Below are 72,089 nucleotides of genomic sequence, written 5' to 3'. Positions count from 1 at the left end.
TTTAGTTGTTTTCAAAAGGCTTGAATGCTGTGTTGTTAATAAAAAGACAAATGAAGTGATGTTTGTTACCAAGCGTTTTAATAATATGTATGGACTTACTCTTGATGAACTAAAGTATCAAAATGTAGCTTGTCTTTCACTCTAAAGAATCTGAAAAGTTGTTATAGTACAAGAGATTGGGCCATGCAAGTATGTTTCAAATAAACAAACTTGTAAAGAAAGAATTAGTAAGAGGTCTTTCTTTGATAAAGTTTGACAAAGACATCACTTGTGATGCTTGCCAAATGGAAAAACAAACAAAAAGTTCTTTTAAACCAAAGGAAGACATCTCTACTAAAAGACCACTTGAGTTGCTACACATTGATTTATTTGGTCCAACAAGAACTCAAAGCCTAGGTGGTAAACATTATGGTTTAGTAATTGTGGATGACTATACTAGGTTTGGTTGGGTTTTATTTCTTGCACACAAAAATGAAGCCTTTTCGGCCTTTGAACCTTTTTGCAAGAAAATTCAAAATGAAAAGGATTTGAAAATCTCTTCTATAAGAAGTGATCATGGAACTGAATTTGAAAATAATTTGTTTGAATCCTTTTATGAGGAATTTGGAATATCTCACAACTTCTCTTGTCCAAGAACACCATAACAAAATGGTGTTGTGGAAAGAAGAAATAAAAGCATACAAGAGATGACAAGAGCTATGCTTTGTGAGAATAATGTTCCAAAATTCCTTTGGGCTGAAGCGGTAAACACAGCTTGCCACATTTTAAATAGAACAATCATAAGGAAATTTTTGAAGAAAATCCCTTATGAACTTTGGAAAGGCTACCCACCAAACTTAGATTACTTGCACATCTTTGGATGCAAATGTTTTGTTTTAAATAACAAAGAAAATTTGGGTAAATTTGATCCAAAGTCTTATGAGTGTTTGCTTGTAGGATATTCCACAACTAGTAAAGCATATAGGGTTTATCATCAAGATGCTAGGATTATTGAGGAGTCCATACATGTTACATTTTGTGATACTAACTTGGTACAAAGCATTTTGGAAGATTGTGATGCAGGAAATCAATCTCAAAAGGAAGATGAAGCTGCTCAAAATCATGAAAAAGAAAATTCTGGACAAGCTGAACCAGAAACTGCTAATGCTGAAAATTCAAGAGATAATTTCATTTTGTCTCATGAATTTGAAGGAAATCCTGCAGCCAGCAGCGTTCAGAATCCCTTAGTGATTGAATCTGCCTCCAAGTCCACCATACCTTGTGAATGGAGATTCTTGAAGAATTATCCTGAGGAATTTGTCATTGGAGACGTATCTCATGGAGTGCAAACAAGGTCTTCCACTAGAAAGGCAAATGAAGGATCAAACATTGCCCTTCTTTCACAAATAGAGCCTCAAAACGTCAAGGAAGCACTTAGTGACCCTTCTTGGGTTAAAGCTGTGGAGGATGAGCTTCTTGAGTTTGAAAAGAACCAAGTATGGACTTTGGTTCCAAGGCCAAGTGGAAAGAAAGTGACCGGCACCAAGTGGATTTTTCGGAACAAGTTGGGAGAAGATGGTAGCATTGCAAGAAATAAGGCAAGGCTAGTGGCACAAGGATATGACCAAGAAGAAGGAATAGACTTTGATGAATCCTTTGCCCCTGTTGCCCGAATGGAAGCCATAAGACTTCTCTTAGCTTATGCTGCATTTTGTGATTTTTAATTATATCAAATGGATGTGAAATGTGTATTTTTGAATGGAGTAATAGATAGAGAAGTGTATGTGGAGTAACCTCCTGGTTTTGAAAATAAAGAGCATTTTGATCATGTTTTCAAATTATCTAAAGCTCTCTATGGTTTAAGACAAGCTTCTAGAGCTTGGTATGAGAGACTTAGCTCTTTTCTTTTGAAAAATGGTTTTCAAAGAGGCACCACTGACACAACTCTATTTATTAAGAACTCTAATGATTCTTTTATTCTAGTCCAAATATATGTTTATGACATTATTTTTGGATCAGCCAATGAATCCCTTTGTTCTGAATTTGGAAAACTCATGACAAGTGAATTTGACATGAGTATGATGGGTGAACTTAATTTCTTCCTTGGGCTGCAAATTAAACAAACTGAAAAAGGTATTTTCATTCATCAAGAAAAGTATGCCAAGGAATTAGTTAAGAAATTTGGTATGGGTAATGTCAAACCCATGGGAACTCCCATGCATCCTAGTTCTAAATTAGATAAGGGAGAAACTGAGAAAGATGTTGATGAGACTAGGTATAGAGGAATGATTGGTTCTCTTATGTACTTAACTTCCTCTAGACCCGACATTATGCAAAGTGTTGGATTGTGTTCTAGGTTCCAATCTAAACCTAAAGAGTCACATCTTTCTGCAGTTAAAAGGATCATTAGATATGTTCATGGCACATCCAATTTTGGTCTATGGTATCCTAAGATTGATGATTTTTCTGTAGTTGGTTATTGTGATGTAGATTTTGCTGGTGATAGAGTTGATAGAAGGAGCACTTCAGGCCTATGTTGCTTCCTTGGAAAGTCCTTAAATGTCTGGTCAAGTAAGAAGCAACTAACAGTGGCCTTATCCACTGCAGAGGCTGAGTATATAACTGCTTCTTCTTGTTGTTCTCAGCTTTTATGGTTAAAAACACAGCTTGCTGATTACAAATTAAATGCTGAAAATATTCCCTTGATGTGTGATAATATGAGTGCCATTAATATTTCTAAAAATCCAGTTTTGCACTCTAGAACTAAGCATATTGAAGTAAAATTTCACTCAATAAGAGAACATGTCCAAAAGGGGGATATTTGCATTCAATTTGTTAAATTAGAGGAGCAATTAGCAGATATTTTTACAAAACCATTAGCTGAGGATAGATTATGCATGCTTAGGGATAGTCTAGGAATTCTGAGTTATGATTCTTTGTTTGAAAAATGCTGATGTATTTGCTGGAGCTTTTTGTCTCATAAACAGGCATGAGACAATTTTGGGCAGGTGATGAACGTTTACCTCAAGTCAGCGTGTTCTGGACTTGTTTCAAGTGAAACTCAATCTGGGCCAACTTCAAAATTCAGATCAAGAGTGGTCCAAATGTGTTTCATTAAATCCATATCACCTCAAGGCCCAAATATAAATGTTACAATTCTTTGCTAAAATTTTTTTTTGGTTGGCCTGTGTGTTTAATTTTGTTTAAGGGTTCTTTTAATATTTTTGTCCAAAAAGATTTTCAGTTTGATTTATTTTTTAATTTTAAGGATTTCAAAAATTTAAAATTTAAAATTTTCTTGTTTTTAAAATCAAATCAAATCTTTCTTTTATGAGGTCATGTCTTTTCAAGTCTTTTCAAATGGTGATGCAGTTGCATGGTTTTGGAAATCCACTTTTGGGTACGGTTACCAACACTCCCTCTCTTCCCTCCATAACTTCTCCTCACACTCTTCGGTTTCTTCCCACTCACTTTACTGCTTCTCTTCCCTCAAAAGACTGAAACTAACCAAATGAGGAAGAAAACCATTGCTAAAAGGCCTCCTCGTGAAAAAGTTTACAAACTTCCCTCAAAACCTTCCACTCGCTCCCAAGACCAGACCTTTACTCCATCTCCTTCTCCTCCTACCTCTCCTCCTTGCTCTGTTCCCATGGCGCGAACCAAAACCACTCCAAGGTACCCTGCTCCTGCCAAGCCGACGCCACCACCTAAGACGACGCCCTCCAAACCAAGCTCTTCGAAACCTGGCTCATCCAAGGGGAAGCGTCCTGCTGTTGAAGAACCTGTTCCTGAGACAGCAAAACCTAAGTCAAGGTCTGTCCCTGTTCGATCACAAAGAGGTAACCCTCATCGCCCTCTCAAATCTGTTAGAGAACCAGACATTGATCCTTTTGCTTACAAATCACACTATATGACATCTCACTCAGACTTTAACCCCCATCGTTTCAAATCTGCCATGAACCACGATTTTTATGAGGGAGTTATTCAGTATCGTACTCTATGTCCATCTTTTTTGGCTGATTTACCTGATTTGAAAAAGAAAGGTTTTTCTTTCGTTGAAAACTTGGAATTTTTAGTCTAGAATCACCTTTTCAAAATTAAAAAACCTGTATATCCTCAGTTGGTCAAAGAATTTTATGCAAACATGACTTACCATGAAGGAAGTGTGCATTCGTATGTTAAGGGCAGAGACATTATCTTGAATAATGAAACTATCAGTGACTCCTTGAAGTACACTGATGTTGGGCCGTGTGCTTATACATCTGTAAAGTGGGATGATGGGGTTGGTATCTCTTACCATGATGCTTTGGCTCACATTTGTGAACATGTTTCCTTAATTGATGGTATCACACCCACTCACAAAGCCCTAGGATATGAACGTGCTCAGTTGCACCGAATTGTTAATCACATCTTGATTCCTCAAAGTGGTTCATATCAAAGGGTCTCTTACACGGACACACTTGTTTTGTATGCCCTAATCACTAAAACAGAAATCTCTTTTGCCTATTTGATGGCTAGATACATGTTTGATTCTGTTAGAAGTGTGAAAGATAAAGCACTACCTTATGACATATTTTTAACTTGCATATTTGAGAATTTTGGTGTTGACCTGTCAAATGAGGATTATGAAAACAGACATTCATACCTAAAAGGGGGTGGTTCAGTGAAACAGCAAAAAGGACCAACTAGATCTGAGAGAGTGGTTCTAGATGATGATGATGAAGAGTTCATTCCAGATGACTCTCCTCCTCCTTCCACCAAAGGTACTTCCATCTCCACTGGGAAGAAATCTGCTCTGCTGAATGTGGTCAAGGATGTCGCTCAAGAGTTTGTTTCCCAATCAAATCACATGATTGCCATGAGCAAAGAACAAAGGAAGCTAGCTAGCAAGCATGAAAACTTCCTGAAGAAATCAAGGGATAGGGTGGCTGTGCTCATGACCTTTATTGATAACCTTCAAAATGATGAAGACATTGCCACTGATGTAGAAGAGGAAGATGCTTCGGAGGGGAATGGTTCTGATGCCTAGGATTTGTCTCATAAAAACTACTGCTGCTGCTCATCTTTTTGTCTCATGAATTCTGTTTCTTTAGCTACTTTTGAACTGTTTCATTTTGGATGACTGTAATAACTCTAGATATTGCTGCACCTTTGGTAGTTTAGTCAGTACTTTGCACTATGGACTAACTCTTTTCTGCAGGATGCAAGACTTTGTTTTTGTTGATCTTACTTATTATCCACCCTTGATGACAAAAGGGGGAGTAATAGCAATAGGATAATAGATCCTAGTACTTCTTTTGGGATTTTTGCTGCATTAATACTTGAGTTTGCATGATGAATATTCTTTGCTGCATTAATACTTGATTTCACATGCTGAATCAGTTTGCTGATGGTATTAGCTTGATGTTGAGCTGATTATGTGATGTTGCTTATCTGATATCCCTTAGCCAAGATAAATGTATTTTAGCTCTTTATTGTGCTCTCTTTAAGATCAAAGAAAAATAAGAACAAAGAGGAAAGCACAAATTCAGGGGGAGCTAATCTTGAAAAGGAAAGGGGGAGCAACATAAAAGCAAATGACAAAAATCAAAGGGAGTTTCTGTACCTTACTCAATGTATTTCCTTTTTGATTATTGCTTAAATCATGTTTGCCATCAAGGGGGAGATTGTTGAGTTAAGAAATTAACTAAATTAATTAGTGATGACAAACATTATTTTTGGGCAAAATAAATAATTAGTGTTGATTATTTATGTTTACTTTTTAACTAATTGTTTATTGTTGTAGGCCAAATTTCAATAGCCCAAATGGAATAAAAAGCAATCAGCAAGGATATTGGGTTGAAAGCAAAAAATTAAGAGCCCAAGAAAAAGCAAGGAAAGAAGCCAAAGAAATTAAATCGGGCCAAGCATACCAATACCCAATTCAAGCCCGATCTGGTTTCAGAAAAGCAAATCCCTCTCTTTTGCTTAACCAAGAGCAACGTTCATCTCTCTCTGACCAAGTCAAATCAGCTTCAGAAAAGTAAGAAAGAGAAAGAGAGAAAGAGCTTCTTCACCAAGATAGTCACCAAAGAAGCAAGAAAGAGAAACTAAGCTTGAAAGGCAAAAGTCATCTCAACAAATCCAAACCAAATCAAGCTTAGGTTATAGGTAAATCTTTTCCTCATACATGCAACTCGATTACATCTCTTCTTCCCAACTCTCTGCTCTATCCGAAATGGGATACAAGGGAAAGAGGATTTCTGTTCTTCCCTGCTGTGTATCTACAGTCTTAAACAAGACTTAGGGACCAAGTTGGTTTTCAAGGGCTCAGATCAAGTTGACCTTTGGAAGATTTCTATGGTTGCTGTTTCATGGCTTTCGGTCAAGATGAGGAAGTCAGAAGGAAAGTTTCCTCTCTAAGGATTAAGGTAAAAAAGTGATTCTGTGGGTTGGTGAAGCTTAAGGCTCAAGGTGTTGACCTTGGAAGAAGAACCAAGCAACATGCAAGGAGATAAAAGAAGCTTGCTGCTCATTCAGAAAGCAAGGAGAGAAAACCAGAGTGAGAGAACAGTGTTCTGCAAAGAAGTTCCTCTACTTGGATAATGCTTTCTTTCAAAGAAGCATTCGGCCAATACTGAAGAACTGTATCTGAGGTTTGCGAATCTGGTTTTGCACATAGCAAAGAGGCTGCTGATGAAGTCAATCTCCTTCATGTTTTACTGATTGTAATGTGCTTTTCTAAGTTTATCTTTCTGTAATTTCTTGTGAGAAAAGGCATTGTGAGAAAGATTATGAAAAAAGCCATGAGTGGAAAAAGGCTGAGAGAAACACTTGAGAGAGAAGCCTAGAGTTTATTTCAGATTTCTTTAGGTTGATTAAGTGTCTTGTATCTTGTACCTGTAAGGTATCCCTTTCTTAGTTGGGTTAGCACTAAGAAGAATAGTTAGGTATTAGCATAGCCAATGTCAAGTTAGGTTAGAACTTGAGTGTGAAAGGATTGGGTCAATCCTGTGAAATTGGTGTATGTAATACTGTTAACTATAGTGAAATTCTTCCATAGTTGTGGAGGAGACTGGACGTAGGTTGCATAGCACAAGGCAACCGAACCAGGATACATGCTGGTGTTAGCTTTTCTCTTCTCTGCTGTGTTCTATTTTCTAATATTCATGAGACAAAAATAAATTGTCTCATAAATTTCTGCTGCTGAGTACAAACAGAATCAGAATTGAAAGTTTGTTTAAAAAGGATAATAACAACAACTTAAAAAGAAGGCATAGATTCAACCCCACTTCTCTAAGCCTACCACAACCTTCATGAAGTGACAAGGGATGTTTGCTTATTAGCTAGAATGATGGCTGCTAATTTGTACTATTCCCAAATAGAAGATCTTATGTTTAAAGTAATTTATTTTTAGAGAAATAAATTTTATTTTTAGAGAAATAATTTGTATTATTCTCAAATAGAAGATCTTATGGCTGCTAATTTATTATGGCAATCTAAATTTTGTTTAAGGATAATTTTTATTATTTAAAAAATATTACATAGTATTATTATGTATTTATTTTTATTTTATAATATTTCACTAATTTAATTAAAAATATAGGATTATATATATAATTATATTATTAAATATTAGATTTTAGAAAAAAATTATATATATATATATATATATATATATATATATATAGAGAGAGAGAGAGAGAGACCTAAAGCTACACTTATATGCAGTAGTTATGATATACAAAAAAAAAGAGGGACCTAGACTACACTTATAAACGGTAGTCATGGTATACAATGTGGCTACATTTTACAGGTGATGCAGTAGCGTTGAAAAGCATAGCCTATTCTGGTAAAAATGGAAGCTGAAAAGCGTAGCCTTTGGTCCTAGACAGCATCACTTGAAAAGCGCACCCTATTTTCAAATGCCAAAAGCATAGCCCTTGGTGCAGAAAAGCGTAGCCTTTGAGAACAGGCAACGGCGGAATAGGTATCCCCTACTAAAGTGTCTCCGTAGCCCGAAAAGCATAGCCTTAGCCTAAGGCATCATTTTTTTTACTTTTGGCTACACTTTTCAAGTGTACCTGAATGAGTGTTTTTCTTGTAGTGCTATGAACTTATCTCCTTGATCAACCTTTGTCTCCAGAAAGCATTCTTCCTTATACACTTCTCCTCCGACCTCTTTCACTAGGATGTCAAATCCGCTCACACCTATGGTGATATGAATACACTCGTTAATCATATTGAACATACATGTATCAATATAATGCGGCCAACACTAAACAAATTACACATTTCTGTTAAGTTATCACACTTCATCACCTCGCTCTATTGATCTCCTATCCTTGTAAAAGTCTCTGTTGACCAGGCGTGCATTGGTACTACATAAAATTCTAACCATATTCTTCTAGGCTCACTCCTCTGACTCTCATCCCATCTCCATACCATATAGAACAATTTTAATAGATCATTCATTTTGAAGGTGTAGGCTTCCTCCGCACTAGACACTGTGTCAAACGTTAGCATTGTTTTGTATGCTCCCAATTCTCTTACATGTGTTATGCACGACCATTCATTATGAATTTTATGACGTAGTGCCTGAAAATTAATCGCCTTCTTTGTGCCTCCCACAGTACTCCTTTGTAGCCATACAACATTATCTGTTGCCACTGGCACTTCTAGTTTCTTAGTCTATCCATTTTTATTTAGGTCCTTATCATGCACGTCCCTCAAAGACTTCTCCACCTTCTCTTCCACTATTCTTGCGTCTATTTTCTGTTGAGAGCTACCTTCTTCTCCTTGTCATGTGAATTCCTTCACTTCTTTACCTGTCATGTCCTTCAGATCAGCTCTTCTTCTGTACTTTACTTTTGCTACAAAAATTCTTTTTTCTCTCAATACCATATAATTCATTTCTGCAACAGCCTTCAAAGTTCCACCCTTTGTAGTGTACTGTACAAATGCAAATAGATAGATCTGCCCATTTTTGTTCTTCCGTGACAGATAAATGTCTATAATTCTGCCCATCCATTTGAACAAACTGAAGAGTTCTCTTTTTGATATATCAACCAAGAGATTGTCAACAAATACGGAGAAAGAATCAAGCTCCAATCGATGATACTTATCTTTGTTCCAAATCCTAGGATCCTTACCATGTTTGTTCGTTTGCCTAGTTCTTCTCCACCCACTGTTTGATTAATTAATATTATTAATATTATTGATATTATTATTAATGTTAATAAATGGTTACTAACAGTGTAGTATCATTTGGCTAAAGGGACACAACTTTTTAAGAATTGTGTATGTTCAAAATATTGTGTCTATTGGCTAAGGGATACAACTCTTTAAGAATTGTATATATTCAAAACATTGTATCTATTAGCAATAGAAAAGACACAATCATTTGTGTACGTAACTAATTATAATTGCTACGTGCAATATGTATAAATAAGTCTTTGTCCACTATTTCAAACACACAAGTACTAAGTGTACATTTTACTCAACTATTAAGAGATTTTTTTTGTTCAAGAGAGTTGCGAATTTCTTACTATTGCTAATTAATAAATTCATTGGTTTCATTGTATCCTGGAAGAGTATTGTCATCAACCGTATAGCAACTAAGTGTGGGGACAAATATCTCTCTAAAAAAAGTGATTTAATCGTGCCTTAAAACCAAAACACAATTAAATTTTTATCATCTTCCCATCTTCATATATCCAACAATTTTAGAGAGATATTACTTGAAGATGGCACAAGACCAAAACACCACATTCAAGGTCATGAATCAAGAGTTTGTCAAGTTAGATTGCTTTGATGGAATGAACTTCAATCGTTGGAAGGACAAGATGATGTTTCTTCTTTCAGTTTTCAATCTTGTATATGTGATTGACCCAAAGACTACACCAATTACCAATGCTGCTGAAAATTTGACACCGGAAGAGAAAGAAAAGATTGTTCGATTGGAGAAGAAACGTGATAAAGATACTTTTGCATGTCGAGGTCATATTCTCAATACTTTATTCGACTGACTCTATGATCTCTTGTCAATTCAATCACCATTGGAGATTTAAAAATCTTTGGAAGAAAAGTACAATACTAAATGACAAGGAACATATGAGTTTATTATGATAAAATATTTTAAATTTATTATGAATAATATTATGCATATTATGAATCAAATTCATGAATTACAAATCCTTGTAAGTAGACTTCATGATCTACAAGTGGTGATACCTGAATCATTACAAGGTGAAGAATATATTTTTTTTAATGAATTTGATAACTTTTGTGAATTACATGGTATTGTACATGAATTTTCTGTTCCATATACTCTGCAACAAAATGGCTTGGCGGAAAGAAAAAATCGTACCTTAGTAGATATTGTTAATTCAATGTTACTAAATATAAAATTGTCTTACAATTTGTGGGGTGAAACATTATTGACATCATGTCATATCCATAATAGGATACCATCAAGACATAGAAAGGTTTTTTCTTATGAAATTTGGAAAGAAAGAAAACCTAATTTGAATTATCTTAAAGTGTGGGGGTGTTTAACCTTTTATCGAGTTCCTGATCAAAAGAGAACCAAATTGGGGTCAAGAGCCATAAAAGGTACTTTTATAAGATATGCTCAAAATTCTAAAGCATATAGAATATTAGACTTAGTGTCTAATGTAGTTATTGAATCAAAAGAGGTAGAATTTATTGAAAATAAATTTATCAATGGTTCAACTTCTAATTCAAAATATCTCCAAAATGATACTAATGTTCCATAAGAAATTTATATGGAGCAACCGAAGGCTATGTGCTACCCGAAAATGAAAAAAAAGTTTACAAATTAATTAAGTCTTTGTATGGGCTAAAACAAGCGCCTAAACAATGGCATGAGAAGTTTGATTCAGTGGTGTTATCAAATGACTTCTCACATAATAGTGCGGATAAATGTATTTATTCAAAATTTACTAAATATTATGGAGTAATCTTTTGTTTATATGTTGATGATATGTTAATCATCGGAACAAATTTAGAAGGAATTCAGGTAACAAAGGAGTATCTAACTTCTAAATTTAAGATGAAGGATTTGAATGAAGTTGATACAATATTAGGCATAAAGGTGTAATGACCATCACTTATGTACGATCTCAAGGAAATTTAGCAGTCCCTTTGACTAAAGGTTTGTCAAGGGATAAAATCAAAGAAACTACTACTAAAGTGGGATTAAAACCTATTATTGTTAAATGATGGAAACCCAATCTTATTCTAGTAGACCACTAGTTTCAAGGTTTAATGGATAATAACAAGTTATGTAGTAATTGGAGCATTAAGATATAGGATTTAGTGCTATTTACAATAAATTAGGAGGGTGAGTTAAAACTCTTAATGGAATGATAATATTATTTATCAAAATATTCCACCTATATGAATATAAGAGTGGTGCCACTCTAATCGAGAATTTTAGAAGTTTTATTCTCATAAATATTCATGAAATCAGGATGAGTACAAGGCCATATAAGTGCTTAAATTATAAACTCTTGAACTTGGAGGGTATAAATAATGTGTGTGATTTTTGGTACTAGCATATGAAGTATATGTTTAATCGATTAGACACCTATTATTTCGTTAGAACTTTAAATTTACACTAAAAGAATGTTTAATCTTAGTGACACATTCTTTATGCATATACTTGTATGACATTTAAATTTTGTAAATAGTGAGAGATTGAAGGGTATCTATAAATTTGATTAATTAATATTATTAATATTATTGATATTATTATTAATATAATAAACGGTTACTAACCCTTTAGTACCATTTGGTTGAAGGGACACAACTTTTTAAGAATTGTGTATGTTCAAAACATTGTGTCTATTGACTAAAGGGATACAACTCTTTAAAAATTGTATATATTCAAAATATTGTATCTATTGGCAATAGAAAAGACACAACCATTTATGTACGTAACTAATTATAATTGCTACGTGCAATATGTATAAATAAGTCCTTGTCCACTAATTATTTGTGTACATTTTACTTAACTATTAAGAGATTTTCTTTGTTCGAGAGAGTTGAGAATTTCTTACTATTGCTAATTAATAAATTCATTGGTTTCATTGTATCCTAGGAGAGCATTGTCATCAACCCTATAGCAACTAAGTGTGGGGACAAATATCTCTCTAAAAAAAGCGATCTAATCGTGCCTTAGCTTGAAACCAAAACACAGTTAAAGTTTTATCATCTTCCCATCTTCATATACCCAACACTAGGATCCTTACCATGTTTGTTCGTTTGCCTAGTTCTTCCCCACCTAGTGTTTCCCCACTGCTTGCACTCCTAACCTTAGGTGCACCTTATTGAAAGATAATCAACAATTTCTTGATTTTCTTTTTTTTTTTTATGTTGTGATATATAGATACTTATTGATAGATATACAATTTACGAAGAACATAGATTTTATGCAATATTAACATAGAGTTTCTATGGTACTTCTGTAGTCTATACTCAATACTTGGCATATATATGTATAACATTTCTCATGTAGAATTTTGATATGATACTCTAATAATGTGACGATTTCACTTTAGTATGATGTGAATAAAGATGTTTGTCATCAGACCAATATCAATAAATTAAAAGTTTTGCATATATTACTTTTGCATTGGACTTATGCATGTCACATCTTATTGCTTTGGATTTGATCATGAATGTTCCTTGTTTAGTTGAGTTTAATTCTTATAAAATTAATTAAGTGTTGACTGATGTTGTGGATTGAGATTGGTTGGATTTGTTGAAACTGTAAAGGTGGATATATGTCTAATTTTAGGGGAGGTTATGTCTAATATTTTCAGGAAGTTTTGATGAACAATTTGTGTAGTATATATCTTGATTAATGTTAATAGTATTTATGCTTATTAGTGTTTGCAGAGATGACGACAGGTAGCAGAGGTAGATCGAGTGGGTATCTTGGTCATGGTAGAGGGAGTGCTTCCACTAAATCTCCAGGAACTGTTTAGTCATCGCCCTCTAACCCGACTACCTCGTCGACCCCCTATGACATCACAGACGGATCCAGCGGACTAGTAGTTCATCATGGTTTGGGACCCGAACTATGTGCCTCCCTCTGCTACGCCACCTGAAAATTGAGCGACAGATACCGCGGTGGGTGATTCCTCCAATACCCCCCATCAGAATGCCCCTCCACTACTGTCTGTCATCTAGCTGAGGATTTGAACTGATGGCATGCAAGCGTGAGTACATACAATTTTTTAATCTTAAGTTTGTTAATCATAAGTTTATTTGTTTCTATATGTTTGTTAATGTTATATTTTTTCTCTAATAGGTTTCCACCAAACAACAATGCTTGCACATAGGAGATATCTGAGGTCATTAAGTCAATGTACGACCACTTGTGGCCGAGCTACACAAAGATCCCTGCTAAGACTAGAGAGCAATGGTTTCAGAAGTGGGAGGTAAGAACCCAATAATGTTGAATTAATTAACTATATTTGAAGTGTATTTTATTCCAACTAACTAATGTTATTGAATCACTTTGTGTAATTAAAATTCATATGGGATGCGAAACATAATCTCATGATCAAGAAGATATACAACCACCGGGCAGCTAAATGACTTCAGCAGATAATGAGCGACGTTCGACAGGGGGCGACCAGCTAACGACTTGGATCCGTCCCTCCATCAAGAAGGAACTGGAGGCCCATTTTAAAAATGATGAGGGGTTCAAGCATCGCCATTTGACGAACGTTGCTAATAGGGCTTTGTCTAGGTCGTCAAAGTATACGGGTGGGTCAGCGACCTTCATGAAGACAAAGAGTAGACTGATAAGTAGTTTGGTAATGTTTAATTTTTTAGTAGTTACTTGAATTAGTTGTTTAATTTGTTGATTTATTTTATTGGTTGATATAATTTGTAGTCTAAGTCATTGGATCGCGAGACGGCACAGGTGGAGACCTACAATTATATCCATATATTGAAGGCCAACAAGAAGAGATTTTCTGAGGAATGATCTGCGACCCATTATGTGAGTTGAAATTAATTCTAAGTTTTAAATTTATTTGGTTTAAAGTCAATTAACTATTATTCTAATCACAACATGTGTGACACAGGAAGACTACACGCAAAGGTTGGAGGCCGCAACCTAGCAATCTCAGCCGCTTAGTGGGAACAACAAAGCTGGCTCTGAGACTTCAGTGGTAGATCTTGATAGGTTTGGCACAAGACCGCCTCTGAACCCTACAAGAATCGCTATTTTGGGTTGGAGTTATTCTTTGACAGTGGCCTCTACTCTTGCACGTTGGCGGCTTTCTCTGTCTCTATCTCTGCCACCAGCCCTGCTGGCTGCTGACCCCCAGAAAGTTGTCAACTTGAGGGAAGAGGTGCAGAAATTGACACAGGAATTTCACCAGCAAGCGGAGCAGTCTGAGTACAGGTACAACAACTTTTTTACAGGCGTGGGAGGAGTCGTTGCCATCAGCTCGAATTTGATGGAGAAGCTGGAGTAGCTAGATCGTTTGCAAAAGCAGATAGATGTGTACAACTAGCAGATGCGCATTCCAGCGGTGCTGCTGGTTCCAGCTGCAACATTGTTGGTAGGGCACCGACATCATCACCTACTCCGCCGCCTCATCAGGGGGACCCCAACGACAATGACGACGACGGCGACAATTACTGGGATCTATAGGATTTAGGAATTCATTTTTTTCTACTTCATTGTATTCTACTTCTGTGATATTTTATTATATTCTGACCATTTATTTTTAATAGAATAATTTATTAATTTCTGGTAATTTTAGATTTCTGCTAACAATTTTGTTAAAAAGAGTTTTAATTTGACTATTAATTGTGGCTTAACTGTGTCAAAAAATAAAATAAAATAAAAAACTACTGTAGAATTTACCAGTGGATAAATCTGACGGTAATCATCAACTCAGTCTTGACAAATCTATTGAAAATACTCACAAAAAATCCGCCAGTAATTAGCGTCTGACGAAAATAATTCACCACTAAACAATTTCTGACATCGTTTATACCGTCAACTCTAGGACGACAGTAAATCCAATGGGTACTTAGCATTTTTTTTGTAGTGACCTCACACTGTACAATCCTTCAATTCATTGTTTGCCACTTGAAACAAAAACCAACAATAACTTACGAAAGTTTAACCAATAACACTAGAAGCTAAACCTCCTTAACTTCATGCTTTAATAACTTCTACCTTCCTAAGTCTACCATGTGCATGAATCAACAACTCTTCCTTACCCACATTTAATCCAGTATCATTGCACATATTCTAGTACAACGTATTCGAAGTAACTATTTGCAACCCAGAATATATACTTATCTCCTCAAGCAAACCACCATCACACCCCTCGACATGCCCACATCAATCTGAATAGATCTGTTCTTGTAGGCACCATTAATATCAGCCATCATGAACTTTGCGTTTCACCTAGGGCTGGCAATTCATACCCTATCCGTGGGTACCCAATTCGGTCCAACCCGTTCGGGTAGGGTAGGGTACGGGTTTAGGGTGTACCCTACCCTACCCTACCTGCAACTCATATATAACACATATTTTATAAAAATTAGATATATAGTGAAGGAAGTGAGAGTTAAACTCACAACCTCCCTTATGTAATGACATACAATAAGTGAACAACTATTAAACTAGTTAGTAAATTTAGTAATTTAGAGCATTAGTTTTTTATTTTCTATGTTATTAATATGTATAAAATTCGAAATGATTGAATTTTATATTTACTTTGAAAAATTTTGATATTTCTGCGGATAGGATAGGGTAGGGTAGGGTTTAGAAATTTAGGGTGCGGGTAGGGTTCAAACCCTACCCTACCCTACCCATTGCTAGCCCTAGTTTCACCTTCTCGAGGAAGTAGAGGATCTTGATCTCGTCGTCGCCGCGGTCAAGGATGTCGCCGACCTGGACGATGGTGGCGGAGCCCCCGACGACTCGTAGCGATCAGCAGCTCGGAGAGAACAGTCATGTGAATAATGGTGGTAGGGAGCAGGAAATTGATAAGTTAGGGTTGGTAGCGACAACGTTGAAAGGAGAAAGAGGCTGCTGACTAGGAAGTCGACAATGAAGGATGAAAGGATATTGGGAGCGTGGTCTGGGTCTTGACCCCTTCTTCTCCTCTCATTTTGGATTCAGTATTTACTCCCCTCTTAGCTCAATTTTTTAGCTCAATCTTTTAGTAATGGAAACCCAAAGATTTGGAGTTTGAGTCTGGAAAAATGACAAGGATGTTTTTAATATTTAAGAAATATTGAGGTATTTTTAATTAGAGTTTGTACTATTAGTTTTAGAATATTCGTTTTTTCACAGAATATTCTGTAATTCTAAACTTTTTTTATGGTATGGATTTAATTAAAAATATATATATAGTATAAATACTCAATTAAAAAATATTTAAAAATTTAATTGAAATTTTGATAAAATTATAAAAATTGATAAAATAATTAAATCTAAATTTTAATAGTTCTTATCATTCTTATATTATATTATCATTCTTATATTATATTAAAGTAGTGTTTAGAAGAGAGACAGAGATGGAAAGACTGAGACTAAGAGACAGAGACTGAAATAAGTCTTAGTATTATGTTTGGTGTAAAGTGAAAAACAGAAATTGAAATAAGAATGAAGCTCTAATTTAATTTGCACCAAAAATAAAGTTAGAATTAATTAATTGAAATAAAAGTATTTTAAGTATAAAATATTATTAAAATTTCAGTCTCTATCCTAATAAAAAATTTCAATCTCTGTCCTTACTTTTTAGAAATACTAAAATAATGAAATTTTAAAAATAAAAATTAAAATTTTAATATCGAAATCAACAAACATAACACTGAATATCAAATTTAAATTTCAATCTCTGTCCTTACTTTTTAGAAATACTAAAATAATAAAATTTTGAAAATAAAAATTAAAATTTTAATATCAAAATCAACAAACATAATACTAAATATCAAATTTTTCATCTCCATCTCAATATCTCAAAACAAAAGCTACTTAAAAAGATATGCATGAAAACTATAGACCAACCAATATACATTATCTTCCTTTTATTGCCAGGTAAATTCGTCCTACATATTTCATGAATTTTCACTTTGTCCACTTCTTTATGAATAAACTTTTGAAATAAAGAAGAAAGTATATTAAATAATGAGTTGCACATTTACATGTAAGAACATACTTATCCTTTGTTGTAGAATAATAAAATAATAAAACAATAACTCAAACCGATATATATGTTCAGATTTGATCATTCATTCCTTTCACATACTTTGGGTCAGCTGTAGCAGTAGCGCTACTGTGCTAGTAACTATTGATAAGGAAATAACGTTGATGATTATCTTGATCTAGTAAGTCTTTATCTCATGTGAATACGAGGCATGTTTGGATAAAAGGGCCACTCTGATAAAGTTGCCAATTTTAACTTTTTTTAAAGATGTTTTTTATTTTGTGGTTGATATTGATTTAAAAGCGTGTCATTAAAAGTGTTGCTTAAAGAAAAAGTGTTATTCTTAATCGTTAACTTGGCTCTGATACCAAATTTTTTTTTAGTCGACTTTTCTTTTAATTTCTATTAACTCTTCATATTTTACTTTGAATAAATTTATAATTTATATAAATTCAATTGGTGGTACTTTATTTAAAGATTTTTTGATAAAAATAATTTGCAAATTCATAATCTAAAGTATTGACCATTTCTACTATTTCTCTTGTATTTGTTATATGATCATTTATTACTAGTCCTTGATGTATATTTATAATTCTGATTTATTGTTTTAGTTTATAATATTCTTTTTTGCATGGATTATTATATATAAAATATTTTATCTGTTTGTCTTTTTCTTTAATATAGTTTCTCAAATCCTCAAAAACTTCTTTTATTTCTACACTTTCTGTTGTTTCTAAATATCTTTTTAATTTTTCGACTTCATTCTCCATTTTTTCTTTCAACAGCTTTAATTCTTTTAAGTCATAATATGGTTTTCCAGGCATTTATAAATTTTTTAAGTTTAATTCTAACTTATTTATATTTATTCTTATTTCTATCCTTTTTATTAAAAGGTCATCAATTTCGATCTGAAGATTATTTAATTCCCTTTTATACTCCTTTATTTTACTTTTTAATTTTTCCGCCCTTTTTCTTTTTATTTTATTTTCTGGTTTTTCAATCTTTTTATGCTTCATTATTTATTTTAGAATTTCTACAAACTCTATCATCGATTCATCACTATTTTCTAGAGATTCTATTAATTTTTCTAGCTCTTCAACTTCTCTTTTCAACTTGTCATAAATTATTTTTAGAGCTTCAAATGCCTTTTGATTTATTCCAGAAAACTGTAAATAATTCAAACGATTTTCTCTTTCAAAGAGCTCTTGTTTCTTGTCTTGATAAGTTACATATATTTCTTCTTTATTTATTGTCATAATTTAGTGTTTAGGGTTTCATTTAACTTTTCGACCTTTTTTGTTAATTCTTTTATTTTCAGAATTTTCTTCTTTTAACTTAGATAAACTTAAAGGGCTATTAATTTTAGATTCTCTTATTTGAAAATTCGATGAAACTAATTTTTCTGATGGTTCTTTTAATAATAGAACTAGGTTTTCAATAGCTTTATATTTTGGTATTTCTGTTTTTACAATTTTCTGAAATAATTCATCGACATAAATTCTTTCTCTGTTTTTAAATATTATACTATGATGGCTATTTGTTAAAGCATAATTTATTGCGTATGTAATTGAAAATGGTTCATCATCTTGTTCCATTAGATTCTTTCTATGAAATTTATAAGCCAAACTTATAGATCTTCCAAGATTTTCAGTTGATAAAGGTATAGCATATCCAAGATGGGCATTGAATTTAACATTTACGTTTGCCAAGTTTCCATGAACAATTCCAATTATTTGATCTATTGGGTCATCAGTAATTCTTTTGTCACAGATTGCTAAGCTTATTGGTGAATTAATTCCTTTCATATATGTAGATTTGATTAAGACTTGTATGGTACTAATATGAATCCATCCAATTTTAGATCTTTTTTGTTGATCTTTAATTTTCTCAATCTGTTTACTCAATTCTTCATCATTTATCAAAGCTATTTCAAGTTCTCCATTGGCGGATTTTATCTTTATAGGGGCTTCAAGTTGAATTTTTCCATAGTATATTATATTTTTTCTATTAAAAACTTCTTTTAAAAGATTTTGTTTATTGAAATTTTCATTTGATTTGAGATTTAATTCTGTTTTTAGAACAGTCTGTTTTTCATTATCTAATAAAGCAGTTAATCTATAATAATCAGATTCTTCTGTTAATTCTAAACTTTCTAAATAATTCATAATTTAAAGACTAGGATGAAGATGTACCTTTCTGGAGAAAAAACTTCCTTTATTTAGTATATTTTACACAAGGTGTTTTTATCTCCAGAGGGGAGATTGTAGATACTAACTCCAGAGGGGAGTTTAGAACTATTTTTCCTTAAAGGAATTCTTCCTCAGACTATAGAATCGCCTCGGCAGCTTCCTCCCTGCTCTCCTAGCATATGAGTACTCTTAGTCTTCTGCTTTCTATCGTCTGATCCTTATACAATTATCTAAGCAACCTATTTATAATAGTTGGGTTTGATGGACAATTCCCATCCTTACCCTTCTTATGACGTCATTGCTTACGTCATTGTTTGTTATCTTGCACCAGCTACATTGTTGGTGCTTTATGACCTAAGTGCTTACGTCACTATGCAATAATGTTCAAAGATGCTTCAGATGCACTGTCCTCCTCTTTTATCATGTGACCTTCAGATGCATTGTCTTCTTCCTTTATCATGTGGGTTGATTCCGTTTCATTATTGCTTTCTTCAGATATTTCTGAGGCACATAGCTGGCACTTGTGGTCTTCTCTGTCTTTTATCAAATAGCAGAGATTCCTCTTTATCCCTTCAGGGAGCTTTTCTAAAAGTCCAGATAAGTTGTAGAATGCTGATTCAAATTTCACCAAGAGTCTCATCTCTCTTTCTTCAATTTCATTTCTTTTACTGGACACAAGCAGAGTATTTCTACTTTTATAATTAATCCTTGTGTGAGATTCCTTCGTTATTTTTTGAGTTCTTTCAAAGACCCTTGCTAATGTGCTGGCTAGCCTTCCTTCATGACCGTATATTGTTAAATCTTGAACCTAATCAATTGGCTGAAAATTTCCTGGGAAGATGGACATGAATATTACTTGGTGTGCTGGAACCAAGCATTCTTCTTCTTCATTAAAAATAGGTTGACTGTTTGTAAATTTTAGGGATATATCCCTTGGATTTACATTGTCAATCATATTTTTAAATCTCTTTACTGTATCAACGAATCCTGCAGGAAACTCACTAATAATTTTTAGATCATTAAAAATTAAAATTGTATCAATTAATCCATACTGAAAAAACTGATAAGTGTCAAATGGAGAAGCATCTGGAAAGATAACCAGCTTTGTTAGCTGTTCTTTGGCAACAGGATAATATCCCAAGATTGCCCTTTTTTCTTTAGTCCAATTTAGGACTATATTAAGGATTTCTCTGAGATTTGATCTACAGACCCTTTTTTTTTCCTTGATTTCTATCCTTGTAGGAATGTTTCTTATTATTCCTGTTCTTTGGGCTTGAATTGGGGCTTTATCTGCTCTTTTTAGGGTTTGCTCTGGATGAAGGGCTTCATATTCCCTGAAGGATTCCTTTGCCTCTTCTAGTGTTAAAAATCCTCCTTTATGAATTATCCTTGATTGATGTGTGAATGGTGCTGCTTTTTCCCAGGCATCATATACTCCTTTCATGGGGCCATTATAAATCACATAATATTTTTTATCTTGGGTAGATTTTTTAATAATTTCAGCAATTATTTTATTTTCTGAAATTTTTTCTTCACTTGATTTGTCCACCACGCTTAGCTGGCTGAACTCTGATGATTTCGCTTGTTGTGTTGATTTCATTGCTTCAATGGCCTTCTTGAGAGATTGGATTTGTGTTCTAATTTGCTGACAATGCTTGCATTTTTCGAGCTCTTGTTCATACTTTTGAATTTCTTGATCTAATGTATTGTAAACGAACTTCATTCTCTTGTTAATGTATCTGCAATAATATTTTTGTCACCCTTAATATACTCAATTTTTATTGGATATTGTAACAAAAATAATTGCCATCTTACCAATCGTCCATGATTATAATCAACCTTTAAATTATATCGAATGAAACCTGTTAGGTAACTTGAATCTGTCCTTAATGTAAATTCTCTGGGTAGTAGATCAATTTTTCATTTTTTAAGAGATTTAATTATTGCTAGAGTTTCCTTTTCATGAGTAGTATATCTCTGTTTTGTTGGGGTAAAAGTCCCTGAAATATACCTGCAAAGTAATTCCTTTGGGAAATATTTAGAATCTAGTGATTCTTTTTCTTGTTCCAAACTTTTTATAACTTTCTTACCTTTTAGACATCCCGACCAGGTTATGTCTGAAGCATCTGTTTCTACTATTAAGTAGTCGTTTTCTTCTGGAATATAAAGTTCTGGAAGTTTTTTACATAATTCCTTGACTCTTTGAATTTGCATACTATCTTTTTCTTCCCATTTTCATTCTTTTTTAGTACTTATTTTTGGAAATAAGTTTTTAGTATATTCTGTTATATTCTTTAAAAATCCTTGATCAGAAATATAATTTATACATCCTAAAAATCTTTGTAATTGTTTTCTATCTTCTATTTTATTAGGAAATAAATTTACCTTTTCTAAAACATTTGGTTGAAGTTTTAGCTTTCCTTGGGTGGATAGAATTAATCCAAGAAACTCTATTTCTTGTATTGCTATTCTTGCTTTCTTTTTGATAAGAACTAATCCTTTTTCTTTACATCTTTCTAAAACTATTAATAATTTTTGAAGATGATCTTCTTTATCCTGTTTTGTAAAGATTAATATATCATCAATGTAAACTAAAACAAATTCATTTAACCCTTTTAGATTTTCTTCCATAAATCTTTGGTAAATACCTGGGGCTTGTTTTAATCCGAATGATAATACATTCCATTCATAAAGCAACACACTTGTTGATTCTTTTGTTGGGCAAGTAAAAGCAGTTAATTTCTTTGTTTCTTCGTCTAAACGAAGTTGCCAATATCCTGATTTTGCATCAAGAGATGAAAACCAAGTTGCTCCTTTGATTTTTTCTAAAATAGAATCTTTTCTTGGAAGTTTATGAGCATCACCAATAGTTGCTTCATTCATCTTCTTATAATTAATTACCATTCTTCGTTTTCCCCTTTTAATTTCATTATTGTTTTCGACATAAAAGGCCGGAGCCGCATGAGGACTTTTACTTAATCTTATAATTCCTTTTTCCAAAAGATATTTACATTCTAATGAGAACTCTTCCCTATATCTTGCGGAATAAGGAATTTTATTTGGAACATTTATTTTTTTTGTAGAATCTTTTAATTTAATGCTTACTAATTCGTTATTTGTATTTTTAATATCTAAAGGATTTTCAGCACAAATTTCATCCAAAAGTTCTTCTATCCTTATTTCAAGATTATTTTTTGGAATATTTATCTGAAAGTATAAATTTAAATAACATGTCTCTAATATAGAAAATATTTTAAATTTTAAGATCTTATCTATAGTAGTAGTTGGTATTTTTATACGTTTTGATTTTTGATTTATTGAAGAATCGTGTGGAGCTTTTAAAACTATATATGTTAATTCTTGAATGAATGGATGATATAGCTTTAAAAAGTTATTTCCTATGATAAAATCCATTCCAGAATCTAACATATATATAGATGGAACAATGAACCTATAATTTTGAATAAAAATTTCAGCCATCTCTGCTTTTTGGTCAATTTTATGTATTGATTTGTCAGCTATTCTAACTCTTAATGATTTCTTTAATTTTTTCCAATCAAGTTTTATATTTGTACTAGCAAAACATTGTGTTGCTCCAGTATCTATGAAAGCATTTATAAATTTTTCTGTTATTTTTATAGTAATAAATGTGGCATTATTACTCAGTCTCTGAGTCTGTTTCTGAGACATATTCAAAAATATAGTCTAGGTTATCATCAGATTCTTCTAATGGTTCCATGAAACAAGACTTAGCAATTTCTATTTGTTTGGTAAGATCCTTTTTATCTTTCTTTTTTGGACATTCATTTGCGCAGTGTCCTTCTTCTTGGCAATACCAACACTTACAATTTTCTTTTTTATTTGGGCAATAATCACTTTTTTGTCTTTTGTTTTTATTGTTATTTCTTTTTCTAAAATACCTCTTTTTTCTCCAGTTTGGATAATATTTTCTTTTTCTAAATTGATATTTTTTTTCTTTGAAAATTTTTATTAATACCATATTTTTGAGGTATTTCTTCATTATCCTGACAGCAAATTCTAATTATATTTGCAAATATTTTTTGAGTCGCTTCTTGCATACAACGTTCTTTTATTTCCTCTCTTATTGCAGAGGTTGCTCCACCAAAATTATTTTCAATTGTCCCTCTATTTATTTCTCTTATAAATCTTCCCATTATAAATTCATTAGCAGGATATGGAAGTTTTGTTATATACATACTAAGATAATGATTTTTATCTTCTTCTTTTAATTTGTAATAATGTATTCTATATTCACATATATAAGACTCCACATTACATAGATCGTATATCTGAATATTAGCTAAATAATTTTTTGCTTCTTGATATTCTTTATTATAGACTTCTTGTCTATGATCTATAATATTTTTTCCAAAAAATTCTTTATATAGAATCATCATGATATATAATATCTTATCATAAGCTGTTGTTTTTGTTGCTAATTCTTCTATTATTTGGTTTTCTATTGATATCATATAATCTCTTATAGTTCCTTTAGTATGAAACCCTATGTAATTCCAAATATCTCTTCCAGATAATTCACTAAGTTTTGGATTAGTAAAGGCTTCTAATAAGAAGGAATTTAACCAATTTTCAAAAATTTCTTTTTCATTCTTTTTACAGTCTAAGTCAAGCATTCTTTCTCCTTCCATTTCCTGGATTTTAGGAACGTATTTTGATGGTATTTTTGTATATTTTGAATCTTTATTTATAAATCCTTTTTTAAAAGCATAATTATCAAAACCTGTTTCCCATTTAAATTGAGATTGATTATCCTTAGATGTTCCAGCTTCATTTTTTACTTGTATTGAAATTGCTGGTTCTTCGTCACTTGAATAATCTAGGATGTGTTCTTCATTTCCTATATTTTCAGAATTTACTAATTCTTCTTCTATTTGAAATCCCTGTTCCATAATATTATTTTCTTGAGCCATTTTTAATTGTTTAAAAAGCATTGTAACTTCTTCTAATTTTTCTTCAATATTCATAATTTCAATGGTGGTTTTACTTTTAAATCTGTTACGTTGATTATATTTTGAAACTTTTCTTCTTTGGGATTCTCTTTTTCCTTATTTCTTTGAAATTTTATAGATACTAATATTTCTTCAAGCATATCTACTATAGAATTTAATTGTGGGTTAAAAGTATGATAAAGATATGGGGAATCATTTCCATGGTAACATTTTTTTAAAATTCCGTGTGCAAAATAAGTTTTTTCAGGTTTTTGAAGTCCTTCAATAAAACTTATAGTAAAATAAAGATTTTGAGAAAAATCATTTTGTATTGATTTTAAGAATTCGGTGTCATTACAATTAACATTAGTTAAAATCATTAATTTTTGATCTATTAATTTTGATAATTTAATTATTTCTTCTCTTAAATCCTCTAATTTACTTTTTTCCATTAGGTGACGCTTTTCTTTATGAAGAGTTACGGTTTTAAGTGAAAAGTGTGGCTTTAGAATATATGGTTTAGATTTTGCCACGTAAGCGTCTTTACCATAAAGTCATTTTGGTGATGTTTATGTGAGTGGTGGCTTTCGATAAAATATAGTTGTAATAATAATAAACGAGCTTTTGGAAACAATAATAATTTTTATGTATAATAATTAGTAAGTTTTATTGAAATATAAAAAGAATAGTAGATAAAGAATACTAACAATATTAAATAAGTATCTGAATTTTTTTTATATATTTTGAAATAATATTTAAATTTCAATTAACTCAAAACAATATTTAAATTTGTATATTTTGCGACGCATATTAATTTGATATATTTCATTCACATGTACTACCATAGCATGCATGTTTAGGCAAATAACGTGTTACATGAAACAATGATATACTTAATAATAATTAATAAAATTAAAAGAGTACACAACAATAAAAAATATTGTATTATTTGTTTTTTAATAAAATATTTTATTATTTTAAATATTTTTTAATAATAAAATTTAATTAAAAAATATAATATAAAAATTAATAAAATAATTAAACTTAAATTTTAATGACTCTTAATATTCTTCTATTATATCAAGGGAATATACATGAGAACTATGTGGAACAGTCATATACATCATTTTCCTTTTATTGCCACGTAAATTTGTCCTGCATATTTGTCCACTGCCTCGGCGTTTGAAGCAAAGAAAAAAAAGTGTATTAAATAATGAGTTACATATTTACATGTAACGACATAATTATTCTTTAACTGGAATAATAAAATAATAAAACAATAACTAAGTCTCAAACCGATATATATGTTTTGATTAACCATTCCTTCCACCTACTTTAGATGAGCTGTAACAACAATAGCGCCAATAACCATTGATAAGAAAATGGTGATGATTATCTTCATCTAATCTTAAATCTTTATCTCATGTGAATATAAGGCAGGTTTGGATAAAATATAGTTGTAATAATAATAAACCAGATTTTAGAAATACTACTAATTTTCATGTATAATAATTAGTAAGTTTTATTGAAATATAAAAAAAATAGTACATAAAGAATACTAACAATATTAAACAAGTATCTAAAATTTTTTTTATACATTTTAAAGTGATATTTGAATTTTAATTAACTCAAAAACAATTTTAAATTTGTATATTCTGCAACACATATTAATTTGATATATTTCATTCACATGTACTACCATAGTATGTTTATGCAAATAACGGGTTACATGGAACAATAATGTATTTGGCAATAACTAATAAAATTAGAAGAGTATTGTATTATTTATTTTTTAATAGAATATTTTGTTATTTCAAATATTTTTTAATAGTAAAAATTTAATTAAAAATTTAATAAAATTATAAAAATGGATAAAATAATTAAATTTAAATTTTAATGACCCCTGATATTCTTCTATTATATAATAGGAATATGCATAAAAACTATAGAACAGTCATATACATCATCTTCTTTTGATGCCCCGTAAATTTTTCTGTATATTCGTCCACTGCCTGATGAATACGCGTTTGAAGTAAAAAAAAATTGTATTAAATAATGAGTTGCATATCTACATGCAAGGACGTACTTATTCTTTAACGTGGAATAATAAATAATAAAATAATAACTAAGTCTCAAACCGATATATATGTCCAGATTAGACCATTCCTTCCACTTACTTTAGATCAGCTGTACGCCAATAATTATTGATAAAGAAACGGTGATGATTATCTTCATATAGTCTTAAATCTTTATCTCATGTGAATACGAGGCAGGTTTAGATAAAATATATGTAATAATAATAAACAAGTCTTTGAAAACACTAATAATTTTTGTGTATAATAATTAGTAAGTTCTATTGAAATATAAAAAAATAGCAGATAAAGAATACTAACAATGTTAAACAAGTATCCGAAATTTTTTTTATATATTTTAAAGTGATATTTAAATTTTCAATTAACTCAAAACAATCTCTAAATTTGTATATTTTGCGACACATATTAATTTGATATATTTCATTCCCATGTACTACCATAGAATGTTTATGCAAATAACATGTTACATTGAACAATAATGCACTTGGTAATAATTAATAAAATTAAAAAAGTACACAAACAATAAAAAAATATTGTGTTATTTATTTTTTAACAGAATATTTTATTATTTTAAATATTTTTTAATAATAAAATTTAATTAAAAAATATAATATAAAAATTTAATTAAAAATATAAAATTTAATTAAGAATTTAATAAAATTATAAAAATTAATAAAATAATTAAATTTAAATTTTAATGACCCCTAATATTCTTCTATTATATATATCAAGGGAATATGCATGAAAACTATGAAACAGTCATATATATCATCTTGCTTTTGTTGCCACGTAAAATTTGTCCTGGATATTCGTTCACTGTCTCATAGATACGCGTTTGAAGCAAAAAAAAAATGTATTAAATAATGAGTTGTATATTTACATGTAAGGATATACTTATCCGTCGATGTAGAATAATAAATAGTAAAACAATAACTCAAAGTCTCAAACCAATATATATGTTCAGATTAGACCATTCCTTCCACCTACTTCAGATCAGCTAGCAGCAATAGCGTCGATAACTATTGATAAGAAAATGGTGATGATTATCTTCATCTAGCCTTAAGTCTTCATCTCATATAGTAAATTGTATTGAAATATATATAAAAAAAATAGTAGACAAATTAAAGAATACTAATAATATTAAAAATGTCTGAAAATTTTTTATATATCAATATTTGAATTTTCAATTAACTCAAAACAGTCTTTAAATTTTTATATTTTGCGACACATATTAATTAATTTAATGTTTTTCATTTACATATACTACCATAGCATGTTTATGCAAATAACATGTTACATGAAACAATAATGTACTCGGCAATAGTTATTAAAACTGAAAGAATATTAAACAAAAAATATTGTGTCATGTATTTTTTTATTAAAAAATTACATAAATAAAATTAAAATATAAGTTAAAATTATAATCAAATTTATATATTCTATTAAACTGAATTTATGGACTATAAAATTTTTTTATTATTATCATAAATTAAAGTGAAAAAATAGTTTAATAATAATAACAGATAGTATATATGTTGAGAGAGACAGAGATTACGTGATTTTATCTCTTTTGTTCAATAATAAATCTAAATTAATTTTTTCTCTTTTTAATATGGTATCAAATGCAATTCATTTTCTTTTCTTTCATGTATTTTCTTCTCTTCTCATGCATTCTTGTTTTTTTTTCTCAGCAGAACAAGTTAGTTTGATTTTTTGTCACTCAACAACTCACAAAGAACAAACTATTATACACATAAAGTCGTGCCATGAAAAAGCTCTTAATACCCAGCAAAAGCGTGAATTTATCACTAGATCAATTCCACACCTTTATCTAAAGACCAATGTTAAATAATCTTAGAGAGATAGCGTGTAAACCATAATGTAAGCACATGAATTTTGAATTTTATATTAAAAGATATTTTAACCTCTTTAAAATACACAAATTCTACTGAAAAGCTCTAAAACGATCTTAAAGATATTGATTTAAATATGACAATAATCTTTAAATTCTTGAGCTCAAATAAAAATCGTTGAATATTCGACAATGAAATATGAATGTACCTCATTACTTCACCAAAATCAAAATCCTTTAAAAAGAATTACTCCTGCCGTCCTATAATCATGATAATACATATTTTGTATAATAATTCTTACGATTTAAACATATTTACTATGTTTTAATGGAATAGATAAGTATTTTTCATATATTCTTTGAGAAATCTTACTTATGGATCCTCTGCCAGTAATAAAAAAAATTGGCTGGAGTCACTTTGTTCATGGTCAAATCGAGTTGCTTTCTTAGCAAATATTAAAAATGAATCTAAAATGAGTTAGTCTATTTATCTGTTTTTGAACGGATAGAGTTTTACTTTTAAAATTGAATCCATTTAAACTTCGAGTTAAATAGAAGAAACTTAATCAATCTAAAAAAATAATGGATAAACGGATGACTAATTTATTTATTTATTTTTATTTTTTTAATCTAACATTTTTTTTCAATATTTATCCTAATCCAACGTAAAGACCTAATTTACTCACTAAAAATATTTTGTTTGTTCAAAGTTTCTAGTATAAAAGTGGCATATTTTTAAATTTTTTTAGTCTAAAATCGAATTTTTTTAATCTATTTTTTAAAAAAAATATAAAAATAAGCGAGACGGTTTATATAATTTGTCGGGGTAACCATATACAATTTAGGTCTATAAATAAACAAAAATTAAAGATTAATCCATATAATTTGCAGATTGGAATGTACATTGTCGAACTAGCCCGTTTAAAAATTCTTGCTCCAAATTATGCGCTTATGATTGATGGACTAAGTATAGATTCATCATGACGACTTGAGTACCTTTAACTAATTTAAGAAACATGAACAACATTGAACTTGAGTTGTAATTAGATTCAACGGTTCTTAGTCAAGTTTAGTTAGTTATTGTAACTTGTATATAAAGTAAACCAAACTCATCGTATAAAAGATGATATAATCTCATTCCATCACCTTGGACAATAAATTCAAGCTAGTAGTTTTCTCCCTTCTAATTAGTGACGCCAGCTGCCAAGCCTAAACTACAATTAACAGTATGATTTATTGAAATTCATTTCAAATATAATGAGTACAATAATGTCTTTAACATTATACTTAAATTATTAAAAAAATAAATAGATAATATAAATAATAAAACAATAACTAAGTCTCAAACCGATATATATGTTTAGATTAGACTATTTCTTCCATCTACTTTAGATCAGTTGTAATAGCAATAGCGACAATAACCATTGATAAGAAAATGACGATGAATATCTTCGTCTAATCTTAAATCTTTATCTCATGCGAATACAGGTTTGGATAAAATATAGTTGTATTCATGTATAATAATTAGTAAGTTTTATTGAAATATAATAAAAAAATTTAATTAAAAATTTAATAAAATTATAAAAATTAATAAAATAATTAAATTTTAATTTTAATAACCATTGATATTTTATTATATCAAGGGAATATGCATAAAAATTATAGAACAGTCATATATATCATCTTCCTTTTATTGCCACGTAAATTTGTCCTGTATATTCGTCCAATGTTTCATGAATACACGTTTGAAGTACAGAAAAAAGTGTATTAAATAATGAATTGCATATCTACATGTAAGGATGTACTTATTTTTTAACGTGGAATAATAAAAATATAACAATAACTAAGTCTTAAACAGATATATATGTTCAGATTAGACCATTCCTTCCACCTACTTTAGATCAGCTGTAACAGCAACAGCTGTAGCAGCAATAGCGCAGATAACTATTGATAAGAAAATGGTGATGATTATCTTCATCTAGTCTTAAGTATTTATCTCATGTAGATCTGGATAAAATATAGTTCGTAATAATAATAAACAAATTTTTCAAAACATTGGTAATTTTCATGTATAATAATTAGTAAGTTCTATTGATATATATATAAAAAAATAGACAAAGAATACTAACAAGTTTTTGGAAACACTACTAATTTTCATGTATAATAATTAATAAATTTTTTTGAAATATAAAAAAAAAGGAGCAGATAAAGAATATTAACAATATTAAAGTGATATTTGAATTTTCAATTAACTCAAAACAATTTTTAAATTTGTATATTTTGCTACACATATTAATTTAATATATTTCATTCACATGTACTATCACAGCGTATTTATGCAAATAACATGTTATATGGAACAATGATGTACTCGGCAATAATTAATAAAATTAAAAAAATACACAAAGAGTACACAACAATAAAAAAATATTGTGTTACTTGTTTTTTAACAGAATATTTTGTTATTTTAAATATTTTTTAATAAAAAAAATTTAATTAAAAAATATAAAAATTTATTTAAAAATTTAATAAAATTATAAAAATTAATAAAATAATTAAATTTAAATTTTAATGACCCCTAATATTCTATTATATCAAGGGAATATGCATGAAAAATATGAACATATACATCATCTTCCTTTTGTTGCCACGTAAATTTGTCCTGCATATTCGTCCACCGTCTCATGGATACGCGTTTGAAGCAAAGAAAAAAGTGTATTAAATAATGAGTTGCATATTTACATGTAAGGATATACTTATCTTTCGACGTGGAATAATAAATAATAAAACAATAACTCAAAGTATCAAACCGATATATATGTTCAGATTAGACCATTCCTTCCACCTACTTTAGATCAGCTGTAGCAGCAACAGCTGTAGCAGTAATAGCGCCGATAACTATTGATAAGGAAATGGTGATGATTATCTTCATCTAGTCTTAAGTCTTTATCTCATGTAGATCTGGATAAAATATAGCTCGTAATAATAATAAACAAAATTTTTAAAACATTGGTAATTTTCATGTATAATAATTAATAAGTTCTATTGATATATATATAAAAAAATAGACAAAGAATACTAACAATATTAAAAGTGTCTGAAAATTTTTTATATATCAATATTTGAATTTTCAATTAACTCAAAACAATTTTTAAATTTTTAAATTTTGCTACACATATTAAATTTTCATTAACATGTACTACCATAGTATGTTTATGCAAATAACGTGTTACATGAAACAATAATGTACTCTGCAATAGTTAATAAAACTAAAATATTATTAGACAAAAATATAGTGTCATGTAATTTTTTATTAAAAAATTACATAGATAAAATTAAAATATAAACTAAAATTATAATCAAATTTATATATTTTATTAGATTGAATTTATAGATTGTAAAATTTTTTTATTATTATCATAAATTAAAGTGAAAGAATAGTTTAATAATAATGACAAATAGTACGTTGAGGAGACAGAGATTAGATTTTATTTTTTTTATTCAATAATAAATCCAAATTAATTTTTTCTCTTTTTAATATGGTATCAATTGCAATTCATTTTCTTTTTTTCATGTATTTTCTTCCCTTCTCGTACATTCTTGCTTTTCTTTATCTCAGCAGATCTAAGTTAGTTTGATTTTTTTTGTCACTCAACAACTCACAAAGAACAAACTATTATACACATAGAGTCGTGCCATGAAAAAGCTCTTAATAGCCAGCAAAAGCGTGAATTTATCACTAGATCAATTCCACACCCTTATCTAGAGACCAATGTTAAACAATTCTAGAGGTGATAGTGTGTAAACGATGATGAAAGTACATAAATTTTGAATTTTATATCAAAAGATATCATAATCTCTTTGAAATACACAAATTCGACTGAAGAGCTCTAAAACCATTTTAAAGATATTGATTTAAGTATGGCAATAATCTTTAAATTCTTTAGCTCAAATGAGAATAGTTGAATATTCGACAATAAAATATGAATGTATCTCATTACTTCACCAAAATCAAAATCCTTTAAAAAGAATTACTCCTACCGCCCTCTACAGTATAATCATGATAATACATATTCTCTGTAATAATTCTTACGATTTAAACATGTTTACTATGTTTTTATGGAATACATAAGCATTTTTCATAGATTCTTTGAGAAATCTTACTTAAAGATCCCCTACCACTAATCAACAAAATTGGCTGGAGTCACTTTATTTAAAGTCAAATCGAATTGTTTTCTTAACAAATATTAGAAGTGAATCTTTAAGTACATTAAAATGAGTTAGTCTATTTATCTTTTTTGAACGAACATAATTTTACTTTTAAAATTAGATCCGTTTAAACTTTGAGTTAAATAGAGGAAACTTAATCAATCTAAAAGATAACGGATTAAATAGATGACTAATTTGTTTATTTTATTTATTTTTTAATCTAATATTTTCTTCAATATTTATCCTAATCCGACCTAAAGACCTAATCTACTCACTAAATTTTTTTGTTCAAAGTTTGTAGTATAAAAAGTGGCATTTTTTAAAATTTTCTTAGTCTAAAATCGAAATTTTTGTCTATTTTTTAAATAAAAATAAAAAATAAGCGAGACGATTTATATAATTTGTCGGACTAATCATATACAATTTAAGTCTATAAATAAACAAAAATTAAAGATCAATCCATGTAATTTGCAGATTGGAACGTACATTATTGAACTAGCCCTTTTAAAAATTCTTGCTCCAAATTATGGGCTTATGATTGATAGACTAAGTATAGATTCTTCATGTGACGACTTGGGTACCCTAACTAAATCAAGAAACATGAACAACATTGGACTTGAGTTGTAATTAGATTCAATGGTTGGTAGTCAAGTTTAGTTAGTTAGTTATTCTAACTTGTATACAAAGTAAACCAAACTCATGGTATAAAAGATGATGTGATTTCATTCCATCACCTTCGAAAATAAATTCAAGCTAGTAGTTTTCTCCCTTCTAATGACCCCGCTGCCAAGCCGCAACTACAATTAACAATGATTTATTGAAATTCATTTCAAATATAATGAGTACAATAATGTCTTTAACATTATACTTAAATTATTAAAAAAATAAATAGATAATATTTAATAATTTAAGACAACTCACCATGGTAACACTAAATCAGGTTACCTCTTTTATCTTTATTCTGATGACTGGTCGGTAAACGGTAAACTCTGTTCCTTTGTCCGAAAGTTAGAAATATGTCTGACCACAGATAGAGAATCTACACGCAATTTGAGGCAAATCCTGGCGACACGTCACCAGAATAAATGGTGTCCCATACGTTCCGATAAGATATTTTCAGGGGCAAAATCGGAATTTCAGACAAAAATGGATATAATAGCTGTCACTAGCTGACGATACCGTGTCATTTTCGTTCGCTTTCAAATCAAAATTTCTATTTTTCAATTTTGTTTTTATTTGTCACGTTCATCGTTTTCGTACAGAATTGGTCAATTTCGAACCCTCTCGAAAGAAAAAACTAGGTCTATAAATAGCGCTTCAATTTTCGATCCTTCTCATATCAGGGGAGAAAAAGCGATTTGTTCGAAGGTTCGAATTGGAGCACAGAAAAAAAAAGTTTTAAGAAATCCGTCGTTGATCGATTGTTAACGCCGATCACCGTCGCCGTTCGGGGTTGTTGTTTTCTGTCAAATTCTGTTGCTGATTCCTTGAATTTCAATTATTTCATCTGTGTTTACTCCTCTGTCACTTGTTTTGTGTATTATTTGCGTTATTTTCTGTAGGTAACGTGCATGTGTTTCTTTTCTCTCTCTAATTTTTGTATGCTGTTCTGTTTGAGGTTCTGATTCTAAATAATGCGAGTCGTGAATTCTGTGAAATTTTAGATTTTTAGCTGTTGCTTGTGTTGGCTGTGACATGATCAACTTTATTTAGCTGACTACCATGTTGTGCTCTGCGGTTAAGATATTCGTTTATGATCTTAGAAGCTATTACTTTTACTTAGTGAGATGGAGAGTGACATTTTTTAGTGATAGTCAATGACGTAATTCTATAGGGTATTACGTTTGGAATAAGCACCTTCAACATTGAGAAAGGAGAGGAACATTAAGGGAAGTTTGAGCTTTAAAGGCTTATTTATAAGAAGTATATGTGTTTAAATTATTCAGGTTAAGATAGTTGGGAATCTTATATAAAGAATAGGGATATATGTGAGACAGTGAAAGGTTGAGAGGTTAACAATTTAGGAGAATCAACTTGGATGAGTGATTTGGCATGTTCTGTTCCGTTTGGAAATGCCCAAATCGTGGTTTGGGCTCAAGGCTTTGCTCTGACCATGGTTTTGGAGTTTCAGACGGAAATCCGAACATGTTTTGTTAGTTTAGAAAGCTTCGATGAAGAAGTTTTTTGCAGGGAAATGCAGTTTGCAAGAAAGTGAAGCACCCAGTTGCAGATACTAGGACTTGCAGGGACACTGGTAGTTATTATTTTGAAGGGGAGAGTGGCGATTAGATCTTTTGTTGCTTTAGCCATGTCCTACCTATGCGTTACCTCGCGGATTGTAATCTGCTGTGAGATGCAGCTTGAAGCCTTATAGCCGTGTCCTTATACTTATGCTACCTTATGGTTCGTTATATGCTACACGAGTTTGATGCAGCCTGAAGCCAGTTTTGATGATGTGAAGTTTGTAACTGGAGCTCTCCTTTTGCCTGATCTGTAGAAACTATCCTATTGTTTCTCTGCCCCACCCACAATTAATAGTGAAAAGGTTGGCTTGATGCTACGCCCATTGTTTGACCTCACATTTGAATAGTTGACCTGCTCTCTTCGGTGCCAATCTTCCTTCTTTCTTCTTCCAGCCTTCATTTTTGTCTAGGCTAGTAGAAGAAACGACCCTGCTGCTGAACCCCCAATATGGATAACCTACCCTTGGTTATTGTCTTGGCAGTGAACGAGTTCTTCAGTGTCAACTGTCAAGTGACCTAGCCAACTATGTAACGAAGATAAAATTTCTAATAAGACAAGGAATCCACCAAGGTGCTGAAGATATGAAGTTCTGTTAGGTAATTGCTATTGTTAAGTGTCTGTTCAGGTAGGATTATCTGTTCAGGAGGAATCCAATACACTTCTGCCTATTAAGGTAGGATTGTCCTTCATGGACAATAAAAATCGACACATGCTATTTTTTTAATTATTATTTGAGATGCCTTTGATTGAGTGGTTTATTGATTTCAACATAGGTTGGAGTATCTATTGGTTGGCTCAACTATAGTTGGATTTGGTTCTGGGACTGGGACTCGAGTTCTTCAAGAAATCAAGTGATCATTCTGCTGTTGGTTTCTATTTACATCTGGCAGCTGCAAGTTTCCCAGTGCCAACTTATAGTAATATATGGAATTCTTGTAGATAGACTAATTTTCAATTGCTGATTGGAGCTGCATGATTCAATTTGTGTTGTTGTTGGTCCGCGGCAGTCTAGAAGAAAGCAACAATACATTCGGTGTTTACCTGGCTTGATGGGGTGACTGAGTATGCCTTTAGAAGTTTTAGGATTATTTCTAAACTTGTCCCTACATGCAGGTCCCTAAGCTCACTCACTGCTTCTAGATATTTGGTAATATTACCGGAGGTATAATGGGAGAGGTGGCAGTAATGCGCTCTGAGCCACTGCAGTTTGAGTGCAATGATATGAAGCATCTGACAGAGGGAGACACTTATGCCACAGATTCAAATGCAGAGCTTGATCATAGGGAAGAATCAAGCCAATCAACTGATCATGAAAAGACTAATGACTTGCGTGAGAAAGGATACATGGAGTACGGGTAAATATTTTGTTCATATACTCTTCTAGTTGAGGTGTTACGTACCCTATTTGTTTGCTAAAGCAATAGGCTTTGTTTGCAGATGTCAACATTACCGGAGAAGATGCTGTATCAGGGCCCCTTGTTGCAATGAGGTTTTTGATTGCCGCCACTGTCACAATGAGGCAAAAGTGAGTGAATTCCCTTGATCTCAAATATTTTACATTGGTTATTTCTGGAGCTGATAAGCTTCCGTTCTATTTCATATTCCAGCCAAACTTGATATGTTTTCTCTACTTGATGCTTTATTTACATCTATTCTAATTTTCGGTGGTTTGTATTTCTCTGTGTCTGCTCTCAAAGTCCAATTTGTTTTATTACATAACTGTAGTTCAGAAATACCTATGTTTCGTTACTTTCTCTGGATAGTCTTACTAGAAGTGGAAGTGTTCTCTTCTATAAAGTGTAGATATTTGAGTACTAGTTGATAATGAGTTTCTGAAAAGATAAATTTTCAGGGGAACAAAAATGTTAGCTTATGGGAATTTAATTCAAACCCTTGAAATATCCTCGTTTTGTGTAATTCATGTAGTGCAACATTCCTTCAGTTTCTCAAAACTTCTCTTCTTGTGTTTAACAGAATGATATCAGCATTGACCAGAAACTTAGACATGACATTCCGCGCCACCAAGTCAAACAGGTATGGTTAGTTGTTTGGAGATACCGTCGGAATGTGCAATTTATTTTGTGCCTAATCCACTGTTAGTAGCATTGTGATCAAGAAAGTCCTTAATACTAATGAAATAACTTTTCAGGTGATATGTTCACTTTGTGGGACAGAACAAGAGGTGAGTTTAGAAATTCTTTGACATCTTCAATTGTACTTCTCCGTCTAGTGTACAAATTAGTGAATTCAGAGAATCTAAATACCGTTTTAGGAGGAAACTGTGATAATTGTATATAAAAACAATGGAGAGTCCTCCTCCATATACAATAAAGTAAACAAAAAAGGTCCAGTTGTTAAGGGGATCTTGAAATTTGCTCTAGATGTTTTATTTAGGTTTGTAGTTTTTTTCCCCTTTTATTTTTGAAAACAAAAACTACTTAAAGATGTTTCCTAGGAAAAGTGAGTTTCTTTGAGAACATTGAATTCATCTCATCTTATTGAACTAGTCATCCATTGAAAACCTGCAGTACTATTGATTACAATATTTTGCTAATTGATTCATTTTGTGTGTTTATTTTTCTTCTTACAGGTGCAGCAGAACTGTATCAATTGTGGTGTTTGTATGGGCAAATACTTCTGTGAAACATGCAAGCTCTTTGATGATGATGTAAGTAGTTAATCCATGTTTCAATAACAACACCCTCCCCCCCCCCCCCCCTTTTTTTCCCTTCTTTCCCTTTTCTTTTTCATGTTTAATTTACCCCATAAGACTTCTGCTTTAATACTGTTTTACCGTCTTATATCTGTTTTTCTTCCATTTGAAGCAGGTATCGAAGCAACAATATCATTGCAATGGATGTGGAATTTGCAGGTATGAACTGCTGATCTAGTGTGTTCTCTCTGTTGTAAATACCTCTGCAGAAAATGAGAGGAAAGGTGTTTTTTGGGGGAGGAGGGGTGATTTAGCTTATAATTTTTCTTTTAAACTATTTTTGAAACAAAACAAAAATTTATTTGTTCCTTCATTTGTAGTAGTCCACTTTCTACACTGATTTTACAAGATTCTCTAAAATGGAAGTGTGTGCTATGCTTCGTTTGGTAATTTTATGTTTCTAGATATGATGCTTTATTGTACCATTTTGTTTTGTGTCTTAACTACAATATCACATTTGTGCAAAGTATGCCTTGAAGGTTTAAAGAATTTTGCTTTTTGGATCAACTGTGTTCAGTATTGAAATTCAAACTGATTGATTCTATCTAATGTTATAATCCAGAACTGGAGGACGTGAGAATTTCTTCCACTGCTACAAGTGTGGTAAGTTAATATTATTCATTTTAATACTCTCATTTTTCATTTTAATACACTCTTCTCTCACTACATTATTGGGGTCTTCATCTTTACTCTTATTATATTGTGATTTATTTTTCAATGCAATGCCTGTTTCGTCTTTTCATTGATGAATTATTTTGAGTAGGTTGTTGCTATTCAATCCTGGTAAAAGATAGTCACCCTTGCATTGAAGGAGCAATGCATCATGATTGCCCCGTTTGTTTTGAGGTAATACTTTTACAAGTTCTACGGTTAAAATATAATGTTTCCTTTATATAATACCTCTTTGGAACTTTGAATTCCTGGAATGGAGACTGATAGTACATGAAAAATTTGCTATTGCAGTATTTGTTTGAATCCAGAAATGATGTCATTGTTATGCCCTGTGGACATACAATCCATAAGAGCTGCTTGAAAGAAATGAGAGAACATTACCAGTGAGTAATAGACACTTACCTTTGTCTTCTTTTTTAATATCTATCCGAAAATTTTACTGATCCTTGCTTTTGAATATCCATCAGATATGCATGCCCTCTGTGCTCAAAGTCGGTGTGCGATATGTCGAAGGTTTGGGAGAAATTTGACTTGGAGATGGCTGCTATACCGATGCCTGAACCATATCAGAATAAAATGGTCAGTGTTTGTTTCTGTCATGTCTTTCTGTTGCTGCTATGAAAAGTTTGTTGTGTTTGAGGGTTTTAAGATGTCTAGTATTATGAGGAATGACTTAAATATACCCACATAAACTTGGTGTTGATGCAGAGAGATTAAATTAGTGATGTAAATTATGTTGAGTTATACTTCAAATTATCTTGTTGATTTGATGCACCATAGCGTAGTTCATTAGTCCAGTTTTATGAAATACTGGTATGATGGTGTTATGCTCGACAGGTTTGGATCTTGTGCAATGATTGTTGCAAAACATCTCGAGTTCAGTTCCATTTTGTGGCTCAAAAATGCTTGAACTGCAAATCCTACAACACACGACAGACCCGAGGCGGAGACTGCTGAAGCAAGTGGGGGGTATATTTCTAGTTGAAGTCTAAATCTGATTTCACTTGAGAGTCCTGTGAAAACAAAATGTCAAGTGAAGAAGTAATGCACTTTGTGGGAATTGGAAAATTGCATGCTGATCCAATATTCAATAGGAAGGACAAATTTATGCCTAGGGGAATGATCCGAGTCAGATAATTTGTTTACTAATAGTGTCGTGTTGGAAGAGAAGGGGGGGGGGGGGTGTTCTGGTTGTAGTCGCTGCTTTTCCAAATGTTTTGTGTTAGCTTGTAAATATTTTGTTATTAGTGATTTATATATTTTTCGCTCGACAACTCAATTCTGTTTTTGTATGCCTATGCTCCATGTAATAGAATATTCTGAATTTATGGTTTTAAAATTTAAATTGTGAGAGTTTTGTCTTGTGATGATATCAAATCTAAAATCTATGTGTAGAGGGGATATGGCGCACGAGACTTGAGAGCAGTAGTTCTAGTTAAGACTTTATAATTGATACACAGATATCTTGGATTGGAAGTTAATAAATAGTCATTTAATAATTTAGAGGTTTTACTGAAGATACACGCGTCTCTAATTTTGACTCTTAATAGCAATTTCAAAGCGAGCTCCTCAAAGTTACAACTGGATAATTAAGATTAAAATGTATTTAAATATTCCTAATTTGGTCTTTAATATTTCTTTCCAAGGTATTTACTACTCACTTGACGACTATGATTTAATGCAAAGCTTGTTACAACTAAAGATTTAATACCTTCTTATTAGGCGATGCAATGCAGCTAATATTTTACAATTAGTTATTAATATATTTATATTAGTTATTAATATATTTAAATATAAATATATGTGTAATTTAATTTATTTTAATATATATTTATATTTTAATATATAAATATATCGATGGTTGATTTTAAAAATAAATTTTAGTGTGAATATAACATTATCGAATACTTTAATTACATAGAGCTGCCAGTTATTAATACCCTATAATTTTGCAGCGGTAAAAGTAACCTCCTCAAAACCAATTCTTTTAAGAAAATAAATAATTCGCAGTTTCGCACACATAAATAAGGAAGGTCTACCGTACACCGCTCCATTCGCTTGAATTGGGAAACTACTGTAATTTGTTAATCATGAATCGTCCGGTCAAAATTTGAACTAAATTTCATCGAGTTAATACTCAAATTGGCCTCTGAAATTTGACCCGCGATTAAATTTAGCCCTCAAGGTTTCAGTTGACTCTAATTGTATCCTAAAATTTTGCCTCGAGTCTCAATTTGGCCCTTCCGGCGTTTTCCGTCACCGGAGAGCTGACCTGGCAAATTTGGTAGACACCTGACATCCTAGTAGTTAGATGACGTGGCAAAATATTTGAAGGCTTCAATTTAATTCCTAAAAATTTCAAATAAAACCTAGAAGTTCTAATTTCCCGAAATCGAAGAGTGTCTCCAAGAGGTGAGAAGAATGTTGCGAAGCAGCAACCAAAGCTCAGGTAGCTCTGGTAGAGCTCGTTCGCATGGTGGCTGGGTGAAGAACACACACGGTGACAGAGGTGGGAAGGTTCCGCATTGGTGCGGTTGTGGGTTGCGTCCTATTCTTCGGTGGTCTGGGACGGATTCCAATCCAGAAAGACCATTCTATGGATGCTCTAACTATAATGTGAGTTGGTTGAATTATTGCAAGTTGATTGTGTGTTATTTCTCAAATGCTTGTTGATTTTGTAGCTGTTCTTCCTCTCAATTTTTTTTTGGATTTTTTGTGTTGTAGACTACCGATAAGAGATGATGTGGCTTTTTTAAATGGGCAGATGTTGAAGAAGAAGAAGCCATAGTTGGCAGAAATGAAAGTTCAGTTAGTGAAGACCATTGAAAAATATCACTGGGGTGGAAATTAGTGCAGTTGAAGCTGAAATTAGAGTATTAAAAATATGGAATATTATGTTGTATGTGTTTGTTATTATTTTTGAAATTGTGATTGTAGCTTGTGAATTAGGTGGGATGAAATATATGTAACTGTATATCAGTTATGTGAATGAAGCATTGTTATGTATTTAATGAGAAAATAGAAATAGAATTTTATGTTCTCTTTGCTAATGATATATCCTGTAAAAATTCTTTAAAACTAAGATTATATATGAAGCTGCTATGAGTCTGTATATGAAGACAAGACAGGAGCTGGCTCTAATAACTATATATGTGTATGCACTTCCATTAGTGAATAAATTTAAGTGTATAGTTCATTTGTGAAAAAGATATAAATAGATGAGATGTTATGACAAAAGAAAATCTAATAGAACCTTGTGTGGTTCTTGCACTTGACAGAAGACCCAGAAATAAGTAATTCATTAAATAATTCATAGTCATTAATCATTGTCAATATCACAGCATTAGCAATAGCAGTATCTGTATCATACCTTAGATACTCTAGATAACATAGTTTCAAATATCCTAAACCAAAACAGATTACTCTACATAACATAGTAACAAAATATCAAAAGAGCATAATTGGATCAAATGCTCTCTACAAAATATGTTCTACACAACTTCCAGTCAACATTGCAAAGCGTTTTCTATTTTGTTGTTGGTGGTTTGAAGCCTGGGGTGGGGACGAATGTCATAAACTCTGCCAAGCGTGCAGCTGTCCCAAAACTTGCTCCTTGCATTGGGTCCACATTGAAAGTTGTTTTCCTCTTAGATTGCAACTTGTAAGACCTTGTCACCTATTGTGGAGGTGGAGTTGGGTCTGATGGAGGGACCTAGTAAAATTGTGAACAGAAATAGTGACCAATACAATAAATTGACAACAACACTAATTTCAATTTATCTCATACAATCCTTACTCATGAAACATGAAAGAATAAAGCAAGTACAAAATTGACAACAACACTAATTTTAAATTTTTGCCCCTATTTGATACCATAATATGTCATGATGGTTGGAATTTAACTAATTAGTATACTGACAGTTGCAACTTCGTATAAAAAATTGCTTCACTCATAATGAGCTTTTTCTGCTTGAGTTGGAGTAAGCTTCTCGCTTGTTTAAGAGTTTATTTTGATGTGGCTTTTTGGACCTAAAATTACTTTTTGGATTAAAATCCATGTATGATTTTTTAAAAATATTTAAAATCTCAAACCATCATTTTTCAGAAAGGGTTTTCATGTACTTGTCTGCCATTTTTTCTGAATAAAAGCAAAGTTTTAGTAGAATATAAGGTAATTTTTTGAATTGTTCATGCTTCAAGCTCAATAGGCTTGCTGTACATAAATGTTGACTACATAAAAACTAGGCAGACCTAGTATTTGCTGTATGGAAACTAAGCATTCCTGAAAAATTATTAGTCTCGTTTAACGAGATTTCTGACTATAATCTTTTATGCTTTTGTATATATAAGTGCTACAGTCAGTATCATTGTAAGAAAATTTCAAGTCTCACATATATTTTTCTTAATATTCTCAAGTAGGCTGCTCTGTTTGGGAGAGCATGTTACATATGAAATCAATTATTTGTATAATTGTTTGATGCTTGTGAAATTGTTTGAATAGTACATATACAGATATTGAATGTGTTCAACTGAGTTTAAGAATTGTCTTATATTAGCAATTTATGTGTTCTGCTACATTAGATGAAAATATGGAAACAAGCTCCTTTTTTAATGTGATAAGGATAAGTAGAAAACTATGCCAGGATAAGGGAAGAGAAAGGAATATCAAGAACAAGACGAACATAATGAAAAAAATTAGCATAAACTCTGTTAACGAAACAATAATCAAAAGTTAAATACACTGCAATGACTGGCCAAAATATAAAATCCTCAGTTCATGATTATCACTTAAACATTCATGGTGGTCATTGATGCATATAATGTTCAGCACAGAAAATATTTTGTTTTACAAGAAATTATCCAATCAACAATTAAATTAAAATGGGATATGAAGGAGTATAATTGTTATTTTAAAATAGAATATGAAGAATCAAAGACTGCTCAAACGGATAAAGAATTGAACGATTTGGTTGATCACAGCCACACACATGCAAAAAAATTAAACCCTAACATACAAAAATTCTATCATCATCAACAACCATAATCAACCACATTCTCCCAAAGTTTCACTGATCAAGTAGGGTGAAAAAAATGAAAAACAACACACAACCAACATTTTGATAAAAACAGAGCACGATAGTTGAGAGCATCGATTTTGTTACTAACCTGTTTTTCAAAAGATGACTCCCAGGTAATTAATCTTCACAATGGAGGTAGAAAGAAGTAAGAAAAGCTTCAAAACTCTATTACTGTGACATCCATGGTGCTTCTCTGACGGGAAGGAAAACGAGAGGAAGTGGAGGAAGAGAAAGGGTCAACTGAGTCTCACCTTTGGAGTGGTTAGTGTTTGGATTTTCATTTAACCCCTTCCTAAGGGATACAACGTCGTTTCTAACAATTTCGGCGCCAACAGTAAAACGGCATCGTTTTGAGACTGCCAGGTGTCATTTAAATTTGCCAGGTCAGCTCTCCAGTGACGAAAAACACCAGAAGGGCCAAATTGAGGCTCGAGGCAAAATTTCATGGTACAATTAGAATCAATTGAAACCTTGAAGGCTAAATTGAGTCAGAAGTCAAATTTTAAGGGCCAATTTGAGTATTAACTCAAATTTCATCTAGCCAAGTAATTGTTGTAGTATTGTGCGCTGCTAAGGACTTGACAGTTGACCTTGTTATCATTTAATAATCAATAGTCGATGCATCTGAAATTCTGAATCTTACTAAGAAAAAATATATAAGTTAACAGTAATGCAGTAATGCTAAGAGATAATAAAATAATAATCTATCTATAATTTTATAAATGTAAAATTTATAATTATATAGCAACAAATTATAGTTTAAATGGTATAATTTTTTAATACTCACTTAGAGGTCGTGAATTTGAGTCTCATTCCTAACTTTAGATAAAAAAAATCTATAATTACATTTATGCCTTTGTTTAACTTAATTTCATATATGCAACATTTACAATTATATATTTATTACATATAATATTATTTAGTTATTTAAACAATAATTAATAAATACGAAAGGAAGAATATTAAATGACCATTAAAATTGACCATCAAAACAATAAATGATAAATAAATATAAATAAAGATTTAGTCAATATGTGTCTATGATAAATTTATTATTAATAAAAATTTTAAATATATTTATTTAAAAAATATAAAACAAATGTATTAAAAACTTAAATTTTTTATATTTTCAATAAAAAAAATTTTAATCTGTAAACTTAACATCTACTCTAAAAGCATTTATCTAATCAAATCCAATCAAATTGTTATAATGTATTTTTTGTTTACGCACTTCTTCTTCTCGTGTATCGTTGCCGCTACCGTCTCTTCTTATTCTTCTCCTTTTTTCTCACCGTTCTCTTTCGTCGTTGTCGTCACCACCATCTCCTCTTCCTCCTCCTTTCTTTTTCATTTGAATTTATTTTCCTCCTTCCTTTTTCTCCTCCTTCATTATCATTATTATCGTTATTGTCATCGCTGATACTACTGTCTCTTCTTATTCTCCTCTTTTTTCCTCATATTTCTCTTTCATTATCGTCGTCGTCCTCGTCACTACCAACACCACCTCCTCTTCTTCCTCCCTTCTTTTTCATTTGAATTTATTCTCCTCCTTCCTTTTGCTCCTTCTCCATTATCATCATCATCATCATCATCATTATCACCGTCAATGTCATTTTCTTCTTATACGTAAATCAATGTTTCTTTTTCTCTTTCATTTTCTTTTAAATTTTTGCACATATAAAATTTCAATCTAATAAGTGTGCATTCAAGTCTAATTGAGAAACAGTACTCTTAAAAGAAGTAAGCAACAAAAAAAAGAAGAAAAAAATTAGAAGCAAAAAATATAGAATTAAAGAAAAAATTTCTGTATTTTTGTAGCAACACCTCGGTATCAAAATTAAGAAAATTTGATTTTTTTTTTCTACCAAAAATTCAATCCAATAAGTATAAACATACATTCATTCAATTAAAAAAGATTCTAATATAGTACAAACATATTCATTCAAGTAATTTCGATATTATCTTGTGATTTTTTATTTTTTACATTTATTTAATTAAATAAGATTATAGTACATGTTCATTCAAGTCTACTATGATAAACAATACTCTTAAAAAAATAAGAATAACAATTCAAAACAACAACTCTTCCCGCTCTTATTTTTCGTTATCTTAATCATCATGATTACTTAGTAAGTTTAGAACATCAAATTATAATATTCCTTCTCATTATATTTAGTTAGTAAGTAAAAAAAGAAAAGAATCTATCATTGAAGCATAAGAAGACATTAACAAGACATTTCTATGTCAAAATTAATAAATTTTTTTGTTTTTTAGCAACATTTCAGTGTCAAAATTACGATATTTTAGTATTTTTTAGTTTTTGGCAAGAATTTAATCTAATAAGTGTGAAGCTACATTCATTCAACTAAATAAGATTGTAATACATGTTTATTCAAGTCTTTTATTCAAGTCTAATATAAGAAGTAATACTCCTAAAAAAAAGTAAGAATAACAATCCAAAATAAAAGTGCAACATTAACGAAGTTATGTTTTTGTAATTAAATTCCAATGCAGAATTAAGAAATTTCAGTGTTATTATTAAAATATTTCGATGTTATTTTCTAATAAATTCTGTCTAATTCAAATCGTCTCATTCTCTTCTTTATTATTATCTTCTTTTTATATCTCACATTCTCATAATTTTTTTTATTTTACCCTCTTAACAATAATAAAAATAAGAGAAAGATAAAAAAATCCAATAAAAAAATCATATGCAAAAAATACCAGAAAAATGAAGAGAAAAGAAAGAAAAACGTAACAATTGTATAAAGAGAAGAAAAAAGAACACGAAGAAAAAAGACGCGAAGAACAAAATGAAGCGCGCGATGCCATTGGGAGTTAAAACATGTCTATATGTTCTCACTAATAAAATTAATTTTTGTTAGGTTTAAACCAACTTGATTAGACTTAATTGTCAAAAAAAAAAAAAAACTTAAATGCGTAGCGAAACCGATTAACTAAATCCTACAAATAAAATAAATTATAATTAACAAATAATTTTAAATTACTTTTTTATTATCTTCTAAACATGATTGAAAATTAAGCGCTTCAATAACATAAATAGAAAAAAAAACTGTACTAGAAGATAACCACATGTTCCCACATATTTTTAAAGAAAAAGATGGAAGCTCAGGTACAATCAACTTCACGTAAAATTAATATCTAAAGACCTCACGTAAAATTGATATCTAAAGACCGTTAAATAATTTGATTGATTTAACTAATTTTCATACTCTCAAATATAAACTTCACGTAAAACCTCACGTAAAACCGAAGTTTCCACCATTCCTCATGAAATGGAGAAGGGAAAATACGAGTCAAAATAGCATCTTAAACATAAAAGGCGAAGTCGCATGTATTACAGTATTGGAGGATAATAGTGATAAACCACAATAAAAACCATCTCTCATTGATTCAAACGGGGGTAGCTTGATATAAACTACAACAGTAAATAATTAGCATACCAATATAGTCAACAATTTGTTTGGCGGGTATACATTGATTCTTAAATCATAATATAATAATATATAGATGCAAACTCATTATGGGGATAAGCCACAAAAAATTGGCTTCAACATCAACCCCTTCTTTTCTGCATCAAAACAAATCTAGTCTAGACTATCATATAAATTTCATAATATATAATCTCAGTTATACATGGAAATAAACCAAAATTAATCTTGAATTCATAGCCATCATCCACCAAACACCATGAGAGCTTAAAAACCAATGGTAAACAAATGATGTACACACAAAAATCATCCATGGCTGCTAATAGATGCACATAAAGAACAGCACTTTGTGAACAGATGATCAGGTGTTGTTTACCACTCTCATGAACTTGATGGTGATGGCAGAAAAAGGCGCCGCCGGCCACAGCCTCTATACCGCAATGGCCGTGGGGATGCCTAGCTCAAAAATATCCCCATGATATCCCATCTTCGGAGGGCTTTGAGAAGCTGAATTCGATGATTCCTGTCTCGCCTCATCGATCATGATTTCCATCTCGCGGCAAGCTAAACTGCAAAACGACTCTTCACCTCTGCAGGACATAAAGGAAGCCAATGATCAAATTATATCAAACAAAGAAACAGCAACTAACAACATAGGAGATACAACACAAATAAATCTACCTATATATGTAAATATCTTCACCCTCTTTGAGTTTCTTGTTGCAATGGTAGCAGATACTTAAGAAATCACCAGAAGGGCATTGGATTGGAGTCTGTAACATGTCCTCCACCATGGAGGACACTCCCTTATCCTCCCCTTCATTATAGTGGTTTTTAAGATCATTGGAATGAGTTCCCAAGATGCAGTCACAAAAAATGTGAGTGGTTTTCGGACTGGGACCGTGCGAGATCACACAGGTGTAGTCCTCAGAATTTTCAATCTCACTAGGCGAAAGAAACTTCACAATCTCATTAGAGGAGCAGATGGAGGCAGGTTTCGAAGCCAATTCTTCAGGCAGATATGTTTTTGAATTCTTGCTCCCTCCAATAAAATGAGGAGGACGGATCGCTCCGTTTGAACCGAAATCCTCAGAATCTGAATCCACATTGGAATCAATCAGGGTGAAAGAGTCCAATGAGAAGGACCTAGTTTTCCCAAAAGGTGCATTCTCTTGGATGGTTTCACCAATCTCATAAAGAACATTAAATTTACCCATGTGAGAGGAATCCTCACTATTCTTAGCATAAGGAAGCTTGCAAAAATCTTTTGGCAAGGACTTAGATACCTTAACAGAATCCACAAATGTTCTGCAATTTGGGGCATTGATAATCATCTGTGGAGTGAGGCTAGGCTTCTTGTTCTCTGATGAAAAGAGAATTTTCCCAGAAAACTCAAAACAGTTATTATCTTCCAATTCCAAAGAATCTATGATCCCTAAACCTACTTTGTTGTTGCAATCCCAAATCCTTTGTTGTTTCCCTTCATGGAGTGAAGATCTTGGGGTCCTAACAAAAGGGTTTCCTAGATTTGAAATCCATGTGAAATCTAGTGGAGAAGTGGGGCTCTTAACTGAATCAGAATCTAAAACCCCTCTCTGACCCATTCCAACAAACACAAGAGGAGCATTGAAAATTGAGCTGTTTTTTATGTTCGTCACCTCCAATGAATTGCAATCATAATCAGCATCAGAGATCATTGTCTTCTGATCCTTGTGATTTTGATCCTTATGAATTGATCTTGCCCTCTTCCTCAGCATTTTCTCAGAACACCAGCTGAAGAACAATAGACACATGTTTGAATAACTGATCAACTACCAACTTTACTCCATAATTTGGATTAACAAAAAAAATAAATAATGCAGATGGACCTTCATCAAGGTGAGAAAAAGAAACTAAAACCCTTTGTTGTTAGCCACACTAAATAAATAATAGGTAAAAATCTATAGCAAAGTTTCAAGAGTTCTCGAGAGAAATTTCATGTATAGAAAGAATACATCAATTCATTCATTTCCCCCAAAATGCATTAATAGAGCATTAAAACAGTACTAAAAAAACATTTTATATCATGCATAATCAAAGAAAATGATTAAATAATGAACATTTTACAAAGCAAAAATGAAATAAAAGTTTGATAGCATACTAATGATAATAATGCATACCAGAGAAACACGAAAGACCCAAATCAGTGAGAGTCAACAAAATACATCAATAATCAACAAGAAAGAACAGCAAGAAATAATAATAATAATAATAATAATAATAATAATAATAATAAAGAAAAGAAAGAAGAAGAAGAAGAGGAGGAGAAAGAACCCACCAGCAGAGAGTGCTTGGTCTAGAAAGTTCAGAGAGAAAGAGGTCCCAAATGCAGTAAATAAGAATGAGAAAGTTGTGCTGTGCTGTGCTGTGCAGTGAGAAGCAGAGGCAATAATACTATGTATCTATATATTCTATGGAGAGAGAGAAAGAGAGAGAGAGTGTAACACACACTCTCTTGTGCGCGTAACTTTGTTTCTTTGACGTGTCCCATACAAAATTTTGTTGCTTTCACTTTGATGCTGACATTTGTTTTATCGCTTATTTGCCACGTACCCCCTCCAGCACAACTCTCATGTTCTTCTGTTAAAAAAAGAAAGTTTCAAAAATAATATTCCCATCCTTTTCTTTTTTCGATAAAAGTTTGGTTAACATATGTCTTAAGAATCATAAATTAAAAAAAATTACTAAAATTATAAAAAAAATTAAGAGTAAAGTATCGTTTTTGTCTCTAACGTTTCAATCGTCTTATTTAAGTCTCTAACTTCAAAACTGATTCAATGTTGTCCCGCCATTATGAATTCGTTAACAGAATTGACGGCAAAACAAAATTATGACGATTTTAAAATGTTAGAGAATTAAATAGGACGAAAACATTGGGGACAAAAAAGATACATAGAAATAAATTTTAATTTTATCCTTCAATAATATCAAATTTTTACTATACATAGTATTCAATTATTTTTTAATCATATCTAAGTAAATTACACTTAATCATATTACTTTCATTTTAAATAAATTAATTTTTTTTATAATTTTACTCTTAAAAATTTTTAGTTATCATAAAATGTTTGTAGAATGACTAGTATATAAATTTGTAGAAAAAAATAATATATATATAAAAAAATATAAATTATACCTTTTGTCTCTAATGTATCAAAATTCTTTAAAATTATAAAAAAAATAAATTTATTTAAAATGAAAATAAGGTGATTAAATGTAATTTATTTAGATGTAATTAAAAAATAATTGAATACTATGTATAGTAAAAAATTAATATTATTGAAAGATAAATTAAATTTAAATTTATTTTTGTGTATTGTTTTTGTCCCTAACATTTTCGCCTATTTAAGTCCCCAACGTTTCAAAATCGTTTCAATTTTATCCCGCCATCAATTCTGTTAACGGATCTCTAACGGCAGGACAATATTGAGTCAATTTTGAAGCGTTAGCGACTTAAATAGAACGATTGAAACGTTAGGGACAACTTTAGAACTTACCCCAAACGTTGAGGACAAAAACGATACTTTACTCAAAAATTAATTTTTAATATCCTTATTATATATTTGTTGAAATTTTTTTAAATTAATAATTTTAATTTATATTTTTAAAATATATATTAACTAAATTTTTATAAAAATACTAAATAAATAAATCTTTTTTTAGTAATTAAATAATTCATTAGTCTAACAAAAATTATTTACATAAATATGTGCATAAATCACACATGTTTGTATTTTTTTGCCTTTTATTTTTTTTAATTTTTCTTCTTTTCTTTCTTCTTCTTCTACTATTGTATTTTGTATTTTTGTTACTTTTTTATTTTGTATTTTTTCTTTATTTTTTTAAGAGTAAATATAAAAGAAAATAAGAGAAATAGAATAAAAATCAAAAAGCAAATAAGAAGCGGAAGAAGTAGGAGGAAAAAAAGTAGAATTTATGTGATTTTGTTTATAAATTTTTGTATTTTTTTAAAAAAATTCTATATTTATCATTAAAGAAAAAACAAAAAATAAAATAAAAAATACAACATTTCTATATTTTTATTCACAAAATTATGTGTTTTTTCCTAAATGTTTATGGCAAAGGAGAGGGGAAGAATAAAAAAAATAAAAATTTTGGTATTTTTATTTAAAAATTTTTATGTTATTTTTAAAAAATTTTCATGTTTATCGTTAATGAGAAGACAAAAAAAATGTGAATTTTTATATTTTTATTTATAAAATTGTGTGTTTTCTTTTCAGAGGTTTTATATTTTTTCTAATCATTTATTACTGAGTTGAGGTGGAAAAGAAGTCAAAATATCAAAAATAGTAAAATTTTTGTACTTTCCTTAAATTTTTGTGTTGTATATTATCCCCCATAATAAGAAAAAAAATAAAAAGATACATACTATGTTTTCATCCACAAGATGATGTGTTTTATTAAAAAATTTATGCGTTTTTTTTTAATTTTGTTATAAAATGTTGTTCCTAAAATAAACAATGAAAAGCATAGAATTTTATGAAACTAAACACAAAAATTTACGAAGATAAACACAAAATAATTATAAATAAAATAAAATAAAAAAATTAATTATAAAATTCATCATTTCTGTAAATAAACATATAATATTTTTTCTATTATGAAAATTTGTAAATGGTCTAGAGAAAAAAATTTAAATTTATAGTCTTTTTTAAATTTCTTTTTACTTTTTAGTTTTTATTTTTTATTAGATTTAAATTTAGTTTCTATTATGTAAAAACTTCAAGATACAATTTTATTTTGTCTTTTTACGATGTGATCAAAAATAGAATAACTCTTTGCTTTTGAATAGCTATGACTTCTATGAAATAGATAATGCAGAAGACATTTTTATTTTGTCTCATATCGAGGAAAAACAGAAGAAGAATAGAGAAGAAAAAATTACACGGTCATGTATCATGATTCAGTTACTATGTGTAATGTGACCTACATTCATTTTCCTTCACAAAAGGAGAAGAATTTTCACTATCTTTCACAATGTTTACAAACACCAATTTTCTTAGGATCCAACCCAATTTTATATGGGACAAACCCAACTTCTACCTAAGCTAGATTTTGCTAAGTTCACTCCCTAGACTTACAATCACTAATTGTTCACCCAACTTAGCAAAAAAATTTCCTCAAGATCATGTGTATAAAACAGAAATACATACAAAAGAGTTTGACATAATTTTCTGACTTTTTTTGGATAACTCTCTTTACTTTTTTTCTCAATGACTTTTACTACTACCTCACTTAATGCATTTTTTATTGAAAAGAAACAAAGAAAGATGAACACTGAAGAACAAAAAATTTAATGTAAACTCATGAAGGAGGAGAAGGATTAGCTTGAAAGTTATGAAGACCCAAACTTGTGTGCTCACTTCTTGCCTCGATCTCTGGCTGTTTACTCCTTTAATAGAGGAGTAAAGCTTCCAAAATTTGAAACTTGGCTTGAACATCTTTGACTTCTTCTTCTCCAAATAACACAGCAACAACAGCAGTAGCGCAGAAGAAAGATGTGACAACAACAATGAATAAAGCAAACATGCATTTTTATCTAGTTGCTTCTCTTTCTTCCTTTTTCAAATTTCTTAAAAAATCTGAGCCATTCATCAATACTTTAGCTCCAAGTTTGGTCCTTGACCATTGATTTGTCACAAAGTTTCATACCCTCCATTTTTTTTAAGTTTTTCGTTCGGGACGTATAGGAAAAAAATATCTTCAACAAGCAATAATAAATTACAAATAGAGAAATAATTTTTCGATTCACCTTCGGATTTGATCTTTACTTTTGAGCCTTAACTTTTGACTTTCTTCTTTCTTTTTTTTTGTTTCTTGATTTTGATAATCCACTTTTTCTTCTTGATTAGACCCCTAATTAGACTTCTTTTTTTTTTTTTACTTTCTTTTGAGACTTCTTCACGTGGGTTAGAGAATAGAGGAGAGAAAATGAGTTCGGTTACTTTGGCTTTAATTTCGAAGAAAATGAGTTATTTCTCTCTATCTTGGACAGTGATAATGTAACTATTTCTTGGGCCATTTGTTAGTAAGTGAGCTGAAGGCGATGATCATGGGCTTGATCTAACATTGGACTAGTTCCTTCTAATTTTGGCCTGCACACTTAGCCAAACACATTATTCACACACTTTAAACTTTTGGCCTAATATTGTAATATTTATCCATCATCAAATTATTGTTATTGTTTTTTCAAACTCAACAATCTACCCCTTGATAACAAATATTATAAAATAAATTGTAAGTAAAAAAAATGAGAAGAGTTAAAAGAACTTTTCTTTGGTGATTCATTCTTCAAGTTGAACTAATCTTTTCTTTCATTCTGTTGACTTTTTTTGAATGTGAGTTTTTTTCTCAACCTATGATAGTTATTCAAAAAGCAGTTTCTATATAAAAAATACACTCACAAATAATGTCAATCATCTAAGATTAAAAATAATTTTTCAAGCAATTTTATGTACCAATCGAATCTAATGAATCAGTTTGAGAAAATAAAATTTTCAGAAAATATTAATAAGGCTCTCAAAAACTGTTATTTAGTATCAAGTAATTATATGACCAATATATCAATCCAAACAATGGTCAAAAAATATTTTATCAAATCTAAAGCAAAACAACAACTTCAATAAATCATTAGCACAACAAAATCATTACGACTAAAACAAAACAGCATTGCTAAAGCAAAATAGCAGCATTAACTAACCAACAATTCATTTTTCATACTCACTCCACCCTTTTTTATCAAGAAAAGGTAGTATTTTCTGCACAAAAATTTATTAGTTTTCAAAAAATGTATTAGTTCAATCAGTTCAGAGTTAAAAGTCTATAAATCCTTATTACAGTTATCTAAAACAAACTAAAAAGGTATCAAAGTAACATGATTTAAACATCAAAAAATAATATTTCATAATCTACATTAGAGACAAATGACTTAGACATCAGATCTCTCATCCTTAATTTTTCACAAATCTTTTTCTTGTTCAGACACCATTTGGTCATCTTTAAAGGATTCAATGTACTTTAAAAGTATCTCAACTCGGCTTTGAGATTTTTTTAAAGAATTTTCATTTTGAATAGCCAATTTTCTAACTTGTTGGCTCGAGTTGATCATATGTTTGGTTAAGTTCACAAATTCTTGTAAGACATCTTTTACAATGCCATTGACCAAATACTTATTGGATGAAAATGTACCAGCTTCTGATGGAAAAGGGATGCTTTCATCATCTTCTTCTTCCATAGCCGCATCTTTAGCAATCTTAGTCCCTTTTTTTTTTTAGTTTGTTTGACTGAACCACCGTCTTTAAGAGATGAAATTATATTCTCTTAGATCTTATTGTTCGAATTAACACCAAAATACTCAAAGAAACAAATAGAAAACATGATATATGATAATGAAACATTTTTATCATTTCGGATATAGTCATACATATGACGCATCATCAAATATGCAAATGAAATTTTAGTTTTGTTTATAATGGCATAGAGAACCAAGGTATCGCAAAGAGTAATGGTGCGGTATTTGTAACTCACTAACTTACCGGCAAGTGCACCGGGTCGTACCAAGTAATACCTTACGTGAGTAAGGGTCGATCCCACGAGGATTGATGGATTAAGCAACAATAGTGTTTGATAGGATTAGTTAGACAAATAGAAAATAATGTTTGGGAGTTCAAAAGACATTAAACAATATTAAAAATATTAAAGACAGGCAGATAAATAAATTAGGAATAAAATATAGAGAAAGCAGTTAAGGTTTCAAAGTTATCTATTTTCTAGATTGACTTTTCTTATTAACTAATTTTAATCATGTAAGATTTAATTCATGGCAAACTATGTGTGACTAGACCCTAATTTCTTAGACCTTCCTAGTCTCCTCTAAAATTCATCAACTGCCAATTTCTTGGTCAATCAATTCCAATTAGAGGGTAACGATCAAATTCTAGTTTATATGCCACAAGAATCTTAATTATCCAAAAATAAAGGGATTATATGTCACGTATCCCGTTAAATACAAACAATTAGAAATTCAGGATAATATGTTTTCAAGCTATTGTTCAAGTAAAGAGCTTTTCCAAGTTATACAAGAAGTCAAGAACTCAATTAGAACATGGGTCATACTTCCGTTCCACCCAAATTCATAAAATGAAGAACGAAAACAATTATTGAAATATAAATCAAAACATGAATTAAAATAAAAAAATAATATTATCAATCTATACAATAGACAGAGCTCCTAACCTTAACAATGGAGGATTAGTTGCTCATGGAATATGGAATGTAAATTTGTATGGAATAATGTTGTGGAATAAAAATGTTGTTGGAACCACCCTGTTGGGATCCCTTTTATCACTAATCCTAATAATTTAAAAATCAAATATCTAAAATTAAAATTAAAATAATATATTTTCCTAAAATAAGATTTGAATTTAAATTCGAATTAATTAACAAGTCTTTAGCTGATGGGTGGGGACCACTTGATTTGTCCATTCTGCAGCTTCCAATCTGTGTTTTCTGCACGTGGCGCATGTCCTTTTTCGCGAGTCACGCGGACGCGTCGGTCACGCGTTCGCGCCATTTGTGCAGATTCCAGTCCATGCGTTCGCGTCAGGCACGCGATCGCATCATTGCGAATTCCTCCATTCCGCGCGGTCGCGTGAGCCATGCGTCCGCGTCGGTATTCGCTAGTCATCTCCTTAGTTTCTTCTCTTTCTCTGCAGAAACTTTATCAAATCCGTCCGAATGCTACCTAAAATGAATAAAATTGCACAAAACTCAAAATAGCATCCATAGTGGCTAAAATATAATTAATTCTTAATTAAACTCAACAAGTTAGATGCAAATTCACTAGGAAAAGATAGGAAAGATGCTCACGCATCACAACACCAAACTTAAACTATTGCTTGTCCTCAAGCAACCAAAACCTAATATAAGCTTAGGATGTGAATTTGCATGAGAATGAGAGTTCGATTAAGCTCATGTCTCTTCTTATAGTGGGGTTTACAGCTGCAATCCTGAATAGTTTTGGCATCTCACTTTATCCTTTGAAGCTCAGAATGATTGGCATCCATAGGAACTCAGAATCCAGATAGTGTTATTGATTCTCCTACTTCAGTATGTTGATTCTTGAACACAGCTACTTTATGAGTCTTGGCCTTGACCCTAAGCATTTTATTTTTCAGTATTACCACCGAATACATAAATGCCACAAACACATAACTGGGTGAACCTTTTCACATTGTGACTCAGCTTTGCTAGAGTCCCAAGTTAGAGGTGTCCAGAGTTCTTAAGCACACTCTTTTTGCTTTGGATCACGACTTTAACCGCTCAGTCTCAAGCTTTTCACTTGACACCTTGACGCCACAAGCACATGATTAGGGACAGCTTGATTTAGCCGCTTAGGCCAGGATTTTATTCCTTTGGGCTCTCCTATCCATTAATGCTCAAAGTCTTGGATCCTTTTTACCCTTTGCCTTTTAGTTTAAAGGGTTATTGGCTTTTTCTGCTTGCTTTTTCTTTTTCTCTCTTTGTATTTTATTTTATTTATTTATTTTTTTGAAATATTTTTTTCCGCAAGCTTTGTGTTTTTCACTACTTTTTCTTGCTTCAAGAATCAATTTTATGATTTTTCAAATTATCAATAACATTTCTCTTTTTTTCATTATTCTTTCAAGAGCCAACAATTTTAACATACATAAACTTCACTATAAAAAATATGCACTGTTCAAGCATTCATTCAGAATTACAGAAAATACCACCACATCTAAGTAAATGAGACTACTCTAAAAATTAAACTCAAATTCTCATGCACTACATCTGTTCTTCTTTCTTTTTGATTTCAAGCTTAGTGGGCAATGCATGAGACATCTTTTAGAATTAAAGCACTTAACAAAAAAATTAAGCTAGAACCCTATGAATCTACTAATAAAGGATCATGCAATAAACAAAACAAAGTAGCAGAAAATTGGAACATACATAATAAAAGCAGGAGAGAATAAAAAAATGAAAGGAACTCAACCACCTGGGTTATCTTAGCGGTTGTTTTATTCTTCAGGTTGCGCTCCTTTGTGAAGATGATTCGCCTCCCTTTTTGTGCCATAGGAATAAACAGAAAACCCTTAAGCGAAGCGTCAACACCAAACTTAAAGGTTTGCTTGTCCTCAAGCAAACAAGAACTGAAAATAGAAGAGACAAATATTAAGATGAAAGAAAAATAAAAGGATAAGAGAATAAGAGAGAATTAGGATTGGGAGAGAGAGAGAAAGAAAATTGGGTGGCGCAAACGACGCGTTCGCGTCATGCATGCGATCGCGTACGTCGCGCATTCTTCATAATGATGCGTTAGCGTCAGGCACGCGTCCGCGTGTCCTAGATTTTGTGCGATTCGCGCGAAGCCAACCGCGCGCCCGCATGACTTTCTGTTCGCATGGCTTGGGAGCCAAATAACGCGTCGTGCATGCGCATACGTGGATGGCCATATGTGCAACTGACGCGAACGCGTCAGTCACGCGTCCGCGTGACCAAATTTGTGCTTTTAGCACACTTCTTGCCTCAAGCCAACATAACTCTCTGTCCAGACACCTTTTACGTCGATTTTTCGGGTCACGCATCCGCGTGGGTGACGCGCCCGCGTGAATGGCGAAAATCACAAACGACGCGAACGCGTAGGGTACGCGTTCGCGTGGGATCGTTTTTGCTAAAGGCATGAGTCCATCGCCATTCCCGCGCAACTCTCTGTCAATTTTCATTTTTCACGCACACATGATTGACGCGTCCGCGTCAATGACGCTTGCGCGTCGTGTGCCTCCCCCGCCCCTTTTTTTTTTGAAATATAGCTTGAGGTGTTCGGTTCCTGGAAGAACATGGCTGCATGATCAGAAAATTAGTAAGAACTCAATAAAAAATAAAATAACTAAGAAAACTACTACTACGAAAAATAGCTAAGGATACAAATTTATCGGGTTGCCTCCCGACAAGCGCTTCTTTAACGTCACTAGCTTGACAATCAGCTCTGCTAGTTCAGCAGATAAGTAGACCTATGGCGATCAATCTCGCCTCCAAGATAGTGCTTCAACCTCTGGCCATTCACTGTAAATTTCCTGTCAGAATTCTCTCCCTGTATTTCCACATGACCATATGGTGAAGCTCTGGTAACCACAAACGGTCCTGACCACCGGGATTTCAACTTCCCGGGAAAGAATTTGAGCCTTGAATTATATAGAAGCACTCTATGTCCTGGCTCAAAGACTCTGATGGCTATCTTCTTGTCATGCAATAGCTTAGTTCTCTCCTTATAGAGCTTGGCATTCTCGTAGCCTGAGTATCTAAATTCATCAAGCTCATTCAACTGAAGCATCCGCTTAATTTCTGCAGCTTCTGAATCAAGATTCAGATATCTGATTGCCCAGTAAGCTTTATGCTCCAGTTCGACTGGTAAGTGACAGGATTTGTCATAGACTAACTGATAAGGGGACATGCCAATAGGAGTCTTGTACGCTGTCCGGTATGCCCAGAGAGCATCATCAAGCTTCCTAGATCAGTCCTTTCTTGAAATACTGACGGTCTTCTCTAAAATTCTCTTAAGTTTCCTGTTGAAAACTTCAACCTATCCACTTGTCTGAGGGTAATAGGGGGTTGCCACTTTATGACGGACTCCATATCTATGCAGAAGAGAGTCCAGCTGTCTGTTACAGAAGTGACTTCCTCCATCACTAATGAGTGTCCTTGGGACACCAAACCGGATAAAAATATATCTCTGAAGAAAGCTCATTACCACCTTGGCATCATTGGTGGGCAAAGCTACAGCTTCCACCCACTTGGACACATAGTCGACTGCTACTAGAATATAGTTGTTTGAATGTGAGGGTGGGAAAGGTCCCATGAAATCAATACCCCACACATCAAATAACTCAACCTCAAGAATCCCCTGCTGTGGAATTTCGTGATTGGCAGGGAGATTTGTGGCTTTTGCACATCTGTCACAGTGCTTCACAAATTTTCTTGAATCTCTGAAGAGAGTAGGCCAGTAGAATTCGCTCTGAAGGACCTTTGTAGCTGTCTTTTCACCACCAAAGTGGCCTCCATATTCAGAACCATGACAGTGCCAAAGAATCTGCTGTGTTTCTTCATCTGGGACACATCTCCTTATTATACCATCTGAACACCTTTTAAAAAGGTATGGTTCCTCCCAAATGTAGTACTTTGCATCAGTCAATAGCTTCTTTACTTGTTGCCTGTTGTACTCCCTTGGAATAAAATTCATGGCCTTATAATTTGTAATGTCTGCAAACCATGGAGCCTGCTGAATGAGGAACAATTGCTCATCTGGAAATGTCTCAGTCACAGCTGTGGGTGGTTGTACTCCTGCTTCATGCTCAATTCGGGAGAGATGGTCAGCTACTTGATTTTCTGACCCTTTCCTGTCTTTTATCTCAATATCAAACTCCTGAAGGAGCAACACCCATCTGATTAATCTTGGTTTAGAATCCTGCTTGGTTAGAGGGTACTTCAAAGCAGCATGATCAGTATAAACAATAACCTTAGAACCAAGTAAATAGGACCTAAACTTATCAACAGCATACACAACAGCTAATAATTCCTTTTCTGTAGTTGTGTAATTCTTTTGAGCATCATTTAACACACGACTGGCATAATAAATGACATGTACAAGCTTACCATGCCTTTGTCCTAAAACAGCTCCTATAGCAAAATCACTAGCATCACACATTAATTCAAATGGTAAATCCCAGTCAGGAGGAGCTATAATGGGAGCAGAGGTAAGGTTTGCCTTCAAAGTTTCAAAAGCATGCAGACAATCAGAATCAAAAACAAAAGGAACATCAACAACCAACATGTTGCTCAATGGTTTAGCAATTTTAGAAAAATCCTTTATAAATCTTCTATAAAATCCTGCATAACCCAAGAAACTCCTAATTGCCTTAACATTAGTTGGTGGTGGTAATTTTTCAATTACCTCCACCTTTGCTCTGTCAACCTCAATCCCCTTACTTGAAATCCGGTGTCCAAGAACAATGCCTTCTGTAACCATAAAATGGCATTTTTCTCAATTTAAAACAAGGTTTAATTCTTGACACCGTTTCAAGACAAGAGATAAATGTTTAAGACAGGATTCAAAAAATTACCAAAAACAGAAAAGTCATCCATAAATATCTCAATAAACTTTTCAACCATATCAGAAAAAATTGAAAGCATACACCTCTGAAAAGTTGCTGGAGCATTGCAAAGTCCAAATGGCATTCTCCTGTAGGCAAATACTCCAAAGGGGCATGTGAATGCTGTCTTCTCTTGATCTTGAGGGTCCACTGCAATTCGATTATATCCAGAATATCCATCTAGAAAACAATAAAAGGCATGACCAGCTAACCTCTCAAGCATCTGATCAATGAAAGGGAGGGGGAAATGATCCTTCCTTGTAGCAGTGTTGAGCCTCCTGTAATCTATGCACATTCTCCATCCTGTGACTGTTCTTGTAGGAATAAGCTCATTCTTTTCATTCTTGATCACCGTCATCCCTCCCTTCTTGGGAACTACCTGCACAGGACTTACCCAAGGACTGTCAGAAATAGGGTAAATAATACTTGCTTCCCATAACTTCATTACCTCTTTTTGGACCACCTCTTTCATAGTTGGATTGAGTCTCCTTTGTGGTTGCACAACTGGTTTGGCATCATCTTCAAGGAGGATCTTGTGCATACACTTGGTTGGACTAATCCCTTTCAAGTCACTAATGGTCCACCCAAGAGCTGTTTTATGGCTCTTGAGCACTGAAATAAGCGCCTTCTCTTCTTCAGGCTTCAGAGAAGAGCTAATAATCACTGGATATGAATCATTTCCACCCAAGAACACATATTTCAAAGAAGGGGGTAAGGGTTTGAGCTCAAGCTTGGGGGCTTCCTTCTCCTTGATTGGCGTGTTCAGCAGCTCCTTTTGGGGTGGTGAATCGTCAACTTCAACTAATTCACACTCAAAAATAGGATCCAGAACATCATTAAGTACCTCAGCTTCCAGTACTTCTTGAACAAGTGGTTCAATAACATCTATTTTCATACACCCTTCAGAATCATTAGGGTGCTTGAGAGCTTCAAAAATATTTAGGACCACCTGTTCTTCATTGACTCTCAGGGTTAATTCACCCTTTTGTACATCAATCAGAGCTCTACCTGTAGCTAAAAATGGTCTACCAAGTATAATAGAGGGTTTTACCTCCTCTTCCATGTCTAATATAACAAAATCAACAGGAAAAATAAATGGTCCTACTTTAACTGTACGCGTGGATACCCTTTCTCCCATCCACTTCTTTTCTTCTCCTCTTTCTATTTCTTTCCTTCTCCTTTCTTCTTCCCTCCTACTACCCCTCATCCAACACTCCCAAACACCATTAATAACCATTTATTTTAGTTCGTTAATTAGTTAGTTAGTTAGTTAATTAGTTAGTTAGTTGGTTCATTAGTTAGTTTTAGTTAGTTTTCATTTCATTTTCTCTTTTTCATTGTAAGTGTTGGATTGTTATTCTTGTCTACCATTAATTGCTGCTGAGTTTTAAGAAGGGATGTTATCTTAACATCATTATGTTTATAATCATTGTTGGATTCTATTGTTGAGGTTACCTTTTGCCACTTGGTTTTGAGTTCTTCATGCTTACCTTTTGAAAAATACCAAGTGATGAGCATTGTCTTCGAGCTTATAACTCTTTTGAATTGCATGTTGTAGCTAGCCACCATGTGATTTGGATCCTTTTCCCTCGATTAGGCAACCTCTTGATGGATGATGTTGTGCATTTACCTTAATGCCTTGTGTTCATGATTATATCCATCTATATGTTTGACTTGAATGCTTTGATGCTTCTCTAATGCTTGTCTTACCTTACAAGCTTACTTAAAGCATCTCAAGCACACTAGGATAAGTGAAGTGCATGCTTCTTTTGTGACATAGCTTTTATGCTAATGTGTATTCTAAACCGCGCAATTTAGAATTCACACACCTAATATTTCTTAATGTCACACTAATTCACTCACCTCATTCTAGTGATTTACCTCATTCCAACAATGTATGCTTCCTTGCTTTTATATCTTCTCATCTTATGGTGTTATATTTTTGTTTTTCATAACGAATGCACCACAAGCAACCGTGGAAGTGGAAGAAAGAACACATAGCAATCCGGAGAGTCGCCGCACCCCCTTGCTCATCTTTGAGTGCACCGAGGACGGTGCAAACTTTTAAGTGTGGGGAGGTCGTCCGACCGGTCAGCGATTTTGGGTGACAAATTTCTAATCCCAACACTTTTGCATTTCATTTTAGGTTTTTTAGATTTTTGTTGCATTTTCTTATTTTTGCATATATATACACAATAAGCTTAGTCAAAATAATGAAATTTTCCAAGGATTTCTATCTATAGGGCACCAATTGATTTGAGTGGAAAACTTTTCATAGAACTTGCTTGAATTATATATTTTGTGGAACATAATTTATGAGCTAAGAACACAAGCTTGTGAGATTTGAGCCTAACGGTGTGGTTACATCTTATAACCACTTATTTTTCCTTCTTGTGTGCATTATTCTCTTTCTATGATTGTAATCTTTGATTTGTTTGATTCTTTATGTCCATTATTTTGTGTATTCATGCATTTATGTGATTGAGGCCATCATTTCATTTAGCTCACTTACCCAAATGGCCTTACCTTTTATCTTCCATTGTTAGCCAAATTTGAGCTTACGATTAACCCACCTGTTCTTAATTTAGCACATTACAAGCCTTAAAGCGAAAAATAATAAATGTCCTTATTTGGATCTTTGATTAGCTTAGGCTAGAGTGTGTGTATCATTCAAGTGTGGGAACCTTGGGACATTGGGTGAATAAAAGGGTAGTTTTGTATTATTATTGTAAATGTTGGGAATTGGGTACATGCTCATGTATTGATTAAATGTATAGACCTTATGCATTGGTACTCTTGTATATAGTTTGAAAGAAAGAAAAAATGAGAAAAACAAAAAAAATATATGAAAAGTATAGAAAAAAAATAGAAAAAGAAAGAAAAAAAGAATAAAAATAATAAAAAGGGGACAAAATGCCCCAAGGTGAAGCTCAATAAGATCAATGCATATGAGTTGTGAAATGAAAAGAAAATGCATGAGTATGTGAAAAAGTGAGGAATGGGTAGTTAGATTAGTACTTAATTGTATAGGTCATTATATAGGTTAGGTGGGAAAGTTTAAGTTAATCAAAGATTCAAATCCTAAGCCCACTAGCCATATATGATCCTACCTTGACCCTAGCCCCATTACAACCAATGAAAAGACCTCATGATACTTGTATGCATGCATGAAATAAATGTTGATTGTTAGAAGAAAAACAAATCTTGGAAAGCATGAAATAGAGGAGAATTGAGTGAATCAACCCTAAACACTTGAGCGAATAGAGTGCAAACACATCCGGTGAGGGTTTGATGCTCAATTACATGTTTTCACCTATGATCATCATTCTTCATGCAAGTTTGTAAAAATATTTAATAGCTCAATTCAATTGTGGATTGGCATGGTTGTTAATACCTTTAGCCCTTGTGCATATATGCATCTTGGGAATTGATTTATTTTGACCAAGCACTTGCATTCATGTAGATAATTGCATATAGTTTGGGTTGCATTTAGCTAGATTTCATTGAATAAATGTTGATACCCTTTGTTTCTCTCTTGGCTTAAGCATGAGGACATGCTTGGTTTAAGTGTGGGGAGGTTGACAAACCCCATTTGTAGGGTTTATCTTGTATTGATTTTTGGGGATTTTATCACCTTTTACCCACATTTATTCAATGAAATAGCATGGTTTTATAACTTCTCCCTTAATTGTGCTTAAGAGTGAAAACATGCTTTTTAGGACTTAAAATAGCTAAATTTAGTTCACCTTGATTCTACTAGATGCCTTGATATGTTTTTTAAGTGATTTAAGGTTTAGGAGGCAAAGATTGGATCAAGGGAATGAAGAAAGAAAGCATGAAAAGTTGGAGAACTCATGAAGAAATGAAAGAACCGGGAAGCTGTCAAGCCGACCTCTTTGCACTTAAACGACCATAACTTGAGCTACAGAGGTCCAATTGATGCGGTTCCAGTTGAGTTGGAAAGCTAACATCCGGGGCTTCGAAACGATATAAGATTTGCCATAGTTGCTACACGTATGGTGGCGCGCACGCGCAAAGTCGCGCACGCGTCGTTGCTGCCACCTAGTCACTTAAAGCAAAACGTGGCCAACGAATTCTAAAGCCTTGTGGGCCCAATCCAACTCATTTCTGATGCTATTTAACCCAAGGAGTGAAGAGGGAAACATGTGTTAGTTACCAATTAGTTTAGTTTAGCTTTGTAGTTAGTTTCTAGAGAGAGAAGCTCTCACTTCTCTCTAGAATTAGGATTAGGTTTAGTTCTTAGATCTAGATTTTAATTCATCTTCTTCTACTTCTATCTTCTCAATTCCTTGTTGTTACATTCATTCTTCTTCCATCCTTTTGTTGTAATTTCCTTTATGTTGTTCTTGCATTTTGTTGTAGATCTACTTTTGTTCCTTCCTTTCTCTTTCAATTCAATTCAAGGTAAATCATAATAATTGTGTTCATTTGATTTGTTGTTGTTTAATTCCTTGCAAATTGAGTAGTGTAGATTTACTTTTCTTGCAATTTTACTATGCTTTCCTTTTATGCCTTCCAAGTGTTTGATGAAATGCTTGGTTGGATTTTAGAGTAGAGTTTTATGTTCTTGGCTTGGAAAGGTAACTTAGGAACTCTTGAGTTACTAATGTCCAAGTAATTGATGATTGGGATTCATTGACTCTAGTTCTCACTAATTGAATTAGTGGAGAGTTAGGACTTATGGACTAGGATTGATATAGCTCATTTGACTTTCCTTTACTACTAGTTAGAGGATGATTTAATGAGATTAATCCTTGCTAATTCTCATATTGTGGTTAGTGATTAGGATAGAGATCTTTGACCACCAACCCTTGCCAAGACCTTTTTAGCCATTAGTTTACTTTCTTACCATTTATCTTTCATGCTTCTTATCCAAAACCCCAAAATAACTCATAACCAATAACAAGACACTTTATTGTAATTCCTAGGGAGAACGACCCGAGGCCCAATACTTCGGTTTATAAATTTTAGGGGTTTGTACTAGTGACAAACAACTTTTTGTATGAAAGGATTAGTGATTGGTTTAGAAACTATACTTGCAACGAGAATTTATTTGTGAAATTCTAAACCGTCAAAAATCCATTCATCAGTAATTTAATGGAAAGATCAGCAAGTTGAAGAGAAATACGAGTGGGTTTTACCTCCTCAATTTGAAGCTTTTTCATCACTGAAAGTGGCATGAGGTTGATGCTAGCTCCAAGATCACATAAAGCTCTCTGAATGCCGACTTCTCCAATGGTGCAAGGAATGACAAAGCTCCCTGGGTCTGGCATCTTCTCAGGAAGGGTGTGTTGAATAATAGCACTGCATTCCTTGGTTAACACTACGGTTTCTTGCTCCTTCTAATTCCTCTTGTGGGTCAACAACTCTTTCATAAATTTAGCATAGAGAGGCATTTGCTCCAGAGCCTCTGCAAAAGGGATGTTGATCTACAACTTCTTGAAGACATCTAAAAATTTAGAGAATTACTTTTCTTTGGATGCCTTCTGAAGCCTCTGAGGATATGGCATTTTTGGCTTTTATTCAGGGGCCTTTGGTAAGGTGGGATAAGTGTCAAGAGAGTCAGGAAATGGGTTGTCTGCACACTTAGGAGGAGCGTGCTCTACTTCTTCCTTCTTCTCCTCTGGAGTTTCCTTTTCAACTAGATCTTCATTGACCTTGATCTCAGAACCAGCTACCTTACCACTTCTCAATTGAATAGCCTTGCAATCTTCTCTTGGGTTCACCATTGTATCACCAGGGAATGTATTTGAAGACCTTTCAGGTAATTGATTGCTCATTTGACCCATTTGCACCTCCAAGTTTCTAATGGAGGCTCTGGTCTCTTGCATGAAACTCATCATCATCTCCCATTTAGAATCTTTTTGGGATTTAGAATTTTTCTGCTGAGGTGGTTGTTGTTGCTGAGACTAAAATTGGCGGTTATTATAGTTGTTCTGTTGAAAACCGCCCTGAGAACTATTGTTGAAGTTCTGAGGTCTCTGAGGTTGATCTCTCCACCCAAAATTTGGGTGATTTCTCCATTCCTGGTTGTATGTTTTAGAATATGGATTATTGTTGGAATTCCTATGACCACTCCCCATGTAATTCACCTGTTCAGAAGAGGGTTGAGCATAATCATAATTATCATTTTGCATAGAGTTACCTGCCATGTCATAGGAGACTTCCTGTGGTGGATTTTGGGTGTTGATAGCTGAAACTTACATGCCACCCATCTGTTGAGTAAGTAGATATATTTGCTGAGACATCAGCTTGTTCTGAGCAAGAAGAGCATTAACAGCTTCTACTTCCAACACGCCTCTCTTTTGGGGGTCTCAGAGTTCACAGGATTCCTGTTAGATGAGTGTAAATATTGGTTGCTTGCAACCAATTCAATTAGCTCAATAGTCTCCTCTGGTGTCTTCTTCTTGTGCAATGAACCGCCTGCAGAAGTATCTAAGCTCATCTTGGACATCTAACCCAAGCCTTCATAGAAGATATCTAGTTGGGTCCATTTGGAGAACATGTCCGGAGGGCATTGCCTAGTCAGTAGCTTGTATCTCTCCCAAGCTTCATAAAGAGTTTCACCCTCCTTCTGTCTGAAAGTCTGAACCTCCAACCTAAGCTTAGTCAGCTTTTTTGATGGGAAAAATTTAGTGAGAAATTCAGTAACGACCTTTTCTCAAGTATTCAGACTCTCCTTTGGTTGGGAATCTAGCCATAGCTTTGCTTTATCCCTCAGAGCAAACGGGAAAAGCATGAGTCTGTACACCTCTGGATTCACTCCATTTGTCTTCACAGTATCACATATCTACAGAAAATCATATATGAACTGATTTGGATCTTCATGAGGAAGTCCATGATACTGGCAATTTTGTTGCACCAGGGTGACCAATTGTGGCTTCAACTCAAAGTTGTTTGCATTTATAGGAGGCACCACAATACTTTTTCCATAAAGATCCGCAGTAGGGGCAGAATAAGAGCCAAGCACTCTCCTCTGTTGATCATCCCCATTCGAATTTACCACATTGGCATTAGCATTATTATTTGCCATAGTCGATTCTGCAGCCTTGTAAAGTCTTGCTTGTTGTAAACGTCGCCTGAAAGTTCTTTCAGGTTCAGGATCAAAGTCTAAAAGATGTTCTTTGTTTCTGTTCCTGCGCATAAACAACCAGAAGACAAGAAAATATGGGACTCTCTACGTCAAAGTATAGAGAAGTCCCTGTGAGGTAACCTGTATAAAATAATAAAATAAAAATACTAAATAAATAAATAAAAATTCGAAAATTTTAAAAATAAAATAAACAGAAAAAATAAAAATAAAAATAAAAATAAATAGAGGACATCAAACTTAGTTTTAGAAATTAAAGAAAAATATTAGTGCTAATTTTTTATTTATTTAAATAAAATAAAAATAAAAATAATTAAAAAAAAATTAAAAACGGACGAAAGAAGAAAAAGAAAAAAAGAAAAAAAAGAAAAAAAATCAAAAGCAAAAAGGAAGTAAAAAGAAAACATGGGAGGGGGCACGACTTAAGGAACGAAAGATCGAAGGAAATAAAAAAATTTACCGTAATCAAAATAAACAAAAATGAAAAATAAAAATAAAAATTAATAATAATAAAATAAAACTAGTTAAAAGAAAAATTATCTAATCTAAACAATCAAACAACGAATAGTTGTTAATCACAATCAATTTCTGGCAACGACGCCAAAAACTTGGTGCGGTATTTGTAATCTACTAACTTACCGGCAAGTGCACCGGGTCGTACCAAGTAATACCTTACGTGAGTAAGGATCGATCCTACGAGAATTGATGGATTAAGCAATAATAGTGTTTGATAGGATTAGTTAGACAAATAGAAAATAATGTTTGGGAGTTCAAAAGACATTAAACAATATTAAAAATATTAAAGACAAGCAGATAAATAAATTAGGAATAAAATATAGAAAAAGCAATTAAGGCTTTAGAGTTATCTATTTTCTGGATTGACTTTTCTTATTAACTAATTTTAATCATGTAAGATTTAATTCATGGCAAACTATGTGTGACTAGACCCTAATTCCTTATACCTTTCTAGTCTCCTCTAAAATTCATCAACTGCCAATTCTTTGGTCAATCAATTCCAATTAGAGGGTAACGATCAAATTCTAGTTTATATGCCACAAGAATCCTAATTATCCAAAAATAAAGGGATTATATGTCACGTATCCCGTTAAATACAAACAATTAGAAATTTAGGATAATATATTTTCAAGCTATTGTTCAAGTAAAGAGCTTTTCCAAGTTATACAAGAACTCAATTAGAACATGGGTCATACTTCCGTTCCACCCAAATTCATAAAATGAAGAACGAAAATAATTATTGAAATATAAATCAAAACATGAATTAAAATAGAAAAATAATATTATCAATCCATACAATAGACAGAGCTCCTAATCTTAACAATGGAGGATTAGTTACTCATGGAATATGGAATGTAAATTTGTATGGAATAATGTTGTGGAATAAAAATGTTGTTGGAACCACCCTGTTGAGATCCCTTTTATCACTAATCCTAATAATTTAAAAATCAAATATCTAAAATTAAAATAAAAATAATATCTTTTCCTAAAATAAGATTTGAATTTAAATTCGAATTAATTAACAAGTCTTTAGCTGATGGGTGGGGACCATTTGATTTGTCCATTCTGCAGCTTCCAATCTGTGTTTTCTGCACGTGGCGCATGTCCTTTTTCGCGAGTCACGCGGACGCGTCGGTCACGCGTTCGCGCCATTTGTGCAGATTCCAGTCCATGCGTTCGCGTCAGGCACGCGATCGCATCATTGCAAATTCCTCCATTCCGCGCGGTCACGTGAGCCATGCGTCCGCGTCGGTATTCGCTGGTCATCTCCTTAGTTTCTTCTCTTTCTCTGCAGAAACTTCACCAAATCCGTCCGAATGCTACCTAAAATGAATAAAATTGCACAAAACTCAAAATAGCATCCATAGTAGCTAAAATATAATTAATTCTTAATTAAACTCAACAAGTTAGATGCAAATCCATTAGGAAAAGATAGGAAAGATGATCACGCATCAAGTAACCCTTTGAGATGACCCGCTTTGTGGCAGGAGAATATGGGTAATGATACAGTGTAACTGGGCTTTAACAGAACCTAAAGCTTGATAGTTAGGGGTGACACCATCCATGAGTGATATGTTCTCACATATGTTGGCCAAAATATCCTTATGTGAAATGCCCAAATCATTATCTCACTTACTAGAGAGGTAAGCATTGATACCAACATCATAGTAACTTAGGGCTTCACTAATGAATTCTTTGTTCAAATAAATTTCATGGCCCTTAATATAAGAGTGAACAGATTCTTCATGGTAGTACATGTTGGCGTAAAATTCTCGAACTAAATCGGGATAAACTAACTTTCTAATTTCAAAAAGATTTTTTCAACCCAAATAAATAATATTATTAACAAAGTTTATCCCCTTTTTAGTCAGAGTCTTTAAATCAACCACGTAGATTGAGCACAATGGACGGTTAGACATTATAGCACTATGAAATTCAAAATTCATACTAGAAGAAAATGGAAAAGGATCAGAAAAAGAGTATGAAAAGTTATCTAAATGAGACTTGAACCCAACAGAATTAGGGTTTGTAGGTTTTTTTACAAATTTAAGAAAGGATCTATAGTTACCTTTGGTTGCTTTACTCGAGGATACAAAACATCCTTGTGGACCAGATGAAGAATGTAAAGGAGGAGACAAGGATGGTTCTTCCTCTGTCATGGGCTTCTTCCTTTTGACGGCGTTAACCCTAGATGTCCTAGCCTCTGGTGGTGCCGTTGATGGACGGCGAGAAATTGTCTTGGTTTGTACCATGATTTCTGGAACGGGAGAGGAATGCGAAAAAAATGAGAGTATATATAAATGTGGGTGTGTGCTTGATCTTTTGGAAGAGGATTTCTTCGAGCACGATAGACACCAATGCCTCTTCTAGTAGCTATTTTCTTTCTCTTCTTTATAAATACTTAATGAATGTGGTTATGAGAATGATGGAAGTTGGAGGAGAATATGAGCTACAAAGAGAAACGGCTATAAATGCTTGAGTTTTGAAAACACAAAATGATATTTAAAGAAAATAAAAAATGTTTTTAAAAATTTATTTGAAAATATATGCAAGTAAGTATTTGAAAAGACAAATTAAAAGATTTTTAAAAAATTGAACTTGATTTAACTTGGTGAAAAATTCTAAAAATAAATATTTTAAATTTATGATTAAAAATTCAATGAGGCTCACTTCATAGAATAGAACATCCTCTTTTGGGCCCAATGGTAGTGTTAAGAAAATACAAAGGCCCACCAACAAGATTTAACTTTGACCCATATTCATTTACAAGTACCAAACTCAGTTATATATCAAGAAAGCCTAGAGGGATTCATCATCTGTCCAATTTTGTCTCTTGTTGACCCAAGAGACAAAAATAACCAAAGAGCAACATCTTCACAATAATTCAATGATTCAGTACAAATAATATCCAAGGCAATTTTCAACTTGCAAAATCTGTCTTCAGACAGTAATTTTATAAATATATCAGTAAGTTGATCCTTAGATTTTAGAAATTCAATTTCAATGGTTTTCTTTAGCACATGTTCTCTGATAGAGTAAAATCTAACTTTAATGCGCTTGATTCTAGAGTACAGAGGGGAATTTTAGAAATTATAGCACTGATATTGTCACACATTAAGGGTATACTATTGACTTGCAATTTGTAATCTGCAAATTGGGTTTTAAGCCACAATAATTGTGAACAACAAGAGGATGCGGCTATGTATTCAACCTCGGCATAGATAATGTTACAGTTGCTTGCTTCTTGCTGGACCACACATTGAGTGACTATCCAAGAAAGCAACAAAAGTGCTCCTTCGATCAACTTAATCACCTGCAAAATCTGCATCGTAATAACCCACTATACAAAACTCATCAGATTTAGGATACCAAAGACCAAAATCAGAAGCGTCATGTATATATCTAATGATTCTCTTGACGGCTTAAAGATGAAATTCTTTTGGGTGTGATTGAAATCTAGAGCAAACTCTAACACTTTGAACTATATCTGGTCTAGAGGAAGTGAGGTACATGAGAGATTCAATCATTCCTCTATACCTTGTCTCATTCACGTCTTTGTCATTTTCATCTTTTTCAAGTTTAGAATTTGGATGCATTGGTGTGCTCATTTGTTTCGAATTTTCTAAATCAAATTTCTTAACCAAATCTTTGGCATATTTACCTTATTGCATAAAAATGCTAATAGGAGTTTGTTTGATTTGGAGTCCAAGAAAGAATGCGAGTTCTCCCATCATACTTATATCAAACTCATTAGTCATTAAATTTTCAAAATTAGCACACAAGGCTTCATTAGCCGAGCCAAACACAATATCATCCACATAAATTTGAACTATAATAAAATGATCATTAGATTCTTTAATAGAAAAAGTTGTATTCGTGATACTTCTTTGAAAATTATTTTTCAATAAGAAAGAACTAAGTCTTTTATACCAAACTATAGGAGCTTGTCTCAAACCATAAAGAACTTTTGAAAGTCTAAAAACATGGTTTGAAAAAAACTTTTTTTTTTTAATCAGGAGGTTGTGCCACGTACACTTCTCTATCAATAATAAAGGTATATTTGACATCCATTTGAAAAAGTTTAAATCGTTTGTGTGCGGCATAAACAAGCAACCATCTTATTACTTCCATTCTTGCAACCAGGGCAAAAGACTTATAGAAGTTAATCCCTTCTTCTTTATCATATCCTTGAGCTACAAATCTTGCTTTGTTTCTTGCAATGTAACCATATTCACCCAATTTGTTTTGAAAGATCCATTTGGTTCCCATCACCTTTTTTCCATTGGAACTTGGCACCAATTGTCAAATTTTATTTTTCTCAAATTGAATGAGCTCCTCTTCTATGACTTTGACCCATAATGGATCTTCAAGGGTTTCTTTTATATTTTGAAATTCAATTTGAGATATGAAGGCAATGTCATTTTGTTCCATCTTCCTTCTATTTGAAGATCTTGTGGTGACTCCTTGTGATGGATCTCCGATTATAATTTTTTGTGGATAGTTTTTCAAGAACTTCCATTCTCTAGGTTTGGGTGATGTGAGAGCAGATCTGGTCTGATTTGGTTCAAAACTATTGAGATTTGTAGAATC

General features: G+C 32.3%; 2 protein-coding genes across 5 annotated transcripts; one reads left to right on the top strand and one right to left on the bottom strand.

Moving 5' to 3' along the window:
- Window positions 1-33,667: 33,667 nt before the first annotated feature.
- Window positions 33,668-39,461, top strand: LOC112755510 (probable E3 ubiquitin-protein ligase RZFP34). 4 transcript variants are annotated; one of them, XM_025803658.3, is made up of 12 exons: window positions 33,668-35,404; window positions 35,505-36,086; window positions 36,169-36,256; window positions 36,706-36,765; window positions 36,881-36,913; window positions 37,322-37,399; window positions 37,560-37,603; window positions 38,007-38,047; window positions 38,208-38,290; window positions 38,408-38,499; window positions 38,584-38,695; window positions 38,954-39,461. In XM_025803658.3, exons 2-12 carry the CDS (start codon window positions 35,899-35,901, stop codon window positions 39,071-39,073), a joined length of 939 nt encoding a protein of 312 aa, XP_025659443.1. In that variant the 5' UTR covers window positions 33,668-35,404; window positions 35,505-35,898; the 3' UTR covers window positions 39,074-39,461. The 4 variants fall into 4 exon arrangements, with proteins under 4 accessions (XP_025659443.1, XP_025659437.1, XP_025659444.1 ...); XM_025803652.3 differs by having other exon boundaries at window positions 37,557-37,603; XM_025803659.3 differs by having other exon boundaries at window positions 33,746-33,939; window positions 35,845-36,086.
- A 7,116-nt stretch (window positions 39,462-46,577) lies between these two features.
- LOC112755509 (FCS-Like Zinc finger 10) lies at window positions 46,578-49,097 on the bottom strand. Its single transcript, XM_025803651.2, has 3 exons — window positions 48,964-49,097; window positions 47,328-48,419; window positions 46,578-47,236 (listed from the first exon to the last, which is right to left on the bottom strand). The coding sequence occupies exons 2-3, from the start codon at window positions 48,401-48,403 to the stop codon at window positions 47,077-47,079; spliced, it is 1,236 nt and encodes a 411-aa protein (XP_025659436.1). The 5' UTR covers window positions 48,404-48,419; window positions 48,964-49,097; the 3' UTR covers window positions 46,578-47,076.
- Between the last annotated feature and the right edge of the window lie 22,992 nt (window positions 49,098-72,089).

Source organism: Arachis hypogaea, chromosome 16 (assembly GCF_003086295.3).
Source record: "Arachis hypogaea cultivar Tifrunner chromosome 16, arahy.Tifrunner.gnm2.J5K5, whole genome shotgun sequence".
Classification (NCBI taxonomy): domain Eukaryota; kingdom Viridiplantae; phylum Streptophyta; class Magnoliopsida; order Fabales; family Fabaceae; genus Arachis; species Arachis hypogaea.
Note: the sequence above shows the minus strand (reverse complement) of the source record. Positions and strands in the feature narration are given on the sequence as shown.

Bases quoted from the DNA above. Each gene is read 5' to 3' on its own strand.
- LOC112755510 (XM_025803652.3), top strand. From the start codon at position 35,899: ATGGGAGAGGTGGCAGTAATGCGCTCTGAGCCACTGCAGTTTGAGTGC. The intron at 36,087-36,168 runs GTAAATATTTTG...CTTTGTTTGCAG, and splicing joins AAAGGATACATGGAGTACGG to ATGTCAACATTACCGGAGAA. The intron at 36,257-36,705 runs GTGAGTGAATTC...TGTGTTTAACAG, and splicing joins ACTGTCACAATGAGGCAAAA to AATGATATCAGCATTGACCA.
- LOC112755509 (XM_025803651.2), bottom strand. From the start codon at position 48,403: ATGCTGAGGAAGAGGGCAAGATCAATTCATAAGGATCAAAATCACAAG. The intron at 47,237-47,327 runs GTAGATTTATTT...TATGTCCTGCAG, and splicing joins GAAGATATTTACATATATAG to AGGTGAAGAGTCGTTTTGCA.